Here is a 72089-nt window from a genome sequence, read left to right as displayed (position 1 = left end):
AAATGTTTGTGTATAGGTCAACATTGTCAAGATCAAAGAGAGAAGACATAATGGATGAAAGATGTAGAAGAACTACGCATGATGCCTGATTGTCAAGTTTTCATCATGGTACTTATCCAAGGTGCCACAAGGGAGTGGTTTTCACCATAGGAAAAATTTATTTCTCTTTACTTTTGCTACCAAGGTGCCTGATTACCAGGTTTTCACCAAGACACATTTTCAATTTTTTCAATTTTTTCTTTTTTCTTTTTTTTTTTCTCAAAATTTTTTCAATTTTTTTCAAATTTTCAAAATTTTCAATTTTTTTGAAGTTTTTTGGAAGAAGTCAAGCTTTTTAAGTAATTCTCCTTGAAAGTTTAAACCATGACATGCAAAGGAGTTGAAATGATATGCTCAAAGATGCTAATAGGGAAAGGAAGATGGAAGCCAAAATGGAGGATATGGCTTTATGCAAGTGAGGGAGACTGGAAGATGGAAATGAAGGCAAGATCAACGTCAACACACACCTTGAAGGGTGGTGAGAGGATAGAAAAAACATGTATGAAGGAATATGTGAAGGAATATGGTGAGTGGATAGAAGAGGTTGCGATTTAGGCGCATGGAATGAAAGAATGTGTTTGGGAGAAGATGAAGTGGAATTTTTTGGAAGCTTGAATGTCAACTTCAATTTTTGTTCAACATTAGACTCTCTCAAGAGAGACTTTGGAATCCATATAGCAGTAGGTCTCTTTTCATTTCTTTTTGATCATCTAGAGATAATATCTTCAATGATGGATTTTGGAACCCATACTTGTCTTATAATTTTTTTCTTAGATATCTCTTTTGAATTTATGCCCCCATGTCGATTAGAGGAGACATGGTGGTCTTCTTTTTTTATATGGATTCTTGAATTGCTTTTTTTTCTTGTATTGAACATTCAAGTTACTTCCAAAAGACTTGGGACTTGTAGAAGAAGAAGAATGATATGACTGGTTTAGGTGAGTGGGTGGATGAAAAGGATTCAAGGATATGCATCTATGTTGATCTTGAGGAAATATAGGAGTAGAAGGGACATAAGGACCCAAGATGGATGATGAATTGGGAGAGTTGAGAGGGGAAAATGAAGGGACATAAGGACCCATGATGGAAGGAAGACATGACGCATTTAGTATCGGTGGGGGAGGTCCAAAGATGGATGTGGAAGATGCGAAAGGATAATGAATAAGTTCATCAAAATCTATATGAAAATCAAGGACATCAGCATCTTTAGAGTTAGCATTAGGATTTTCAATAGGATCATGAACATCTTGAATAGGAGCAACTCCTTTGATAGGAGTACTTGAAGCTTGAGAAGACTTAGGAAGAGTAGAAAGTGGAAGGGAACATGGTGTGGTAGAACAAGAAGATGGAAGACTTTGATCTTGACAAGGATCTTTGGATAACATAAGCATAGAATTGTTCTCTTGATTTTCAATAGGCTCAACATTGGAAGTAACAACATCATTTTTAATAACCTTAATGGAAGTATCATCTTTGGAAGGAGCAAGTGTACTAAGGTCATTTTTATTGTCAATAAGCTCAGCGGTGCAAGAAGTCTCTTGATCTTACTTAGGAGAAGACTTAAGACATGGTGGAATGAAGGAGAAAGGGCGTAAGGGATCAAAAGAACCATGAAATGTGTCAGAGACATCGTGAAAAGGATTGGATGACATGGAAGGTTATTGATCTTGATCTTTTTTAATATTCTTTTCTTTATCATTTTTAGAGCCCTCTTGACATGAAGCCACATCTAAGGAGAAGGAAGCATGTTGGAATTGTATGGAAGACTTTGGAATAGATGATGAAGGACTAGCTAAATTAGGCATTATAATGCATGAAGGTGTTCTTTAGGTTTAGCATTGTCAAAAGTATTTGCAGCCAAGTGAAGGTTAGCTTGAGTTTCTCTAAGAGGTAGCCCTTGAGGATAACTATAGGGAACTACGTGAAAATCATTAGGATCTTTGTTGGATAAAGGATTGGTAGAATATTTGAGAGACTCAGAATCTTTAGGAGATGTATGAATGGTGGAGGAAGTAGAAGATGGAAGAGAACCATCACGAGACAAAGTTTCAACATTAACATGATCTTGCTCAAGAGTGTAATCTTTATTTTCAACATGAGGATTTTGAGAAGAGAAACTCTTGTGGCATTGATGTTTTATTTCAGCTGAAAAAAATGCTTTCTCTTCCTCAAAAAATGCAGATTTATCATTTAGGTATTGTTCACAAAATTTATCAATGTTGTTTTCAATATTTGAGTCATATGGATTCCCATCAATATCTGTCTGTGACTCATCCCCTTTAAGCATAAACATAGGACTAGAAGGACTTTTAGGATGCGTAGGAATATAATAGTCATTGTCATCATAATCATTGTCACTATAGGCATTATAGATAGGCATATCACAAGACTTTTCATGTTGTTCATTATGGTCTATCTCAATAAGAGGAATAAGACTCTTGGTAGAAGTAGAAGAAGAATGATATCACGAAGAAGAGGTAGGTGAAGACCTGCATGAATGATATTTAGGAGAATCATGGTAAGACTTGGAATATGAAGAATGTGAATGATATTTAGAATCATGATAAGACTTAGAAGATGAAGATTGTGAATGATATTTAGAAGAATCATGATAAGATTTAGAAGATGAAGAATATGACCGATATTTAGAAGAATCATGATAAGACTTGGAAGATAAGGATTGTGAATAATATTTAGAAGAATCATGATAAGACTTATAAAATGAAGAATGTGAATGATATTTAGAAGAATCATGATAAGTCTTAGAAGATGAAGAATGTGAAAGATATTTAGAAGAATCGTGAGAAGACTTAGAAGATGAAGAATTTGAATGATATTTAGAAGAATCATAGTGAGACTTGGAAGATAAGGAATATTTGCAAGGATATTGTGATTTGATCTTGCACATGATCCTAGCAAAGGTGTTTGATTTATCCATTTTTTTAATCATTTTTTTCGCAATGTTAGCATCAATGTATCTATTGGAGCGACAACAATTTTCAAATTTAGCAAGAAGGTCAAGATTATCTTCTCTCAAGTGAGGGTCCATAGCAAGATAGTCAAGATCCATGATTCTAAAAGAAGAAGAATCAAGCATGAAAGAAGAGAAAGGATGAATAGAAGAAGGTAGACTATATGATAATAGGAGGAAAAGAATCAAGAAGACATGAAGAAGAGGAAGAATGGAAATGGGAGATTAGAAAGACATGGAAGATGAAGAAGAAAGAAGACCAAGAGTCATTTTGAGAAATTTGATACTATTTGAGATCATTTGAACGCTGAGCAACATGTAATAGGACTTGTAATCAACATGAAAGAAAATGTACTAGTTGATAGGATAACCCTAAGAAACGTTGGTACCAAATTAGGATAGTAAAAGCACTAACTTGTCCAAAAGAGAAATGATAAGATAAAATATTGCAATAGGTGTAAACCAACATTGCCACAGAGGTGCCCACAACTTTGGGTGAATACCCTAGCACATATGGACCAAGAGGATGATTTACTCAAATTATAAATAATTAAAATTGATTTTTTATGAAAGTGAATGGACAAGAGATTACTAAAACTCTCCAAGTGTAATATCAAAGGATTCAAAGGTATATCTTTCTCAACAAGGACAATCTCTAACTGACCAACTCCAAAAAAGGTCTCTTGTGAAATCAATGATTACTAATTCAAGAGCTCAAAGCACAATAACCCAAGGTGCAAAAAGGCTTCTAACAATGGGGTAAGTAGCCTAATCCAAATAGGATCAACCTAGAGAGACTAGAAAATAATAGGACGAAAAAGTTATTTGATTATAAAGTCTCAACTCAAGAACTTAGATTTTATTTATTTTAAATGTCCAACTAGATGTATCAATAGATTCTTAATCATGAACCAAGAATGCAAGAAAACAACTAGGGATTTCAAAAAAATGTCTTCAAACAATGAGCAAGGGATAAAGTAATCGTGCACATGAAAATTAATAGTGTCGTAATATCAATCTAATCCCTAGAACCACTACTGTGTATGTTCTCAAAATATTTTTCAATCATGCACATAGTCTTAGAAAAGAAAATTTGGCAGCACTATGGTTCTTAGTCATGTTCAACTCTGCAACTTTTGCAATCTAGAGTGGGCGAAATCCAATCCTAGTGCACCAGGATTTTGACATATTCCAAGAATTTAATCAATCAGAGATACTGAGGAGATCTGACAACCCAACAAAAGCCTACACCTGTGAGGATTTCCCCCACAAGGACATTTATATAGTGGTTGCTACTACCACGTCAAAAATGGCTATTATCACTTGAGGTACCATCAACGTGGTTGACCCAATAAAGGGAATGTCCACTCTAGTTTAACCCTCTCTAATCAAGATAGACTCACAAAGTTGTACCACATGGGGACTTGGTTTGGATTCAAGGGTTCCAAGTTTTTGATGTGCCCAAAAGGGAACAGAGCATACTCCTCTAGCCTCTTCACCTTACCCAAACATAGCAAACAATATTTTTTGACACGCTAATTTGAAATTACCTCACCAACTTTTTGGAAAATTCAACAACAAACACCACCAATCTCAAAAAAAAGAAGACTAATGGATGTGGAGGACAAATCCAATTCGAATAGTAAGATAATAACAAATATCCTTCCCTACCTATAAGAGGATCCATCATCAAGAGAAGCTTCACATGTAAAGCAAGCGAATGAAGCTCAATCTCTCAAGATCTCTCAAATAGTGTTCATAGGGCCTAATTACAATGTGAAACACACATGCATGAAAACAAATCTAGATTCAATTTTAAAGCCCCAATTGAAGTGTGAATCTATGAAAGCATGTAAAAGCACTCAAGCCAAACACATGAGATGTTTATTTTAGTTCCAAATTTAAATATTTTAGAGTTTAAATAAAATACCTGGTAATCCTTGCAAAGCATCTTTTCTTTGTTGTACCTTTTTTTTATGCTTGAACGCTTGCTCGCAACGAATAAAGCCACAAACAAAATAAGCAAACACAAGATATGCAATATATGTCCAACTCATGCAAAACTAAGGTTAGATCTAAAAATCTAAATTTTAAGACTGATAATAATCAGAAAGTAACCCAAATGAAAGCCCACATCATGCATTGATTCATTGTAAAAATGAAATGCAAACTATTCAGTAAATGCCTTTTTTTTCAATTAATTTTGGACCTAGTCATAAAGATTGGATCTACATGATATGAATTCAGATCCAAAACTCAAAATACTAACCCTTATCAAAAATTAGAGAGATTTCCAAAAATGCAAGAATTTTGAAAAGATCTTTTAATTTGTGCCCTAAGGAGTCATTTTATCAAAATAGACTAGTTTTTATAAATCTAATTATTGACCCTTAATATGACCTCTAAAATAAAAACACAAAGAACTAACTCTATTTAAAATTTAGAAAGCTTTCTGAAACTATAATTTTTTCCAAAAAATGTGTTGATTTACTCCCGAAAATGAATTTTTATGAAAAATCAAAGAAAAATCATAAAAAAATAAAAAATCTTTTGCAAAAATCTAAAAATTGGACCAAAGCTTTTCGGATATATCACCACTCTACAAAACAAATTTCGGATCAAAATACCTAGCTGTTTGAAAGATATGATCAAATCTTTCAAATCTAGGGTTTCTTTGAGTCTACAAACAGATATGCATAAAAACTGGCAAGCAAAGGTGGGTTGCCCCATGGTGGGCGCCAAAAATGTATGCCTAAAATGTGAGCACACTTCTATGAGTCATTATATCCAAGATTACTCAAAAATGAGGTCTTGAATGGTGACTCATAGCTCTCTATTCATGGAGTGCAAGGGTTTGTAATGGAGGCCCTCAGTTTGACCTAGTTCATGCCCATGCAAGTACACCATAAAATGAGAGATTCAAAGAGGAAAAGAAAGAGTTCTAGTCTCCATGATCATCAAATATTTATGAAAATGAAGATGCAAGCTAATCTAAATGATAACAATACAAAACAATGCAAGATCTAATCTATGAAAGCAAATATGACTCTAAACTAATATGCAAATGCAATGATAAAAGCTCATGATGAAAGCCATGGGTGCAAGAGAGAATGAGATAAGAAGATAGAATTTCTCCACAAAAGCTTTAGCATTCAAAACTCCTTCAAAATTTGCTTTCCAATCCTGCAGCATAATAATAGCATAATTATGGGTATCCAAAATGAGGAGAGGGCTCTCCCTTATAAAGAAGATTGGATGATCTAGATTGAGAGGAAAAAGATTTAATCAAGGGTGGAGAAATAATGATCCATGTGAAATAAGGATCCACCAATGAGAAAAGATGAGTGGTTGAGAAGAAAGTGGAAAGATAAGTCCCACTTAGAAATATGTGCATTTAAGTGTAGAGATATTAAATAAAAAAATTTATTTTATTTCCTTTTTCATCAAAAAGAGATATTTAAGTGGAATTTTCATTTAATTAAAAGGGAGCAAGTTCTTTTAATTAAATAGGAGATATTTAATTAAATTAAAAGAGGGATTTTTCTCTTAATTAATTAAATGTGGATGAATTTAATTAAAAGAGAGGTTTTCTTTTAATTAAATGAGGACTTATTTTATTTAATTAAAAGGGAGATTTTCTTTTAATTAAATAAGACTTAGGATAAAATGATCAACCTTAGAAATAAAATAATTGAATTTGATCAAGGAAATTGATTTAAATTGATTTAATAAAATATTACACACCATTGATTCAGGAAATTTGATAAATTGATAAATTGAATAATGGGGGCCCATAGTCTAGGTGACCATTTTAGGGTGCATACAAGTATTTGTCTTATATAAATTTTAGATATCAAGTACTTACTTTTCCATACCAAGGATTATAAAATCTCCTCCTTTCTCCCTATTCTCCATCACATGATCCATTTGTGCATTGATTACTTCCTTGTGGTTAATCAATTTGGATCATTCCTTTTGAGAATTCGGGTTGAGGATAGGTCCTATTTTTCCCTATTTATTTTGATGAACCTGACATGCTTACCCTCTTTTCTTTTGTGGAATTAGATGCCCTATTGTATTTTGTGGTGTTATATTTATGTTTCATATTTGTTAGATCTTTTCTTGCATTAAGATTAGATTTCATTTATGCTCTTGCATTTTAAAATTTAGAAATACAAAGGAAATTAAAATTTTCTTTCAAAACACAATAATATTTATGCTTTATATTTTCTTAGATTAGTTCATTTGCATTGCATTGGTTTATGAGCTTTATTACTTCTAGTCCTACTTCTACTCTTCTGATTAGACGAAGTCGTAGACTTATGGGTATCTTTGAGCCTAAGTTTTCTTCTCCTTTCCTTAGGACCCTAGATGAGAATTTTATTCTTCCTAATTCTTATCCTATTATGAAGAAAAAATCTTCTCACTCATCTCATGATGAGGATGATGCTTTAAGAGTTCCTCTTGAGAAAGTCCAAAAAATTTTAAATGAACTTGATAAATTTGTAATTGGCTTCTTCAAGAAAACCATGATCAAGATTCTATTCAAGCTATAAAGGATCTTAACAAAGTTCTTCATGATAGTGATCAAGGTGTTAATCTATTCCATGGTATTACTCACCTTGTGGATTCCAATGTTAAACATTTAGCTCAAGAAGCTCAAGATTTAGGGTTGTTGCCTCCTATCACTAGTGTAGAACCTTCCTTTGCTCCTTTTCCTAGTGTTCCTACCTATACTCCTTTGGTGACTATGATAGTTCCCTATATTCCTATGAGTGTCCCTTTTGTGTCTCTTCCTACATCACAACCTTCTTATCATAATGTTCCTTTTACTTATTATAATCCTCTAGCAACTGTAGTTCCTAGTGTTCCTCCAGTTGTGTCTTCTATTCTTGTAGCTTCATACACGATTCCTAGTGTTTCTAATGTTTTTTGTTCTCCTATTTCTTCTAATGAGTCAACAATTATCAATTTGGCTCAAAATGTGTCATCTTTACAACAACTTGCTACTTTAACTCAAAACAAGTTTAGTATTCCTACTTGTGACACAGGAAGTCCTTTATCTCGAGATATCATTCATACTCTCGTTCCTTAGCAATTTGATATGCCTCATCTTGATAATTACAATGGTAATGGAGACTTGGTTCATCATGTTAAAACATTTCAAATCCTTTGTAGTGATTATGTTCATAACCATAGGATTTTAGCTAAGTTGTTTGCTTAAATTTTTTGTGACAAAGCATTACAATGGTTTTGTTCCTTGACTCCTTATTCTATTAAATCATTTCCACAACTTTCCAATGCTTTTATTCAACAATTTCAAAAAAACATTGGCCCTCAAGTGTATTTGAATGATTTGATGCATTGTAAACAAAATTCTAAGGAAAAATTTGACTGAATGTGTTGGTAGATTTTGTTGACGATATGGTCAGTTAGATGTCTTGATGGTTGTCATTTATGGAACATATACTTATTATTTCATTTATGCATTCAAAGACTAAAAATTATCTAAGTATTAGACAGTTTGCAAGAGTACAGTGAACAAATCTTAACAGTACAGAGAATGCACATAGAATTATCTTATGGATAGTTGAGGAAAGCTTTGTGACACCTTCATGGTAATATATGCCAGTGCACATGTGTGTACAATTAGTAGGATGCAAGTTATAATAAGTTGAACTGTGCTAGTATTTAATAGTGCAAAACAAAGCATAGTAGAAAAGATAGTTGTACAACTTTAGGAATTGTTTTGATTTCAAAATAATTAAGTCATGTTAACCCAAGTATGTGGATATTATTTTATATTATGTCAAGCATGTGAAGACATGGAAGCTGACTAAGAAACATTTTATGAATGTGCAAGATATAAGTAAAGATCTTATGTTGCACAAATAGTGTGTAAGTGTGTTGCGTAGTGAATTTGTGTAATATGTAGATATTGTAGAATTTGTGTGATTAGATTGCAAACTATTGTGAGAACCATGTGTGAGCTTCATGTGATGTAAAATTTTATGTAAGATTAGAGCAAGTGTGAGTTATAGTAGCAAGCAAGTATTGTATGTATATATATCTTATGAAGGAACTAAGTTGTATAATTGCATGTTAGGGCAATGATCTCTTCTTGCATACATTGTAATTGTTCTACCAACTCCTAACATGGTTGAAGCAACTCCTTATAGGGTTGAAGCTTCTAACAAGGACTCAAGACACTATATGTACTTCATAGACTGCTAATAGGATCCTATTTTTTAGTGAATCATCTAGTGGGTATCATCCCACTAGGGTTCTCCCTTGGCCAGGTTTTCCCTAGTTAAAAAATAATGGTGTTATGAGTTCTCTATTTGTATGGTCATATATATTATTCAAAATTGTTGGTTTACTTTAATATGGAAGTTATAAAGTAATTAATAATATTCAGTTGTGAGAAAAAGTTTGTAGAATACTAATTCACACCCCTCCCCCCAGTATTATCTATTTCTAACAATCGGTATCAAAGCAGAATTACTTTGAAGAGGCTTAATAGCTTAAGTAAGATTCTAGTGAGTATGGAATAGTTGAAGAAGAATCTTGAAGAAGCTCTTCAAGAGTTTGACCTTCTTATTGAAGAGAGAGACAACTTAAAAGATATATACAAAGATGCAAAAGTTTACATTAGCAAACTGAAAGATGAAATTGATGATCTAAAATCTAGCAAGGAATCATTTGTGCAAACTAGTGTTAATGATGATACATAAAATCTCAAGAAAGAGAATGAGATCTTGAAACATGAGTTGAAAATTGTTGAACTTAAGTTGAGTCTTAAGACTAGTGGCAATAAGAGTGAACTTGATCTGAAATTTGAGAATGCAGAGCTTAGATCCTAGTTTAGTCAAGTTACATATGAATTAGATTCTATTAAGATAGAGCATGTAGAGTTGGAAAAATACATCATCGTGAAATGAGAGTTGACACAGGCAAAACAATAGTTAGAGAAACTTTACACAAGTTTTTAGAAAATTGATGAACATATATTTCATAAAAGACCTTCTTATGACAAGATAGGCCTTGGATATCTTTTTGGAGAGAAGTTAGCAAAGAAGAATGAGATTAGGATAGAGCCAAATTCTATACTAGAAATCCCTAAAGAAAAGTTCAAGTGGTCTAATGAAGTTGAGAAAACTGATTTGATAGAGAAATTTGATGAATTTAGAACAATAGAGCAAGTTGAAGAACCTAAGCAAGATGATTTATCCAAAGAGGTAAGACATGAATTCAAAGCTAGATGTTTCATATACAATAAAGTTGGACATATGAAGAGAGATTGTATAGGTAATTCTTTTAAACCTATTACTAATTTCTATTGTTATAATTGTCATTGTTATGAACATAAGGTAGTAGAATGTAAGAAACCTAAGTTTGTTGATCATAATAAAAATAGTAGAATGTTTAGGAATACTAACCTTGTAGGTAACAGAAGAAGTAGTTCATAGAGCAGATCTAATAATGGAGAGAAACCTAATGGTGAGAGGAAGTAGTTTATTTGTTACAAATGTAACAATCTTGGATATATTGCAAATAATTGTAGAGAACCTAAAAATCAGAATGAGAACAAAGGAGAAATGCACTTGTATGTTAGTTATGCAATAACTTTGGACACACAAGAAGATTTTGTAGAATAGACAGAGGGAACTTTAACAGGAACCCTAATCACAAAAGGAACAACAAGAAGAATGATAGAAGGAATGAAAATGGAGAAACAACAATCAGAAAGAAGCAATCAAGGAACATGTTGAGGAATTCAAAGAAGCATTTCTAAAGGTTTGTAATCTAGAGAGTTCACATACTACATTTGAAGAGCAATTCTTTGATGCACCTGATGGAAAGTTGAAGTCTCAAATTGTTTGTGGCTCAACCTATTTGAATTAAGGTATTATAGAAGTAGTAGAGCATTAGTGGTCAGAACTGATGTTAGAGAGTGAGTTAGAGATGGTGTAGTTAACAAAAGGTAGAAGACATAGAGAGAAATTTATGGTTCAAGGCGCAAGTCTTGATTTGATCATAGTAAGTAGGAATTGCAAGATCAAGGTCATTGGTAAATAGAGACAATATTTTGTGTTTTTGTTAGAGAGGAATTTATTACACAATGTGATTTGAAATTATTTAAGGATCGAGAACAAGATTTTATGTACCATTTGTTCATGCGAAGTGTCTTGAGTGAATTGAAGGGAGATTTGATAGCAATTGAAGTGTGAAGCAAGTTTATGAAGATGAAAGTTGCAAAAGCCCTAAAATCACAATTTTGAGGTATTTTATGGAGTATTGAATCTAGTTTCTTGAAGTATTTATAGTTATTGAAGAATGAATAGTCAACGAGTGTATGATGTTAGTGACAAATCAAGGTATGAGTTCAAAAAACACCCATTTGTTTCTTTACTAGATGATCCTATAGGCGCATTTTTGCAAGCTCCAGAAAATGTGTTACATGTAGAGGATATAAGAAATTATATACATTGCAAAATTGAGAGTATAGGTGATGAGGAGATTCACAGCGACTTTTGATTCTTGTGTAATAATGACTTATCCTTGAAGTCTGCATATGCCCACCTTGAAGAGTTGAATTTGGTGAAGTATATGTTCTACATAGAATTTGACAATTATGAGTGGACATGAATTATACTAACCAGAGTTCATGATGATATGTTCTAGTTAGGTGATGCATAGATTTTCATTGACAATGACCTAATCCAAAAGGTCATGAGATTTAGTAATGAAGTTTGTAATCCTATTAATGAGAAAAGCATCAAGAAAATAGTAGAGACAAACCTAAAAACCAAGTTCATTGGAAGAAATATGAGGATTAATCCTATTCAGGATAAAGAAGTCAAGTTGTTGACTAAAATCTTAGGATACAAGTTGAACCATGGGTCAAGGGTAAACTCTATACCAACTAGTTTCCTTCATACAACATATGTGATGATCGTTGAAAGGAGAAAAGTTAATTTGTGTGATATTATCAGAGTGCAGCTATTGGACAATATTGCTAAGATAAAGAAAACTAAGAGCACAATATTTAGATTTGTGTCCCTATTGACTCACTTATTCTTTTATGTTACTAAGAAGTTTCCTAGAATAATTAATTGGGATAGTAAGGAATGTGCAACGAAGATTGTAACTCAAAGCTACAAATCTAAACCTGAAAATGTTAGAGACATTAATATTGACAAAATGATGACGAAATTTCAATCTAAGATGAAATTGAGGTATAGGATACCTACCTCTATGGTAGAGAAGTATAAGGATAATTTGTGCTTCATGGTTGAAACTAACAATACCTGCATGGAAGCAATGATACCTAGAGTGAAATTCATTGAGACTATGGGTTATGAGATGAGCACAAAACTAATTGAAGGGTATGCACAAATCATACTGGAGTTTGACTTGAACACAGAATGTCCTAGAGGGGGAAACATATGATGAGAGATTAAGGATTTTAGAGTTTGAGCTCCACAACAAGGAGAGTAAGAAGAAAGTAGAGAAGGAGATAGATTCCATACTCAAGGAATCTGGCATGACCAGACAAGAATTAAATGAGATAAAAGCAATTGCATTGGAGATGAAGTCTAGTGGGCAGACATACGTGTTTGCAGAAATGCCTATTGTAGTTGCAGGACCTTAGAAGAAGTAATGGTGCCACAACCATGTGCACAATCTCCTATTGCACCATATGCAATAGTTGTGCAAGTGCAACCTATAAGAGCAAGCTATGAGCAATCTACAAAGCAGTCAAAGGTGGAAGCACCTACTACGAAGAGGAAGTCAAGGAGACTAGTAAAGGTTAAGAAAGAATTTGCACCTCATGCAAAGAAAAGAGTAAAGCATATTAGTAGTAGGCCCAATAAAAGGAGAAAAACCATGTAAGTTAGTAGTTCTAAAAGATCAAATGATGATGATGAAGATAAACAAGTCAAGAAAGATGCATAGGAAGCCAAGAAAATCACAGAAAAGAAATCATGGAAACCAAACGAAGAGAATATGAACATGCAGATTATAAATGATGACAATTTTGTTCAGTTGAATAAATTTTATAGCATGTATAGTAGTATGGATAGGAGGCAATTAGAGAATGTCATAATAAGAAATATGATTCTGAGGAATAAAAGATTTGATATCATTCAAAATAAGATTCCTCAAGACCTATACAATAGGTTAATCAATAGGAGGAGAAGGGTAGTAGAAGAAGATTTGAATATAAGGATCACATCCATAAATAAGTTATGTGATGTTGGATCAAAAGAGGAATCAGAGACAATTTTGAAGGATATTGAGCCCTTGCCAAGGAACAAAAGAAGAGAAATTCTTCTGATGGGAGGCAATTATGAGAAGGTAAGGTAAGAAACCAAGGAGGCTATAATGAAATATATATCCTTAGTACCTAAGGAGAGTGCACAAGAAAAGGCACACAGTCTAATATATGTACAAGCAGATACACCTTCTAGTGAAGAGGAAGAGGCAGAAGGGACACACCAAGCACTATCTCCACCTCACATTGTTATCAGTATTAAATCCACACAAGTGGATAGTATGCACATAATTATGGACACAAAGGAGAATTTATTTTTAGTGTATGGGGAAAATATTATGGGCAATATCACTACCTATACCAATTTTAATGATGAAGAGGAAGAGAAAAAGATAGAAGAAGAAGAGAAGGAGAAGAAAGAGGTTGAGAATAAGAAGAGTGCATAGGAAAAAATGAGAAAGACTACTATATATTTAGTAGTATTAGTAGTTGGAATCAATACCTATTCCATTTGATGATGAAGATCAGAAAGAGCTAATGGGCATCTTGAGAAAACTATTTGAGAAAAACAAATCTGTAAAGTCTTTGGAGAAGACCCTTGCTGAAGTCTTAGAGCACATGCAAAAGATAGTTTCCACAACTGTAGCTAATCTAGGCTTCCAAACTAAGGAAAATGAGTTGGTGAAGACCTTTGATGGGGAATTCACAACCTTAGCTAAAGTAGCAGCAATGCAAGCATAGAGTAATCATGATGCAACACTATTCAACACAGTGTGCACAAATGTGTGCAATGATTTGAAGGCATTTGATGGAAACATCAAGGAATTGAGATAGTGTATTGTTAAAGGTAAGAAGTTATATGGATAGTGTGCAATGCCCTATACTTACTTGATTTTTATGCAAATATCAAAGGACATATGAGTGAGCTTTAGTCACTTACTACAAGATTAAAGCAACCAGAGATTAGAATTGAAGATTCTAAGAATGAGATTGAGAAGACCCACAATGTTCTTAGAAGCATTGAATTTGACAAGGAGAAGGTAAGAAGAATATTTTTTGTTCTTAGAGAATATCTAGCACCCAAAGTCATAATTTTGCAGAGGCAATTGGAGGAATGTCTTTCAGTAAAGAATTCCTATTACAATTTTGCCTATACTCACTTGAGTGCAATTGAAGTGGCATCCTATGCACTTTGTGCACTCATCAAAATGTCAGATATAGTCAAAATAAAATGGAAGAAGGATTTTGATAGACTGAAGATTGATTATATAAATTGCATATCTAGAATGACGAGCTCAACAACAACAAGCATTAAGTTTTTGTGATATAGTTTTTTTTTGACACCTTTTCCATTGATGTCAAAGGGGTAGTATTGTGTTATTATGTAGAGGGGAATTGTATATATGATAATATATATGTAAGGAGGATATTATGTATGTATCAATGTAAAGGAGTGATAAGGAATGTATGATCCATAAAAATATAAAAAAAATTGTTATGTTTTGAAAGCAATTTTTGTATAGTTATTTTATTTGCTTTTGTTTTGTATGACATCATTTTGCGACATAGCCAATTTTTCCAAATTTTGCCATAAATATTAAAAGGGGAGATTGTTGGTAATATGGCTAGTTAGATGTCTTGATGGTTGTCATTTATGGCAACATATACTCAACATTTATTTATGCATTTAGAGACAGAAAATTGTCTAAGTATTAGATAGTTTACAAGAGTATAGTGAACAAATCTTAACAATATGGAGGATGCACAAAGAATTAGCTTATGAATAGTTGAGTAAATATTTTTGACACCTTTATGGTAATGTGTACCAGTGCATATATGTGCATAGTCAATATGGTGAAAGTTACAGTAAGTTTAACTATGCTACTATTTAATAGTGTAGAACAAAGCATAGCAGAAAATAGAGCTATACAACTTAAGGAATTGTTTTGATTTCAAAATAATTACTAAGTCATGTTAATCCAACTATGTGTATATTATTTTATATTATGTCAAATGTGTGAAGACATGGAAGTCAACTAAGCAACAATTTATGAATGTGCAAGAAATAAGTAAAGATCTTATGTTGTGCAAATAGTGTATAAGTGTGTTGCACAATGAATGTTTGTAATGCAAAAATATTGTGGAAGTTGCATGATTAGATGTGACATGAAAAATATTTTGAGAACCATGTGCAAGCTTCATGTGATGCAAAATTTGATGTAAGATTAGAGCAAGTGCAAGTTACAACAACAAGCAAGTATTGTATGTATATATATCTTGTGAAGGAACTAAATTATATAATTGCATGTTAGGGAAGTGGGCTCTTATTCCATACATTTGAATTATTCTACCAACTCCTAATAGGGTTTAAGTAACTCCTAATAGGGTTGAGGCTTCTAAAAAGGCCTAGTCCTCTAACAAGGACTCAAAACACTATATGTACTTCATAGACTCCTAAAAGGGTCAATACCCTTAACATGATACTATTGTTTAGTGAATCATCTAATGAGTATCATCCCCACTAGGGTTTTTCCTTGGCTAGGGTTTCCCTAGTTAAGAAATAATGGTGTTATGAGTTCTTTATGTCTATGGTTATATTTACTATTCAACATTGCTGGTTTACTTTCATATGCAAGTTATAAAGTAATTAACAATATTCAGTTGTGGGAAAATTTTTGTAGAATACTAATTCAACCCCCCTCTTAGTATTATGTATTTCTAATAGATTTAAGAATTTACATGCTTAGATTTCCCATCCTATTCCTGATATTGATATTCAACGTATGTTTATTTCAAATTTGCAAAAAGATATTAGAGATAAGGTTCTGCCTATTGAATTTACCTCTTTTTTAAACAACTTTGTGCAGTGCTTCATCACTATCAATTACAAGTGAGTCAATTTGAGAGCACCACTCCAATGGCTCATGTTCCTATTGATAAAACTAATGTTTCTCCTAATCCAAATAAAGTTTAGAAATTCAACAACTATTTCAAGATAAACAAACAAGAAAATGTAGTTGATGATCAAGTTGTTGTTGCATCTTACATTGCCACTTCTGCATCCACTTCTTTTTGATTAAATTGTATGTGTACTCCTCTTTTTGAATCTTTACATTCTATTATGAAGAGGTTGTTAACTGGTAATATTATTACTTTACCTCCTATTCAACCTCTTTTCCCTACTATAATGGTGTCTAAATCTTTTGATTCTAAAGCTTTTTGTCAATATCATCATCGAAATGGTAATGATACTGAGAAATGTTATTCTTTAAAACACAAGATTCAAGACTTAATTGATTCTAATGCTTTATCTATTGAAAAATTTTGATGGTAGTGGGAATAAGTCTATTTCTCCTCATAATCAAAATCTTCAAATCTATACAAATCCTTTACCTACACATGATACTAATACTATTGCTTAGTCATCTTCTATTGATATTATGTATGATTCAAAGATGCATGATCTTAATCACGTTGTTTATCAAGTGGAGAATGTGGTTCAATTTGTATCTCCACCTCAATCTCAATTTCAATCTTAAGTTTCAGCTCAACCTCAATTGAAACCTAAGCCTAAATTGAAGCCTCAACCTAAACCTCGACAACAAATTAAGAAAAAATGACCTTGAAAACTTTTGATTACGTTTGATGATTCTAAGACTATTAAAGCTCTTGATGGTCCCCTTTATACTTGTACTAAGATTTCTCAGATACCCACTCATGGTTTTCCTATTGATCCTACCTCCTTATTCAATGTTATTAAAGAAGAAAATCTTTTTATGAAAGGTTTGCAATGTGATTTTTATGATACATCAGATGTGTGGATTTAAACTTGTAATCATTTTGATTTACAAATTGAACTTTGTGGAAAAATTGTGAACACTGGCCTTGTTGTTGTTCCTACTTCTAACCAATTTCAAGTTAAGCTTTGTTTGCTATGGTTAAATGCCATGCATGTTGTTGCTTCACCTATTCATAAATGTTTTAATCTTTTTTTATGATGATGAAGTGAAGACAGTTAATCATAATTTATATCATACTTCTAGGCCTAGGGATTGTGCTACAATTGACTTCTTTTGGCCTTCATTACCTAATTCATGTCCTTCTCATCCTAATCATCTTTCCATTCATATCAAGCCTATAAGCATCATAATATTCTTGAGTTAAGTTTACCTCCTATGGATAATAATCATGGTCTTTTTTCTACACCTTCCATACCTCATTTAGCTGTGGATTCTAGAACTATCAATCAAGCTCCTATTGCTTATAAGACTACTGATAATCCTATTAATTCTCTTATAGAACTTGTGAAGGATCCATTAATTGTTACTCCTAGTCCTCAAAACATTTCAAGCAAGACATAACATAATCAATCTACTAATGAATGTTGTAAGAAGCATCATGCTCAAGATAAAGCTCATAAATCTTTACCTTCTTTGGATACAACTATGCATGATGTGTTACAAGAAGTTGTTGCTAATAATGATGTTAAGATACATAATTATGATGATTCTATTCGTATCGTAGATAACAAAGAAAATGATTCATCGAATCATTGGCTTTCCCATGCTTGCCAAAGCCAAAACAACTAAAACCCTAGGTTGAGCAGAATTAGAGAAGAAAACCCTAGCCGAGTGGGATGGTAGAGGTATGAAAATAAGTGATGTTATTGATGCAAAGTTGATGTTTGGAATTCATGTTATTGCTCATGAGATATATTGTTCAAGTCATCTTAACAACATGTAGTGCCTCTCCCATTTGATTTCTGTAAGTCATCCTGATGGATGCAACCTTGCTGATCTTTTGTTGTGATGGATCATGATTGTGACCCTGAGTGGTCTACACCGTTGAGGTGTTTGGATTTTTGTTTCTGTATCAGTTGCTTTGTTTATGCTTTTGACTGATCTTTGAGATTATGATGTGATTTTTGGTTCACTGAGGTTTGTGCCAGTGGTTACCAGGATCGATGTGGTATCATGAGCTTGTTTTGTGATTACCTTGAGATGTGTGTAGAGATTGCACTATGTTCTTTTACCATGCTACACTAGACTAGGTTCCTGTAGCAGTGGTTAGTCATGTTTATAACCATGTTTGCTTATGCGTTTTAAGTGCCCTTTTTTAATGTTGTTTAATCAATCTTTATTAAATGCTTAAGTAATTAGAATGGATTGTTCTTGTTGGATTATTTGGTTATGTGCTACGGACATTTACCTTGTTTTATTTTGATCTGAGAGATATCTGTTCTTATGTGATGATTTACATTTGAGATGACCTGAGGGTCAAATGTTACTCTTTGATTCCATTATCATAGATATTAGACTACTATGTTGTTCAGTTAATCATATTGCATGATGATGCTATTTTGAGATGACAGTGTGTTTTATGATGATATCTGGTTATCTAGTATTTAGACATACCTCTGATTTTGTTATGTGATGGATTTGATGCTATGGTTATTTACTTCATTCCTGCGTTGTTATGCGAATGTGAGTGATGTAAATAGATTGTTTTAATATAATTAAATAAATGGTTAAATTAGGTGATTTAACGCATTATTGCTTCGGCTATGTTATTATATGCAATTGCACTTGATCGTGTTGTTTAGTGTGCAGGATTATATCCCTGGCAATGGCACATGGAGTTAGTGATTCAACCTTTCATATTTTACCAATGTCATCCTTGTATGGTCAATATATCCTTTATTAAATGTTTAATTTAAACCTTTCGGTGATTATTAAATCTAAACTCATTTGCATTATGTGATTAGACCAGTAAGCGTGTCTATGCATTTAGAGTTTCGCTTTGTCGCAAAAGTTGTTTAGGAGATTTATGTGTTTTTGGGTTTTCGAGCTTTTTAATTTTTTAATTTTAATTTTTGGCAGCTTTTCCATAGATGAATTCCTATTTATAAAAATATCCTATTTTCGTTTAGGTCGATTCAGGGTTTAACTGGATTGGCTGGTTAAATGCCCTAATCGATTATTCACCCAAAAAGTGAATAAGTATCCAAAAGGAATTTAATTCCTCACTTCTCACTTTCAAATTGGAAAGTTGGAGAGTAAAACCCAAAATCCTCTTCATGAGGATTTACTGTTTTGTTCGTTGTGGGAGCTACGGGCGTGGGATTGTCGTGAGGTTGGGCTCGTTGGATCCAGCTCGGGGAAACCTTGGATTGCCATGATTTTCAACTACTTCTGCAAGATATTTATTTTTTGGATCAGATTCTCGTTTTGCCCTTTTGGTTGTGAGGTAGGGCTTTCCTGTTTTATTGTTTTTGCTTTTGTTTTTTGTAGCCGTTTGTTTAGAGGTTGAGAACTAGTGTTCCCCTCCGTTTCTGTATGTTAGTTCTACCCGGTTGGGCGGGTATGAACATTTCCCTATTTTTTGGGATGAGGGTTTGGGATTTTATGCTGTTATGCTGGCCGTTTTTGCATACGATGTCTGTTTCCATTTATTTTTGGATTTTTGGGGGTTTTGAACCCAAAGGCCAAATGGGTTTTAATTTTGAAGTTTTTTCAAAATTTGCAATTTTTACCTCATTTTACGTGCCACCCTATTTTCTCGAGTTTTCTTGGCACAATGTGGGTCGTGGACTTGGATGATCCATTTGGATATCAGTCAGACCACTTTTGCACTTTTATGTTACATTGGGATGCGTGTTGCATCCATACTCTGACATTGTGTTCGGTTGAGTGATTTTATACTTATTGTTATTGTTTCTTTTAGACCTTTGCTTTTGTTTCGTGAATGCTAGGATTCGTGTAGAAACCATACTCTCGGATTGAGGCCGGTTGAGTGAGTTCATGATGTTTGGTCTTGTTACATCATTGGGATTCATGTAGAATCCATACTCTCATATTGAGGTCAATTGAGTGATTTAATCATGTATGGTTTTATCGGCTTTGGAATTTGTGTACAATCCATCCTTCCCGTGTTGCTTTCAGTTGGGTGTTTTTTTTGCATTATGTTCTCATTCCTGTCCTTGTGTTATGATCTTCATGATGGTGATGCGCCACACACGAGTACGTGTGCGTACATTTGTTGGGTGACTTGTGGGGCCTGATCTTCTGTGGATTTGCCGAAAGTTATGATCATTGGGGTTGGGATGGGAGTATGCATGCCCACGGGCACTTGTTGTAGGATGAGCATGGGTAAGGTAGGGTAGCATCTAGAGGGGGCTTCTATCTCGCAGCTCGGCATTCATGGCGCCAGAGGTTGACGGAGGATAAGAAGTTTTAAGCAAGTGATAACTAAATAAAATGTGTGATTGTTAATAAAACTTAAGATAAGTAAAATGTGTGAGCACCCAATTAAGTTTGAGGACACAATGTGTGAGCACCCGTTTAAGTTTGAGGACACACGATCCAAGCTTGGTCTTTTTGATGCCAAGCGACTCTCCAGGATGTCAGCCCCTACATAGTAGCCTATTGAGTGTCTGACCAGGACCCTTTACTCATTGCATTGTCTTAGGTTCTTGGTTGCAGCCATCATACTGTCTGGTGTGAGTGTTAGCCATGGATGTTGTGTTTTATGTGTGTTTGTGGTTGGATCATTATCTCCATCAGCATGGCAGGTGTGGACCTATGGGTGCCACGTGGTTGGGAGGCGTAGCTACCTTCGTCACTACTAGGGATCGATGTACAGAGATGATCTTTTGTCCTAGTGCGACCGTTGTTGGATGTCTTCACTTGGTACTTTGGGTTTCGGAGTATGCTTTCTTGTGATTTATGCTTTCTTTGGGATGCTTGTATATCATGTTTAGATGATGTTATTTTATTTGACGCATTCCCTTATTATGATGTTTAGCATATGATTAGATGTTGTAAATTGTTGTATTATCATATCTGTTGCTTACTGTTGTTTAGCATGTGATAGGTGATGTTATCTACCGTAGGATTATCTTATGCGTTATCACTAGCATGTTAGATTTTCTTATGCTGTTATTATGCATGTTTTAGTAGTGATGTCCCTATTACGATAGTACTGACGATCTGGTTGGTGGCTTAGGATGTTACGCGCGGGGGATGGCTAGGACCCACGATGGTCTTATGATGCTATTGACGGTTGGGAGGAACTGTGCACTTATTTGGTTGTTTAGTTTTGAAATGTATTTTTGATCTCTGCGATGTTTATATTCAGCGTGTTCTTTGCTGCTGTAGTTTAGATGGTTTGATGTTCTTCATTTTGTGTTGTTCTTGCACTCGAGTGTTCATTCCTTGAGCCTTTGTGGATATGGTACTCCCTAGTGTGGAGGTTCTTTGCTCTAATTTTGGTCCTTTTTGCTTCTGGGAGTGTTTTCATGTTTCTATGGGCGACATTTGTTCAGCATGGTGCGACACTTTAAAAAGTATCGCACGCCCATGCAAACTATGTCGTACGACACTGTAAAGTATTGCACGCCTTCTTGAGAAATGTCATACGACACTGGAAGAGTGTCGCACGCCTTCTTGAGAAATGTTGTATGATGCTAAAAAATGTCGCATGCCTTCTTGAGAAATGTCATACGACACTGGAAGAGTGTCGCATGCCTTAAGGAGAAGTATCGCCCTCCCTTAGTAAAAAGTGTCGCACGATTTTTGTGAAAAACCTGCGCGTGCCATCAGCGGGCACTTTTCTTCGTGATCCAATCTTTTTGAGAGTGGTTTTGGATAACCTTTTGAGCATTCTTCGATCCTATGCTGTTGCATTTTGAATTTTGTCAGTTTCTCTTGAAATCGAGTTTTCGTGCTTCTATTTTAGTCTCTTGGGGTTTAAAATATATCATATAAGTATAAGTTGACGTATATTTAATTTCTTATACTTAAGATATATTTTAATATATTTTAGTTTTTGTGTTTCTATTTTAGTCTCTTGGGGTTTAAAATATATCGTTTAAAGATATATTTTAATATATGCGACAAATCGTTTGAGATAGGTTTCAGACCTCTCGAAGATAAGTTATGGATTCTAGGAAATTTCAGGGCTTCAGAAATCCAGACTTAGCCAATTTTCAAGGCTTCAGGATTTCAGGCTTAGCCAAATTTTAGAATTCTGCATTTTACCCCAGCTTGGTGTTTTGTTGATGAGTGGTCATTTCTTGTGCCCTCATCTTGTGGTGGTGGTTGTTGGCTTTTGTTTGGGTGTGTCAGTTGGGTAGTGGCATTCGGAGATTCGTTGGTTGCCGAGATTGTGTTGAAGTCTTCCGTTGCGATCTTTGTGATCCCTGTATGATGTTGTCTTGTACATTCATACTTGTAAAAAATATATATATCTTGGCTTGATTTGAATCCTTGTTTCCAAGTATCTCCGGGCGGGGCATTACACAACATGTCATGTAAAGCCATGGATTTGGTGTATAAAGTGGTTAAGAATAACTTATCTTATGACCTTGTCGAGTTGTTGCTAAGGCAATTCAATAAGAACATGGAAAGTATTAGAACTTCAAAGAACAACTTGTGCAAATTTGGTTCAATATTAACCTATTTATTCTTTTATGTTAAGAAGTTCTTCCCTTCCAAAGGCATTGTAGTTTGGAGAAAAGATGTGCATGTACTGTCCCAAATAAATGAATATATTGTAGAAATGGGAGAGAACTATGGTAGTATCATGGACAACTACTTTGATGTGTTCAAAAAGAAAATGAACAATAGATTCAGAATTCTAAAGAATTTAGTTGAAGACTACAAGGATGATGTGTGCTTCACGGTGAACTGTGATAAAGTATATATCTAGGCAATTAAGCCTAGAGTGGCATGGGTCAAACCTCTTAGCTATGAGGTGAACATTGATAAGACCAAGGATATCATTGAAACCCGTGTAAATGAATTTGTTGATCCCAAGGCCCCTTATTTTAGAACCTATGAAGAAGCTAAGGTAAGAATAGAGCTAGAGATAAAGCTCCCACAAGCGGTTAACAAAGGGAAGAGAAGGATAGCCAAACTCAAATCAAGTGCACATCTCTTGTTAAACAAGGGCAAACGTGAGGAGGAGGAATAGATAGAGGATGAGGAAGAATCTAAGAAAGAAGAAGAACCTTTGAAGAAAAAGGGGAAGGTGATCATCACCAAGCCTACAAAGGCATCCACTATAGTCTTCACAAGGAAGTCACAAAAGAAAGGAAGTGACATTGTATTCAACAAACCTCCACCCACCTTGTAGAAAAAGTTGAAGCAAATGGAAGAAGGAGCTAGAATAACAAACTTTAAATCTTTGAAATATGAAATCAGGATAGAGGTAGAGCAAAAGCAAGTTGAAGAACGTGTTCTGATAAAAATGGGTAAGTGGAAGTACTCACCAGACCAGATTGCTTCTCAAGTCTCTAATGAATTATTAGTGAAGATTAAGCCAAGATGGGATTTGTCTATGCAAGCAATCAAAGACATATATACACAAACCCTAAGGCAGTTACTACCAAGCATATCAAATGTTAAGGTGAAAGAGTCTTTAAAGAAAAACAAAGAAACACTAACTATAAAGTTCAATACTTGTTTAATTTTGATTAAGGATATAGAGCATGTTGTTAGAAATGCTATGAACACCTGGGAAAATATTTATCATCTTCATAAACCAAGTGAATTTCCAATTGAAGTAAAGGATGTTGATGAAGAAGATAAGGAGAAAGATGAGGACAAAAATGTTGAAGAAGTGACTCATTTTGATAATGAAGAAGATGAAGAGGATCAAGGTGAAGAAGCTACCGAGGAAGATAAGAAAGATGATGAGGAGACTGGCCCAGTCAAGATAGCAACTATAGTCATTGCCTCACTTCCTCACTCCTCAAGCAAACCATTGACTACATCAAGTATGGCGACAGCTTCAGCAAGTTTGGTTGTGACTACTAATGATACATCAAATGTCTAATCACTCTTCGCCCCAACTTAGCTCAGCATATCATTGATAGAAGTGAATTCCACTTCATCCACCAAGTTTTTGGTTCCTTCTTCATCTACTGAGTTGAGTTCTTTAGCCTTCACCTCTCCAATTTTGGCTTCTTTAGTTTTGAGTACATCCATGATAAGTTCTCCATTTTTGTCTACTTCAGTTTTGGATTCTATAAGTATTTCTATAAATATTCCATTAGTTAGTACTATATCTATTTTTACTGCAAGTCCAAGCATGTCTACTATTGTTTCCATTCTAGGCACAAAAGCAATAAGTGTGAGAATAGTTGAACCTAAGGTTCAACCGAGTGCAAAATTTTTGAAAGGAAAGGAGATAGAACAAGATATAGATTTGGATAAGGAAATAGTAATTCCCAAATGGGATATCTACAATCTTTCTATAGACCAAATGCACATATTTGGTGAACTCCTCCAGAAAAAGGCCAAACAACAAAGATTGAGAGAGGAAAGAGATAGAGAGTACAAGATAATAGATGATGCCAAGAATATATTGACCAAGGCAATAGGAATTGAGGTTGATTCTTCTCAACCTATTTTGTTTTAGCTTGGAGAGGTAGTCCAAAAATTCAATGAGGACACTACAAGTCAAGATAAGCTGGTTGAAAAGGATGAAAAGAAATTCAATAATAAAGTGTTGGAGCGCATTGCTTAGCAAATAGCCATTCATCAAGTTGAGCTTTCAACAATTTTGGTCAATCTTGAGGCATCCTATTCAAATGTATCATCACATTTTGCAAAACTATGTCATGTTACTGAGTATACAAAGGAAGTAAAGGACAAATTGTCCAAAATTGATATAGATCTTAAAGCAAGTGCTCAACAACTACAACTTGACCCTAGTTCTATAATACCCCAAAATTGGCTCATTTCCATGATACCAATTCTGGTCTATTTCTGACCAATCTTAAAGTCCTATTCCATTAGGAAAATTCTTATTCGACTACTCGCTACTTGACTTAATTTTCAAATGCAAAAAACCCTAATCTGCATTCATCATGCTTATTATTTAATTCCTATAGTATTTACTCATATTAGTCACATTAAACCTATCGATTAATATTTTATTTAGTTACTAAGTATTTATACTTTAATTAAATTAAATTATATCCTAAGGCTAATGTACTATGGAATCACATTTATTTTATTTAATAAATGTGCTTATTTTAATTAATTAAACAAAATTATTTAATTAAATGGAGAACTTACTTGTAATCAATTAAACAAAGTTATTTAATTAAATGGGAAGCCATTCCTAATTAATTAAATGAAGTTATTTAATTAAATAAGAAAAGTGTCTCTAATTAATTAAATAGAATTATTTAATTAAATAGAAAAGGTAATTATGAGAGCATATCTCATTTTATTAAATTAAATATCTCACCAAAATCTCTCTTCAATTCAAAAAAGAAAATTCCCAGTTCACTGCTGATCAAATTAGAAGTGACCCAGATCACTTGCTTTTACACTAAAGTCTATCTGAGTTGACTGACTCTTACACTCAGATCTGAGTTAGTTAACTCCCTTTAATTTAGGAATCTTCCTTTATGATTGAACTTCACCTTTAATCCTGACCGTTGATGGATTTCAAGAAAGTCTGTTTAAGAGACCTTCATCTCTTCATTTTGGGGAGGTTGAATGAGAATTTGCATCAAATTGTTGCTGGATTATGCATTCATTTGAGCTCATTACTCTCATAAGATATTCATTTTCTAGTTTGATCTCATTTAGCATAATATGCATACATTTTAGCATAATCTTCTTTTACATGTTCTTAGATTAAACGTGCATACTCCATTCTAGATTAATCTGCATTCTCATATAGATTAGTCACATTTTTTTTAAAATCTTTCATTCTTAGAGGGTCTGGTTGCTTAACACCTCAAATCTGAAGATATCTTACAAGCAATTCCCTTTAGATAGAAGGCAACAGGTCGCCTTGCCAACTGATTTTCAGATGAACAATCCAATGTTCATTCCGGGATGAATCCACAAATAAGGACCATGTTGAAGTGTGTGTGTTAGCATAGGCCGCATTTTCACATATACATTTCTAGCGCCCACTGTGGGGCTGAGAAAATCAAATTTTTTTGGCCTCTTTCTGCATTTTTTAATCATTTTTTCTTCTCCGTCTGTATTGTTCCCTACAGATTTGGGAATCTTCGTGTGAGACTGTTCATTTTCGCACGATGATCCATAATCTTCATGCAAAGATTCTTTCCGTATCGTGTGTGAAAGTGCTTGAGCATGCGAATCTTCGTGCGGCACTAATTTCTTCGCGTGGGTCGTCTTAGAAATTTGCGCGAGTCAAAAAAATTCTTTGCGCAGACTGTCAAGAATTTCGCACGAGACTCTGGTGACAGAGGCTATTTTTACATTGATTTTCATGTTTTCTAGTTTTTTTGCTAACTGTTCACTGTTTCTAGTTTTTCTGTGTTTTCTAATTTTTTGGAACAGCATAATAGCGATTTCTAGGACAATTGGAAAAGTGTGATAAAGTTGCTAAAAATAGGTAAAACATCTACTAAGCGCGTTGCGAGAATTACCAGGTAATTCTCTTTGACTGATAACACTTCATTTAGACCTAAAATGAACATCTCTCATATCAAGCTTGTGTGGGTTTCCTTCCATCTTCTCATTTTACAACACATGCATAATTTGATACTAGGTTGTGATCTCCATTAGTTTTCATCTAGCAAGCTTAGTTACTAGTGATAGATCTAATTAGCTATCTTGGGTTATTGGACTCGCTAATCCGTCGGCCCCTTGTTTCACCCTGTAGTTGCAAGATCAGTACCATGTTAAAGGGGAGGGGTCTACAGGAAAGAAGCATTAAATGCTCCACTAGGCAACCCTTTTGTGCTTTCTAGAACTCACTAGTTTCTGAGTTGTGGACTCGTGTTAGCTTGTGTGAGGGGTTAAATGTTCCACATCTTTGGACTCACCTTGCATTAGTTAAAGTGTTAAGTGTACCACCTTGTGCTCTTTGATTTCTTTTGGATAGATTTGCTTTCAAGAATTAACATTTGTACACACATAGTAATTAGGCCCCATGAACACTATTTGTGGATCTTGAAAGAGTGGGTTCCTAGTGAAACTCCTCTCTATGAAAGATTCATTGTAGGTGGGGAGGATACTTTGAGCATCTCACAGATAGATGAATCATAAACTTGTTGATTGAGGCATCCTTTCTCCGAAGAGGTTGATAAATCACTGGGAGTTGATATCATAGATCTTTAAGAGATACTCTTAGTTTAACATGTCGGATTAATCTGTCTGCTTTGATTGGGTTAAAAGTGAAAAGGTGTCAAAACCTTGAATCTGGAACCTAAGTCCCCTTGTGGTACACTATTGTGAGTCAGTCACCTTTAGAGAGGGTTAACCATAGCAGACAATCCCTCTACAGGGAAAACTGCATGGACAGAACCTCGAGCGGTAATAGCCATTTTTGATGTGGTAGTGACAACCGCTATATAAATGTCCTTGTGGAAGAAATCTCCACGGGTGTGGTTCATTGTGGGTTGTCAGATCTCCCCAACAGCTCTTGAAGATTAAGTTCTCAGACTGTGTTGAAACCTCAATGCGTCGGGATTGGAGGTCACCCCTGTGAGTCATAAAAGTTGCAGAGTCAAAACATTACTAAAAACCTTAGAGAGGCCAACTTTTATTTTCTAGGGACGTATGCGTGATTGCAAAACCTTTTGAAAACATACAAAATTAGCTCTCTTAAGAATCAATTCGTACTAAGTCACTTGATTTTTCATGCGCAAGGTTACTTTTGCCCTTGCTCATTGTTTTCAGACATGCTTGATATCACCTGCTTACTATTCTACGTGCCTATTTATCTGCTTGCTTACTAAAACGATCAAATTTGCCAAAACAACAAGTTGATTTTGACTATGTACTTGTCATTTAAATCAAACTGAAAAATTGCGAACTAAAAGCACTGTCCAAACATCTTGTGAGGTCAACCTCGTTGTCTGTTAAATTTAACTTGTCTCAAAAATCTGTTCAATCTGCCTAAAAAGTCCAGAAACCTTGTCAAAATCAATTGCTGTTGTAAAATTGGTCTGCCTTCTCATGCAAAATCATTTGGATCTCACGCGAAATCATCTGGTCCTCACATGAAATCATTTTGTTCCTGCGCAAAATTAAACCTCTGTCATCAATCTTCACACGACCCTATAAACTTCTTCACATGAAATTAAAACACTATCATTGACCTTCACGCGATCCAGGAAACTTATTCATGCGGCCTGTAAAACTTCTTCGCGCGGCTTGTAAAAGTTTCTCACGCGAGACTTTGTGTCAGCATTACCAATTTGGGTCTCTTTTAGCTATCTACGGCCTGCACGCTATCTTTTTCTGCATCCTTTTATTGCTCTCTATCTTTAAACAGTCCTGAAACAATGACACTTGACTTAGCTGAAGACTTGTGTCTTGTACTTTGACTAGTCTCATCTCATAAGTAATTTTTGGTCCTTGTCTTAATGCTTGTCATACTTTGTGTCGCATTGGTCATAATCTCTAACTATTCTAGCCTTTAAATCAGACCATTTGTGCCTTAGTGAACAACATTCTTACTATTATCTTGTCCTTTTTGAGACTCAGTCTTAGTGTAGTCCTTGTCTAGGTTCTAGCTTCTTGTCCTTGTCTATGACTATCGCAACCAGAAGCGGCAACATGTTTTATCCCTATAACCTTAGATTTGGTCGTGCTAGGGGTCATAATCATGGCAAAGGTCGCTTACCTTTCATTATGCAATCTATATCCAGTTCGGCTAGTGAGGCATCTTCATGATCTCCCTCACTTGCCAGGTCATCTCAAGTTTAGCAAACATTTTCCATAAATTTGCAATAAATTAGGAATCCTTTGTACCAAGAGGATACTGAGACAGGTAGAGGTCCTGCATTCCCAAACATGATGTATGATCCTTTCTCCATAGAACCTTTTAAAACACAACATATGAAAATTGAACACGTTCCTATAATGACTAACTATGAACCCGAACATGGTAGTCATAGTCGACATCAAGAACCACCTAGGAATGACAAAGAGAAAGAGAAAGACTATGACACCGTTGAGGAATAGGAAGAGGTGGAAATCCTCCCTGAACACATAGAAAAATGTCGAAGAGACAAAAACTTTTAGAAGGTCATGGGAATCCTACTCAACGAAGAGAAATAAAAATACTTTCTCAAACTTGCCCAAGAGGGAGCAAAGTTACCTTCTCATTTCAATGTAGAAACCATTGTCAAAACTGAAGAAGAAACTGAGACCTCTAAACTCCAAAAATAATTGAAAATTATGCAAGACTAATTGGCTCAAATGATGCATGAGAAATAAAAACCCACAAAGACATACACATTGGACGCTCTTTGTTCATTTCCATTTGACAAAAGTATAAACATACTACCTTTCCCACGAGGCGTAGAGCTACCCAAATATGATAAGTACTTTGGTACTACTGATCCCCAAGATCACTTGCAAGAATTTGGTGCTTTCTCTATGGAGTTTATACATGATCAAACCTACCTCATGCATTTATTCCCTAGAAGCCTAGGTGGTCAGGCTTTGGAGTGGTTCTCACATTTACCTCCTGGTATCAAAATGTTTGACAAAATTGACAATCTCTTTTTTCAGCAATATTCTCATAACATTCAACATCCTATCTATATTCAAGATCTATGCAACCTTAAACAGAAAAGTTGGTGAGCCTTTTCTCACATTCCTCCAATGGTGGAGACAACTATACACTAAGTATTCTCACAAAATTCCAGAAATGGAGAAGCTTGACATTTTCACTGATAACCTCCTACCTGATTTCGGATACAGAGTCCAACTTCAAGGTCCACGTACCTTTGAAGATATGATTACATAGGCTATCTGTATCAAGGAATTTATGGTTAAGAAAGGTGAGCTCACTCTTCAGAGAGACATAAAACAAGGTTCCATTTCCAACAGGGATAAAACCAAACATGTCAACAAGAACCGAGAAATTGTACATGATGGGGTTGTTGACAATGTCACACCCAAACTGGCTAAAGTGGTGTTTAATCTCACAAACTACCTCAAAGTGGCCAAAAATGTTGAGAAACCTCCCCCTGACAATAAGACGTCTAGGAACAAATCGAGAAACTCATGGACAACATGCCCCAAGCGAGAGTATACACCTTTGGGAGAACCTTTGGATGTGGTTTACAAAACATTGCTACAACATAAGCTTATTGCACCAATGGATAACCCTCGTCCCTATGATCCACAACCACATCCACCATGGTGGAATGAGACCTCATTTTGTGAGTATCACCAAAATAAGGGACACAAAACTAGCAACTGTATAAACTTGCATCATAAAGTCTAGGACACGATTGATGCTGGTGATCTTGTGGTAGATGGACATAACAAAAACTCGAACCACAAGGCGTTCAAAGAAATTTTCCCAGCTTATGAAAAAGGAGAGACTTCAAAACTAGAACTGTACAATAAGGTCAACTATACATATTCTAATGATGACAATGTCATTCACATGATTGAACCTATAGATTTTGAATACTGTGATGTTATTACCATTAAGGGCAAGCAAGATAACGACAAACCCAAGACACCATTTGTCTTGAGGGGCCCTACTTCCAATGAAATGGATAATATGCCTTTGTAACACTGTGCTAACAATGTTACTTTCTCTCGTGCCAAGTTGGTGCTCAAAGGCCCTGCGCCTCATACTTCAAATCTTGAACAACACAAAGACAAAGCCCTTGTTGGTCCATCCAATAAAGGTGCAAAACCCACAATGAACTTAACTGCAACTAGTTATAGTGTTCTCGATCAGCTAAAATGAACTAATGCTCAGATTTCCATCTTTGAGCTGCTTAAACTCTCACCTGCTCATAGGCAGATTCTAGACAAAGCCCTCGCTGAGGCAAATGTTCCTCAAGATCTTGATCCTGAGTGATTCCAATCCATGGTAGGTCACCTGACCTCACCTTATCTTATGACCTTCTCTGAGGAGGATGACAACTCACATAATCACCCACACAATCAACCTCTACACATTGAAGTTATGATCCACCAAACACGTGTTCATTAGGTACTCATTGATAATGGCATTGGCCTAAATATTGTCTCTGCTACTCTGCTTAGACAATTGAATTATTCTGAGGATTCTATTGGTCCTTGACAAAAGATCACTATCAAAGCATATGATGAAGTAGAACGAAAGTCACTAGGTCTTGTGGTTTTACCAATTCGCGTTGATCCTGTCGAAAGGGATGTCACCTATCAGGTGCTTGACATTCCCTTGGCCTACAACATTCTGTTGGGATGGCCACGGATACATGAGATGTGTGTTGTGCCATCCACATACCATCAATGCATCAAGTTCTCATTTCATGGTTCCAAAGTTACTATTCCTGCCACTACTAGCTACACCTGCAATATGCTCAAAGCTGCTGAAACTTTCATCCCTACTAACCGTGAGTCTACTGATTATCACGACAATAAACTGAAACAAATTGAGCAGTCATTCAAACTAAAAGAAACCGTTATGGGAGAGTACCACATTGAACCAGTGATGTCATTGACATCTCTCCCAGAGTCTCCTCGACATTATGGGAGACCCTCATAAGCAAAGAAGTTGTTCATGCTAACACCTTAGACCAAGTATAATGGCACTTTTGTTAAGGCTATAGTTCCCTTAGAAGATGAAAGTGAAAATAGAGCCATTGATGCATGGCTTTATAGAGAAGAGGCTCCAATGGACCTAATAGAACAAGCTCAAGAAATCACTCCTAAGAAATATGGACCTGGTCTTAGGCTTATGAAGCATTTTGGTTACAAGGGAACTGGCCCTATTAGGTGCAATAACAATGGCCTAATTAATCCTATCAAAGCAAAAGCTCAAAGCAACAGTGATACAACTAGCCTAGGGTTTAAGAAGGTCCCTTTCCATTTGGATCAAATCAATTCATCCCCAAACCTAAGAGTTCATCTGAAAATGAGTCACAAGCTGAGTCAGATACTCAAGAGGAAGAACTTGATGATGAGGATTCCTACCCTCATCCTATTCCTTATGATCTCGCTAAATTCTTTGTTGAGCCAGAGGACTTTGTGCCACGTGTTAGCACTGTAGATGATACTAGTCATTCTTCTAAGGACAATACTGAGCAACTCAAATATCATTCAGAAAAGGGAGAATCTAGTCAGTCATGCCATATTGAGTATTTGTGTAAGAATCCAGAGGCTGAAGGAGAGTATGTCCCTATCACTATTAGGGAGTTCTATAGTCTCTCACCATGTAGCACCGATTCTCATGAATATGAATTTGACTCTCTTTCAGAAGCTACTACTGATAAAGACATTGACCAAGTGCATGTCTATGAAAACCAAATCGAAGTGGGTGAAACATCTAGGGTTAGGTCACGAGGGTCTGATCCAACTAGTGTCCTAGAGTCATCAATTACTAACGTTCATACTTCAAGACATTTGAACATACCTATGGACGAAGTCACCATAGGTCTTGAATTGCTAGTCCACACACTTAATGACTATACTGTGAATGCAATTGAACCAACCGCTACTCTCTCACTCACACATCTCAAGCTTATAGACTGGAACCACAATGCATCTAACGAAGTCCCCACATTCCAGAATGACTATGCTCTCACCTATTACCTAAACATTATCAAACCTATAACGTCTTCCACCAATGAGCAGAGCATCAACATGACTGAGGCTAACATCAAATATCTCAGTCACACAATTAAAAGAAAAAAATGGAAGAGGTCCAATGGTGAAAACCACATTGTGGTAGTGTCAGATCCCAAAAAAGTAAAAATAAAAGACATATCCAAGGGTGAAAACCTCTCTGAGGCGCCCGCGGATGAGATATTTTGATGTCCTTCCCAGTCACTTTTAGGAGAGATCATCAATGTTAATAGAGCCGACACAGCCAATTAACCTGGTCATAGAAGAACATCCTCATATGATACATCTAGCACAGTCACTATCACCTAAAGAGAAGGAACAATTCATTGCCCTTTTCAAGGAAAACAAAATAAATTTTGCCTGGACATATTCTGACATGCCAAGATTAGATCCTGATCTTATCATGCATCATTTTTCCATAGCACCAGGCATCAAACCAATTAAACAAAAGCTTTGAAAAATGCACCCTCACGTTGCATTGCTCGTCAAAGTAGAATTGGAGAAACTCCTAAAGGTTGGTTTCATCCATGCAATTGATTATGCTAAATGGATATCCAATATTGTTCCTATTTCCAAGCACGATAAATCTATCAGGGTTTGTACAAACTTCCATGATCTTAACTTGGCATGTCCTAAAGATGACTTTTCGCTCCCTAATATTGATATGATCATGGACATGATGGCTGGCTATGAGATGTACTCACTTATGGATGGTTTTTCTGGATACAATCAGATAAAAATTACGGCAGAAGATCAGGAGAAAATGACTTTCACATGTGCATGGGGAACCTTTTGTTGGAATGTGATGCCATTTGGTTTAAAGAATGCTAGTGCTACATATCAGTGGGTTGTTACTACAATTTTCCATGACATGATGCATAGAAAAATGGAGGACTACGTTGATGATACCTTGGTCAAAAGCGCTAAACGCAATACTCATTTGCAAGATTTGGGACCCATCCTAGATCATATGGAAAAATTCAATCTTCGGCTCAATCCTAAGAAATGCGCATTTGGTGTCACATCAGGGAAATTGTTGGGATATATTGTCTCTACAAAAGGAATTGAAGTAGATCCAGAGAAAGTACAAGTGATAATGGACATGCCACCACCTCAGAACATCAGTTAGATGAGAGGACTGCAGGGAAGGCTTCAATCTATTCGCAAGTTTATTTCACAATTGGCAGATAGATCGCAACTATTCACAAAGACCTTACATAAGGGTGTGAAATTCAATTGGAGCCAGGATTGTGAGCAAAGCTTAACACAGATCAAACAATATCTTATCAATCCACCAATCCCGATGCCTCCTATGCATGGAAAGCCTTTGCTTTTATACATTTCAGCCACTGAAACATCTCTGGGAATCCTGTTGGCTCAGGAAGACAATGACAACAAAGAAAGAGCTATTTATTACTTGAGCTGAACATTGGTCTCTTATGAGAAGAACTACAACATTATTGAGAAAGCTTGCTTGGCAGTTTTCTTTGCTTCCCAGAAGTTGGGACACTACATGCTTGTCGACACTACATGGCTTGTGGCTAAAATAGATCCATTAAAGTACTTGCTCAACAAGGCAGCTCTCACAAGAAGATTGGCTAAATGGGTCATGATGCTCAGTGATTTTGACATCCAATATGTTGAACGCAAGGCTATAAAGGGACAAGCAATTGCAGACCAGCTAGCTAAGGCACCCATACGAAGTCTTCTACCAACGAACATTGATTTCCCATATGAGTCAATTCTGATACTCATGCACCATACATGGGTTATGTTCTTCGATGGGTCCTTCACGTAATAGGGATCAGGTGCTGGATTACTCTTTATTACACCACAGAGATACTCATTACCCAAAGTGTACAAGATTTTGTTTCCTTGTACAAATAACATTGCTAAATATGAGTCTTTAATCAATGGTATGAAAATTGTAGCTGAATGGAGAGTGGATCAGTTAGACATCTTTGGTGACTCTCATCTTGTTATCAACCAAGTAAATGATGTGTATCAAACAAAGGATGAGAAACTAATTTCTTACAAGCGCATGGTTGATGACTTGAAGAAGTATTTTGCACACATCACCTTCCAGCAAGTTCCACGAGAAAATAATAAAGTGGCTGATGCCATGGCCACTCTGGCCTCCCTCCTACAAATGTCAAAAAATGATCTCTGACATGAGTTCTTGGTAGAAGTGTTACACTACCCAGCCTATGACACCCCTGATTCCAGGATGATCTGTTCTATTATAGGACAAGAATCATCTTGCTACCATCACATTTATTCCTACCTTCGTAATCAAACCATTTCAAAAGGTTTGACCCAGAATGAGAAATGTTACCTAATTCGTAATGCTTCACATTATGTCATTATTGCTAACGATCTGTATAGGAGAGGTCTCGATAGAAAAATCCTTAGGTGTTTAGAACCCAACGAGTCCAAATGCGCACTAATTGATGTTCATGAAGGCATTTGCGGATCTCATTCCAATGGCTTGACACTAACTTGCAAACTCCTTCGTATTGGTTACTACTGGCCTAAAATGGAGCAAGAAGCTATTAAGTATGCTAGGTCCTGCAAGCAATGTCAGCTACACTGGAATCTCATTTGCGCTCATGCCAGAGAGCTGATTCCCTCTACTAAAACATGGCCATTTCAACAATGGGCCTTCGACTTGGTGGGGTAGATTCACCCAACCTCTTCTAATGGACATAAGTTCATCATCACAGCTATAGATTATTTCACAAAATGGGTAGAGGCAGTCCCTCTGATAGTTGCTGATGGCAAAACTATAGCACTTTTCATCACAAACTACATCATCTGTAGATATGGTGTACCATCCTCAATCATTACTGACAATGGAGGACAGTTCAAGAATAGAGACCTTAAGGAACTGTACAAGAAATTCAAGATCACACAACATTGGTCTTCTATTTATTACCCCCAGGGTAATGGCCAAGCAGAGGCATCCAATAAGGCGATCCTCAAAATTCTTCATCGCACAGTCAGAAAATCAGGCAGAGACTGGCATCTCCAGATCAATCTATCTCTGTGGGCATATAGGACAAGCATCAAAACTCCAACGGGCACGACTACCTTTGCATTGTGTATGGGGTGGATGTTGTGCTTCTAATAGAGGTCGAGATTCCTACCTTGAGAATCTCTATGAAAGGCCTTATCACTGATGATGACTACAGGATAGCTCAACTTCAAGAGCTTGTGTTACTGGATGAACGACGACAAGTGGCATGTGATCATCTATGAGCATATCAACAAAGAATGGCACAAAGCTACAATCGGAGGGTCAGGCCATGTGACTTCCAGCTGGGTGACCTTGTCTTGAGAGAGAACCCTAAGAATCAACAACAACGAGTGCAAAAGGGAAAGTTTGAACCAAACTGGCTAGGTCCTTACATCATTACTGCAATATATGGATCTAGTGCCTATCATCTTTCCACAACCGAAGGAGAACTGCTTAAAGAGCCTATCAACACTCTCCACCTAAAGCTGTACATATCTATGTCCTGAAAAAAATCATAAAAATAAAAAAAAGTCCTGAAAAAGAAATTGTTACCCTGGTGAAAACCTAGCAATAGGCGCCTTTGTAACACCAAAAAAAAATCAAAAAGAGAAAAATACAAAAAAATTGAAAAAAAAAAAAAAGTGCCATTGGAGAAAACCTAGAAATAGGCATCATGGTAGCAAAAAAGATAATCTTACCGAGAAGGTGAAAACTTGGTAAATAGGTGCCTCTTGTTCCCAATGCTCCATCTTGTAGCTCATCTTCTGTCTTTCTGTACAGGTTCTTTCATGCTTTCACTTTCCTATTTTTCTTGCTTTCTCCTCATGTATCCATGGATTGAGTCTTCTCACAGCTTCGGGGCATTCCCCCTTAGTGTCATTCCTTTTGAGATTCTTCTCATAGAATCTCTTTCATGATAGTCACCAGTGGTCCTCACTGCGTCTGCCTACTGTGGCTAGTGTCACTATTTTCAAGATTCTTCTCGTAGAATCTCCTTCGCGATAGTCACTAGTGGTTCTCACTGCGTCTGCCTACTATCGCTAGTGTCACTCTTTTCAAGATTCTCCTCATTGAATCTCCTTCGCGATAGTCACTAGTGGTTCTCACTGCATTTGCCTACTATCGCTAGTGTCACTCTTTTCAAGATTCTCCTCATAAAATCTCTTTCGCAAAATTCACCAATTGTTTTAGCTGTGTCTGCCTACTGTTGCTAAGGTCATGTCTCTAGATTCCTTTATGGAAAATCTCTTGTGTCATTCACCAGTCGTCCTGACTATGTCTATCTAGTGTCGCTCAGTTCTTCTTAGGTTCTTCATCGTGAAGATTCCTCTTTGACATCAGTCATCAATCGTTCTGACTGTGTCTGCCTACTATCATCACCCTGCTGAAGAGATTTCTTTCAAACATGTTCTGGACACTGACACTTGACATCAATCCCAAAACATTGAACTCAAAAATGATATACTTGTTTGGATATGCTGAGCATTTTCTTTTTTTTTTTTTTTTTTCTTTATCATATCCCCTTGAGCAACTCGATGATGTCATCTTCGACTAGAGAAGTAATGACCGGGGGCATGATCTTTTCTTTGCTTTTTTGTTTGTGGTTTATTTTCAATAAGGTGATCTATTCCTGTAAGAGGGGTGTCCACTATAAGAGCCTCCATCTCATATTGGATGGCCATGTGTACCTCGACTCCTTTTATATGAATACACCAATAATGTTGGTTCTTCTCCTTGTTTGTTGGAGTGAACTTTTCATGCTACAGTAAATACTAATACTCGTCCTGCTAAGTGAATGTATGGGTCACTGCGAGTATATCTAGCGCACTTCTGTCTCAGGTTACGAACGCAAGGATTGTTGCAGATAGAATAAATATTGAATGCTTATCATAAGATGGATCTCCCGTGTGTTTGGTGTGTCTGTTATATAAGCAACATTCAAGTCATCCTAGCGTTTATGCTTTGATGCTTATGTTAACTTGCTATATTAAAAGGGACAAATGTTTTGGTCATTCTAGCTTCTTGTGCCTCAAATGCTTACATTCAATCCCAACAAACCAATAACATATGTTATATTAATATTTCCATGATTGCAATGTCAGTGGGAATTGTATGACCTACGAGCTTTGTTCTATGTCGAGTGATGATAAATTGTTAAGGCTCGGTAACCAGACCTAGGGTTGCATTTAACATAGTCTTGCATTACATTCTTCACTTGCATAAGCACGCAATTTGATGGTCATTCTATTCCTACCCTTTGTGATGAAGGATTGGGGGCATCTCCACATGTATTAGATTCCTCTACAGCTACACAAGCATTTGGTTTGTCGATTTATGCTCCTTAATGGAATCCTTGTCACTGTTAAGCAAAAAACACGTAACACTATGTGAGATGTCAGTCCATACATATGCATTCTATCCAAGTACAACATACATCTCATTTACATCAAAGTAAAGAAAAATAGATAATGACATGTACACAAGAATACTCGGTTCAAGATCTCGTATATATATATATATATATATATATATATATATATATATATATATATATATATATATATATATATATATATATATATATCAAAAGAATGGATAAGTACAACAATGGGTGTTACTCGAGCATAATCGATCAAAACAATGATACATGTGGTGCTAGCACACCAGTCGATACATAGCCAGGGATCAAAATTAGAGATCAGGCACAGAGCGTCTAACTCTATCCTGCACCCTCACCTCTAGGAGGAGTAGAAGTAGCAGGTGGCGGAGGCGGCGGTGGCATTTCTGGTCTAGTAGGAGGTCATGCGCCCCCAGACTCCCGTGCATACTGAGAAAAGCGCTGCACCTAGAGTGTCTCATCTGGCACTGCGCTAGTATATGCAGCATAGTAATACGCTGCTCGAGCTGACTGAAATCAGATCTCATCCTATGCTAGCTCCAATCTCTGCTCTGCAGTCTTGGCACACTCTCTCCAAAGATCTATATCCCGCTGTCACTCCACCAGTTGCGCATCTCAGACTGCCACTACAATTTGTAACTCTCCCAATTATCAAGAGGCCACATGAATCCACTCTCGATACCACCGTACTGCGTCATGTACCCTAGCTGCAGGTTGATCTGGCATGTCTTCATCAAGCATTTGAGGTGCTTGTCGCTATGGTGGTGCCTGTTGTTATGGTGGTGCCTATGGTTGTGGTGGCACCTGCTACTATGGAGCCTCCTACTGAGAGGCCTCCTCCTCTATCCTCTGCTTGCGATGCCGACTATGCCCTATCCCACTGCCCTTGGAACCTAGGTCTGATCCCATCTGATGTGGGAGAATCTACATCTGCTGAACCCGGTGCCAGACCCGTGACTACTGCTGTGGGTGAACTGGCAGCTATGGTTGTGCCTACTACTGCTGGGGCACTTGTGTCTCTGCCTGCCCTGTCATCCCCACTGGATCTGTAAAATGTGAGAACGGATGGCTAATCAAAAATGCCTGATATGCAGGTGTCATCCCTACATCTACTACCTCTGGCAGGTAGTCCCACTAAACTGCAGCTAAGCTGCGAATGTCTATCATGGATCGCCCTGGATCCATTCGTGTTGGCCATCCTCGCTCAATGTCCTTTTGCAACCTGGCATAGGCACAATACTTAGCAGAAATGTCCTGTGGTCAGCCATATTGCCGCCACACTCGTGAGATCACGAATCTCTTAATAATAGATGGCGTCCTGCCTGCCAAAGGTCGAGAACTGAACATCCATGGTAACTCTCTGGAAGCATCATGCCAGTCCTTTGTCTCTCACTAGGGTCACCATACAACAGACACTAGGTCATCAAGACGTATCCTCCATTGCTCTGTCTTACCCAAGTGGGCCTAGGTAATAAGCCCTTGATATCTGCATATATACGGCTCCATGGGCTCTCTGGCATCCTCAAAAATTGGTCTACATACGAGAAGATGCTCCCAGGCCTAGATCTGCAAAACATATACTCTGGCTGCTATGGTCTTCTTCTCATGGAAGATGACCTCGTGCATCTCATGGAAAAGGTGAGCCAGCATGCACTGACCCCACCCAAAAATCTCAGGTGCCTCTAACATCCTGCGGAGCATGACTCCCCACCTGCACTCCAAACCATGATGTCCTCTGTCAGGACATAGGAAACAACTCAAAAATATAGCCAGCATAGCTGCCAACCTGTGTGTCGGTCCATAAGTGTGCATAAGCTCATCTCAGCTGATGGCCCTGCCCCTCGGTAGCTCTCACCCAAATACAATAGATAGTGCCTCTGTCCCTGCTCGGGGCACTGTATCATAGACAACCCAAGCACCATGGAAAGGAATCTGCAAAATCCTCCATATGTCCTCTGGTGTGATAGTCATCTCACCCATCGGCAAGTGGAAGGTGTTCATCTCCGAATGGAAATGCTCTACCAATGCAGTGAGAAGGCCATGGTTCACCATCACGGATGGAATTCAGTACAAAGAAGACAAACCCAATCGGGCAATGTGTGCTTGATTAGCGTCATCGAGACTCCGCAATAGCTCCCCATATGGTGGGTAATGCGATCTGAATGCAACGTCACCAAAGACCTCCTACACGCACAACAAGAAACAACAAGAGAAACAATCAGTATCAAGTCGAAATGATGCATCAGAACAAATTAAAATGCAATTTTTAAGTGCAAAAATCAAATTTTTAAACATGATTGTCATAGGATTTTGCGCGAAATTTGTGAAATCTCACACGAAGTTCTCCTAGTTTCATGTGAAATCATTCTTTCTTTGCATGAAGAATCATGTCATCGCACGAAAAAATAGCTGCTCACACAAAAAAAGAGCTGTCTGCACAAGAAAAGAGGTTTTCACGCGAGAAACGAATCGCCTCATGCAAAGAATCTCATTCTTCACGCAAAACCTAATGCTTCCCGCGCGAAGATCCTCCTGTCGTGCTCGAAGAAACAACACACCCTATTTCTTCATGTGAAGAAAGAATATCTTCGTGTGAAAAGAGATGGGTCTCATGCGAAGGCCGATTGAACAATCCTAAAATATGCTAAAACGTGCAATAAATGACATCAAAATGCGTGAAAGTAAAAGTATGAAGGAAGGGAATTGATCACTCACCAATGGTCTGTAGTCTGTTGGGTGACTGTGACGTCTAGAGCGCTCAAATTGATGATGTCTCACGCTAACTGCCATGTCTCTCTCAGAGCTCAAATAAATAGAAGACAAAAAGCACAAATGAATTGAAAATGATCCCTCGGGTCCTTATATAGCTGTTGACCAAATTTTTTAAAGTGCTCAGATTTGCATGAAAATCACAACCCTGGCTAATTTGACCATTCTAAATCCATTTTAGGGATCGAATTCAAAATCGAACACACTGAAGAGCCCCAAAAATGCATTTTAAAAATTTTGGGGACCGACGCGATCGAACGCTTGTGTAGCCCAAATCTTTTTGATACTTTGTGATTCTTGGAATCCTTTCAACTTTACATTCTCCATATTTTTAAAATCCATTTTGAAAATAGTCAACTCAAGTCAACTATACCTAAATTTGGTCAAGTTTTGGTCAAACTTTGTCTTTGCAACCTTGCAATCATTTCATAACAACTCTGAATTTTCTTTAGATCATTCCGATCTCGTCTCTTTTCTTCAGATGGTTCTGATCTCTTCTACATTCTGCTACATCTCAGATTTATTCTGTATCTATTGCTATATTTCTTCGCATCTATTTCTGGTGTGTCATCTTTCGATTTTTCTCCTAAGGGGGCAGGATGATTACATCATTAAATACCTATTTCTTGGGGCATCTGGTTCCCATCTTATGTCCTTATCACTTGGGGCATCTCATCACTCAGAACATCTTGTTCCCTTCTATCTGGCATCTTTGCTATCTATCTTATCTTTTCATCAATCGATCAACCTTATAACATCTCTTCTTAGAGTTTGATGGACAGGTATTAGGATAGTCTAAATTCTGACTCCTAAGGATCAATCCTCATTCTGGGGATGATTCTATGACTCATGATTGAACCTTGTTATCTTTTATCAATCTTAGGTATCTAGGTGTTCTATCTGGATCCTTGAAGGTTAAGCTCCATTCTAGAGATAGTCTTCTAAATGATTTCAATCTTAGGTATCTAGGTTTTCTATCTAGATCCTTGAAGATTAAACTCTGTTCTGGAGATAATCTTCTAAATGCTATCAATTTTAGGTATCTAGATGTTCTGTCTGGATCCTTAAAGATTACACTCTGTTCTGGAGATAGTCTTTTAAATGCTACCAATCTTAGGTATCTAGGTGCTCTACTTGGATTCCTTGGGATTAAGCTTTGTTCTAGAGATAGTCCTTAAAAGCTTATCAATTGGTCTCCGTGTCATCAACTTCAGAACCAATCTCATCTTCGCATCATGCTTTCTGATTTTCTTTGAATTGAACATGTTGCTCACACATTCATTTAAAGAGGGGCAAATGTAATACCCCAAAATTGGCTCATTGCCATGATACCAATTCTCGTCTATTTCTGACCAATCCTAAAGTCCTATTCCATTAGACAAATTCTTATTCGGCTACTTGCTACTTGACTTAATTATCAGAAGCAGAAAACCCTAATCTCCATTCATCATGCTTATTATTTAATTCCTATAGTATTTACTCATATTAGTCACATTAAACCTATTGATTAATATTTTATTTAATTACTAAGTATTTATACTTTAATTAAATTAAATTATATCCTAAGGCTAATGTACTATGGAATTAAATTTATTTAATTTAATAAATGTGCTTATTTTAATTAATTAAATGAAATTATTTAATTAAATGGAGAACTTACTTGTAATCAATTAAACGAAGTTATTTAATTAAATGGGAAGCCATTCCTAATTAATTAAATGAAGTTATTTAATTAAATAAGAAAAGTGTCTCTAATTAATTAAATAGAATTATTTAATTAAATAGAAAAGTTAATTATGAGAGCATATCTCATTTTATTAAATTAAATATCTCACCAAAATCTCTCTTCAGTTCAAAAAAGGAAATTCTTAGTTCACTGCTGATCAAATTAGAAGTGACCCAGATCACTTGCTTTTACACTAAAGTCTATCTAAGTTAGTTAACTCCCTTTAATTTGTGAATCTTCGTTTATGACTGAACTTCACCTTTAATCCTGATCGTTGATTGAAATCAATCTCGATCGTTGATGGATTCCAAGAAAGTCTATTTAAGAGACTTTCATCTCTTCATTTTGGGGAGGTTGAATGAGAATTTGCATCGAATTGCTATTGGATTGTGCATTCATTTGAGTTCATTACTCTCATAAGATATTCATTTTTTAGTTTAATCTCATTTAGCATAATATGCATACATTTTAGCATAATCTTCTTTTAAATGTTCTTAGATTAAATGTGCATACTCCACTCTAGATTAATCTGCATTCTCATATAGATTATTTGCATTTTCTTTTAAATCTTTCATTCTTAGAGGGTCTAGTTGCTTAACACCTCAAATCTGAGGATATCTAACAAGCAATTCCCTTTAGATAGAAGGCCACAGGTCGCCTTGCCGGCTGATTTTCGGATGAACAATCCAATGTTCATTCCGGGATGAATCCACAAATAAGGACCATGTTGAAGTGTGTGTGTTAGCATAAGCTACATTTTCACATATACAAGTTCAAGCTCTACACGTTTCAAGAAGATCAGATTTTTGTCAGACTTGCAAGCTGAATTGTTAAGAGAAGAAGCAAGGATTCATTCAACATTGGTTGATATACAAAATATGATCCTTCTAGTCATGGATGCTATTCAAAAACATATTGTATATTCAAAGACTCTAATCCATGACAACAACTTCTCTGTTGCTGACCACATGATTGAACTTTTAGCAGAAGCGCAAATTGCAATTCATACTCGCAAGGTATTGCAAGAAAATTGGGATAAAACCTTGGCAATCACCCTCAAGGTACACTCTGAATTCTTATCTCATTTTAGAGTCTCCATGTAAATATGTTAGAATAAATCTTTGGCATCACTATCAAAAAGGGGGAGATGAGTTATGGGAGAAGAATTGTAGGGGAAGATATGTTATGTATATAAGAGAAAAGTTACATGTACATAGTGTATCACATAGTATGGGGGAGAAATATGCTATGGTGAAGAACTACTTTGTATATACCTTACAAAGATCAATTTTGAAAAAATATCAAAAATATATCGAGCTAGTATCACATGGTGATGAATAAAAGGTATTCAATTTTGGGCTAATAAGTGTTTTTGTCACTAATGTCAAAGGGGGAGATTGTTGACATATCAATCAAGTTTGTTATTAGTAACACACACTTATTTAGATTATGTAAACTACTAAGCTCATTGAATAGTTTATAGTGCTTGCCATGTAATTTAGTAGCAACTGAGCTCTACAGTTGCTACTGAGTCTTTTGGACTCATCCCAATGGTTACTGAGTAGATCCAGTCAATGTGAAGTTTAGGAGTTTAAACTGTGTATTACAATTACTACCAAATTTATCAATGGTTACTAAGTTCACAGTTCATGTGATGCGAAGCCTATATCCACCAAGCATTACAGTATCTATCAAGTTTACAATTGAAGTGATGTGAAGCCATTGTTAACAAAGCTACTTCATGGTAACCAAGAAATTTAGTGTTTATCAAGTTGCACAATATCTACTGAGTCACTAGTGTAGACCGAGTTCAAGACTACTTGAAAGTGATCAATATGGACCAAGCTTCTACATCTACCAAGAGCATGACGATGCCACAAGTAGTGATAGTGGATGTCGAGTATCAGAACCTCACCAAGTTAGTCTTCAGAACCTAAGTATCTTCATGTGGGCAAAATTTGTAATATTTGTGTTAACTTGGGTTGTGGCTAGCTTTGTAATTTTGTAATTTGGATTGGTATATATATGTAATAAATTGTATCATATCCAATGCATGGCATAAAGTAAGAATGTGAATGTGAGCATATGTATTGTAATGTGGATGTGAAAAGTTCAAGTTATAATAGCAGAAAATAAAGAATTATAAAGGTCATATCAGTATAAGGAGTAGTAGTGACATATCTATCATAGAAAGGTGATCAGTACACTAAGGATTCTCTATTAGCAAACTCAGTTGCAAATTAGAGATCTACTACTTCATCCTAATAGGTGAACCAATCAAAATCCTCTAACAAGGTAGACTTAATAGTCTTTTCTAAATCTCTTTACCAAGTGCATACTTCATTATGTGTTTGTAAATCCTCTCACAATGTGGACCTAGCAGTCCTAATTGCTCCTAATAGGGTAGATCATCAGAAGTGATCAATGTAAGCCTTAATAGGCCAACTTTATGCTATAGTAATAAAGTTTGTGGGTATCATCCCCATCCCAATTTTACTTTCTATTTGGAAGGTTTCTAGGTCACGAAATTTGAGTGTTCAAGTTTTATGAATGCTTTCATGTTTTAAGTTTCTCATGCATGCAATTAGATCAGATGTGATGAATTAAGTGCTAATTGATTTATTGGATTAAGAATTAAGAATTGAAAATTGTTAAAGTTTTAGAAGTTATTGATTCACCCCTCCCTTCTTAGTAACTTAGCATAGTCTTGAATATTTCCAACAATTGAAGGATGCTTATAAAATGGTTGTCAACATAGAAACTAATAGGAAAGTGTCTAGTAAGTTAGTGAGAAGAGATGATCCAAAGTTGTTTAACCTAAGGGGTAATAGAAGAGAAGGTGATAAGCTTCCTACAACTAAGAAACCTAAAGATGAAAAGTTGGACCAATTTCTAACTCTACTTAAAAATTTGAATCCACCAATAAACTATGCAAGTAAGCCAAATCCTAGTGAGAAGCCTCAATTCAATAACAATTATGATAAGCAAACTAGGATGCAAAATTATCCCTATACCACATAATGGAAGGATGGTAAAGCTATCCCTAATCCTACCCAAGGCACAAAGGATAAGGGTACACTATATCCACTACAAATAAATTATGTAAATATGGTGGGAGACATGCCTTGGTGTATTGTATGCCAGTCTCCTCATTCTCCTAGTTATTGTGCAATTGCCCAATATTTTTCAAGAAATTAGCAAACACAGAAAGAATAAGGTGAAGAAAAAAAGAGTCATGAAGACATCGCATGTAATATGATAAATTTATGTGATAATGGTAAAGAATCTAATCTAGAAGAAATGCATCATCAGAAAATATTTTCAAATGATGATGATCAAAATGAGGATAAGAGATGCAATATGATATCAGATGTTGAACATATAAATCTGAGGAAACCATCCAATGAAGAAATGGATAGAATAACTACTGAGATGGTAACCCAAGAGCATAGTACTTATAATCTTAGAAATATAATAGTAAATAATGTTGTTGAGAAAGCATCTAGTATTTTCATCAAGAACATAACTCATAAAATGGATGATGGAAACAAAGGGGGAAATCTAGCAATAGTAAAAATCAAGGACAATAAGAACAAGAAATGGCAACCCAAGAAGAAAGTTTTGTTCCAGGGTGTAGAAATAGTTAAGATCAATAGGCAAGAAAAGAAGTCAAGTCTTGATATTACCAAACAATTGGAACAACCCATTCTTCAAGAATAAGAACCCAAAGGTAATTTGCTAAAACCCATTACATATGATCTCGTATACATGATTTCTATGTTATCACAAATCACTATTAAAGTCCCATTATCTGATATGTTTAGGATAGAAGAACACAAGAATAAAGCTCTTTCTTGGCTAGGAGGAATTAGAAATAGTGATGTCGTTGAAAGGGGATCATCAACAAGGAAATAAATACCATTTGTAGTAAAAGAAAAAGAGGACAACAGATTCATGTACCAAATACCCTAGATGTATTTGGATAATTAATCTACAACATATATAGAGAATATTGATCCTTTCTTCCTTAGCCTTATCATAAATGGGAGCACCTTGAACAATTACATAATTGATTCAAGGTCCTCAAATACTATCATGCCATTTAGGATCATGGAAACCCTTGGTTTGAAAGTAGATTCAAAGAAAGCTAGATGCAGAGCCATGGATGCAAGAGAAGTCTCTGTCATATGTAAAATTAATGATTTTCCTTATAAACTAGATGCCTACACTAATGTTAACTTAACTATGACTATTTTAGTAGTTGATATTCCTCCATGATATGGATTTTGAAATGGGATTATTGAAGTGAAGAAGATTGATGAAACCTATCATGAAACAATCATTATTTTGTCACTAATGTAAAACCTACTACGTGTTGGTGAGATAATTGCTTACATTGGTATGAAGGTTATCATTCATTTGATTGATGAAGAGGATTTGAAAAGAAAGGATAACAAGAGAACCTACAGAAGGTTGAGTTATTTGGTTTATTAAAGAAGCACTAAGAGCAATAAATACATTGATGACATAGTGTATTGTTTATCTACTTAAGGTCATTATGAAAGTATACTTGAGCAAAGACTAGAAGAAGGCTAAGTAAAGAAAAGTGTCTACCAAGCCTAACTGAGAAAACAATGCAAATCGAGAAAAGTTAGTACAAGCTGAAAAGAAAAGAGTGGAAGCCAAGTGAAGAAAGTTAGTATGAGCTAAGCAAGAGAAATCTAGTTGGTGTTGAGTGAAGATAGTTAGTATGTGTTAAGCACTAGTAAAGACCTAGTGAATGTCAAGCAACCCAGTGTTGGTTGAGCATCAAAACACAATATTTTTCAAGAAAATAGAGTGTTAGTACCAAGTGCTAGTAAAAAGTATTAGATCAAAGATTTAATGAACCTGAACCAAAAAAGTTGATTTCTTGAATTGCATGAAGCATATGGAAGATTACTATGATGAGTTAGTGGCACAAAATTCAAGATAAACCATTTTGAGGCAAATTCAAAGAGGATTGACGAGGAAGTTTCTAGAAGGGCTAAAATGGAAAAGTGGGTAGATTTATTGAATCTTACCTAACCCTAGAATGGACAATTGTGGTTAAGTGGCAAAAGATCTAAATTCTCTATTTATAGAGATAGTAGGCCAGAAGCAACAATTGTCATCTGTGAGAACTTAAGGAAGACAAGAAGTCTAGGGTGTTGCTTCATATGGTGGCCAAATAAAATAGTCTACAATTGGCATGCAAAGAAAGAAGGCTCAAGAGGATGAATGCTTAAAGGGTGAACAAGGTGTCAGAGATGAAGAGGATGAATGCTAAGCAGAATGGAGGACTGAAGTTGAGATCTGTAATCTACAAATGAGTTGTTATTGTTATTAGATCACGTCCTACTGTTACTCTTTAACAAGTGTTCCAGTTTGGATAAATTGTTTGGATTAAGGTTGACCTAATAGTCATTAGTAAATCCTTTAAAAGGGTGACATTATAATGGAATGTTCTAAAGTCCTCTAATAAGTCTCACTCCTAATAGGGTGATTGAAACCCTTTAACTAGGTCACATTTAATAGTGTGCATTGTAACCTTTAACATGGTTGGCTCCTCACAGAGCTCACTTCAAAAGAGTGAAAATTGGTAGCATGTTACTGGTGGTTTTTCCCAAATTGGGTTTCCACGTAAAATTCTTGCATCAAATTGTGTGATTGATTTTGTGGTTTTGCATATTTACATTTCTACAAATTTATTTTGACATGGGACAACAATATGCATATGTTTAAGATATTGAATGGTCAATGCATGCATAAGGATAAGTTGCAATAATGGACCTTCGATAACTTATTCACCCCCACCCCCTCAATTATTTTGAAGTATTCCAAAAATTGGTATCAGAGCATGAAGTGCTTGAGAGAAAGTTTGAAGGTAGTTAAAGCTAAAGACAAGATGTATAGAAAGGTTCCCAAGTTAAATAGGGAAAACTTTCTTGCATGGAAAAGTTTGATGAAGCTACATCTAGGAGGTCTTGGAGATTATGCACAACCAACTATCACTACTGAGCATGTTGATCCAGCTGAAGCCCCAACTACTAGTCAATATAAACAAAAGAAAGAACACAATCAAGCAATGTTAGAGATTGTGTCTACCGTAAGCTACTCAGAGTTTGATGAAATCAAATAATGTGATTATACTAAGAAGATGTGGGATTCCCTATAGAAGATCTATAGAGGAGACAAGAATGTACTAAGAGCCAAAGCTAAAAGCCTAATAGGAAATTTTGATGAAATGAGAATGCAAGATGTTGAGACTATAGTCCAGAATTGTGCAAGGATCAGAGGTATTGATAATGCAATTCAAGGATCTGATGGACATATTAAAGATGAGACTATGATCAACAAATTATTGAGAACCCTATTGCCTATCTATGCTATTAGAGTCTCTGCTATACAAGAGTTGAGATGTACCATTGTTTGCAATCTGAACCTTGAAGGATTGGTTGGTCGATTCACTACTTTTGAACTTTCAAATTTTGATAATTTCAATTCAAAGAATGTTGAATCTTCTTTTAAAGCTAAGATAACACTAAAAGAGCCTAAAGATAAGAAAAAGAAAAAGGTCAAACTTGCTACTAGTGATAGTAATACAGATGATGATATGAAGAGCTAGAAGAACTGGAAGCATTGTTGGCTAGGAAATTTCATAAAGGCAAAGGAAAATACAAAAGGTAAGTTACCTATCATATGCTTTAATTGTCATGAGGTTGGTCATATTGTAGCAAGATGTCCTAATAAGTCAAACAACAAGAATGATGAAAAATTTAGAGGTAGAAAAGATGACAGTAACAAAGGCTACAAGGACAAGGGAAAGAAGACTTGTTACATTGATGAAGAAGAGTCTAATGATGAATCTGAAGATCATAATGATGAAGTTGTCTATGTTGCTATGAAGGATGATTTTGATGAAGATGAGGCAACTAAATTGATATCTTATGTGAACAAAAGTGATAGATGGATCATTGAAAGTGGATGTTCACATCACATGACTAGAGAAAAAAGTAAGTTCATTACCCTTGAGTATTACAGTGGAAATAGTGTTAGATTTGGTAATGATGCACCCTATTTGACTAAAGTAAAAAGATCAATAAGATTGAAAGATAAGCTCATGTGTAACAATGCTTACTATGTGGAAGGACTTAACTATAATTTGTTGAGTGTGTCACAATTGAATAGTTCAGGTTCTAAAGCTGAATTTTATAACAAAAATGCTAAGATCTATGACATTGATGGAAAACTAATTAGAAGTGGAGATCAAACTAGAGGTAGTCTATTTTATCTTGATATGAATGATGCTACTTATCTTTTTGTACAATTTGATGATGTGTGGCTATGGCACAAGAGGTTATGTTGTATACATTTTGACAAGTTGGTCAATATCAATAACATGAAAAGAGTTAGAGGTTTAAAAAAACTGAAGAGACCTGGTAATGTGATTTGCAAACAATGTCAATTAGGCAACATGATAAAGTCTAAAAGTAAGACTCATACTTCAAAAGAAATTCTTGAATTAGTTCATACTGATTTATGTGAACCAATTGATGTGCAAAGCTATAAAGGTGACAAGTACATTATCTTATTTGTTGATGATTGCTCAAGAATGATGATAGTAATGCTCTTAAAAAAAAATCTAATGCTTTTCAAATGTTTAAGTGGTATTTAGATAGAGTTGAAAAGGAAAAAAGTAAGAGCTTGAAATGTTTGAGATCTGACAAAGGTGGAGATTTATATCAAATGAGTTTGAAAAGTTTTGTAATGATAGAGGAATCAAGAGACAAAATTATGCACCTAGGACCCCTCCACAAAATGGGATTGCTAAAAGGAGAAATAGATCTCTAATGAATTGTGCTAGATTACTGATGATGGAGAAGAATGTTGCTTTAAAATACTAGAGAGAAGCTATCAATACATTTGTTTATATCTTGAACCAAGTGCAAGTGAATAAAGGTACAAATTCCACACCTTTTAAATTATGGTATGGATACTCACCCAATGTCAAATATTTTGAACTATTTGGAAGAAAGTATTACATTCTTAAGGATAATAGAAATGGTAAACTTGATGCTAAAAGTGAAGAAGGTATATTCTTAGGCTATTCCATAAGAAGTAAATCTTATAAGTGTTTAAATACTAATGCTAACAAAGTTGTGGAAAGTGCAAATGTTAAGTTTGATGAATATAAATAAGTGCATGAAGATGAACCAAAGAAGGAAACTAAAAAATTTAAAACCTTTATATACTACTATGAAGACATGTCTATTGATGATGATAATTTTGTAAACCAAGTTGTTAATAAAAAATAATTGGTGATTGTTGAGTCACATACAATGGATGTTGAGTTGCATACAGAAGTTGAGTTACAGTCAGGGGCTGAGTTGCAATTAGAATTCTAGGTACATTTTGATACTAAGATTGATTTACATGAAAGGAATGTTGAGTTACCTAATAGAGAAGTGCATAGTGAATCTAAAATTGATAGACCCATTGTAGAAAGAACAGTTGAACCAAGGTTGTCAAAATATGCCAGAAGACATCACCCTACTGGAAAAATTATTGGAGATAAAGAAGATCGACCAATAACAAGGAGTCAATTAAAAATTAATACATGTTTGTTAAGTATGCATGAACCTAAGTCAGTGAAGGATGCATTAGAGAATGAAGACTAGAGTAATACCTTGAAAGAAGAGATTGATCAAACTAAGAAGAAAAAATCATGGACTTTGGTACTCAGACCAAAGAAAAAGAATTTGATTGGAACCAAGTGGGTGTACAGAAAAAAAAAAACTAGATGAGAATGGTGAAGTCACAAGGAATAAGGAAAGATTAGTTTGCAAAGGATATGCACAAGAAGAGGGAATTGACTATGGAGAGACATTTTACCTAGTTGCACGATTGGAAGGAGTAAGAAAATCTATTTTCTTACTCTGCATACAAAGGTTTTAAAGTTTATCAAATGTATATAAAGTCATCATTTCTAAATGGTATACTAGAAGAGGAGGTTTACATAGAAAAAATAGAAGGATTTGTTGATCCAAACAACAAGAACATGGTGTGTAGATTACACAAAGCTTAATATGGTTTAAAGCAATCTCCCAAAGCATGGTATGAAAGGCTTCACAACTATCTTGTGAAGATTGGTTTTGAGAAGACTAATGACAACAACAATTTGTACTTGAAGATAGAAGGAGGTAAAGAAATTTTACTAGCTAAAATATTTGTTGAGGATATCATATTTGGAGGACAAAATGCATTGTGTAATACATTTGAAAATGAAACGAAGAAAGAATTTGAGATGTCTATGTTTAGAGAGATAAAGTTCTTTGTTGGACTACAAGTTTATCAAATCAAATATGGTATTTACATCACTTAGTCCAAGTATGTGAAGAAAATCTTGAAAACATTTGGTATAGAAGATTCAAAGTCTGTTAGTACTTCTATGGTGACAGGACACAAATTATCCAAAACTAATGATTTTGTTGAATAAATCAAACATTGTACAAGTCTATGATTGTCAAATTGCAATATGTAGTCCATAGCAGACCTGACATTGCATTAGTTGTTGTGATTGTTGCAAGGTTTTCTACAAATTCTAAGGAGAATCATTTAATGGTTGTTAAAAGGATCATGAGATACTTGAAAAGAACATAAGACTATGGTCTATACTACAAGAAAAATGACAAGTTTAAATTGAGAGCCTATATAGATGTTGATTAGGCTAGAAACATTGATGACAAAAAGAGTACAAGTGGTGGAGCATTTTTCTTAGGAAAGATATTGGTCACTTGGACCAGCAAGAAACAAAATTGTATATCACAATCTACACCTGCTGAATATGTGGTTGTTGCAGTGAATTGCATAAATGTGGTATGGATCTAATAATTACTCAAAGGAATGAAGGAGGAAGTTATTGAACCTATGGTAGTCTACTATGACAATACAAGTGTTATAAACATATAAAAGAACCCTACAATGCATACAAAGACAAAGCACATTGTAATCAAGTATCATTACTTGAGAGAGTCAGTTCAAGACAAAGAAGTGAGAATGGAATATATGAATACAAAAGAATAGATAGTTGATATATTCATAAAGGCTTTATGATGCAGAGCATCTTAAAAATCAACCAATAAGTGGATCTATTCTGATTTCTTCAAAATTTATTTAATAATTCCATTATTAGAGGCATCTCATAAGGCAAAACACAACACATTTTAACACAAAAGCATCAACCTTTCTCCACTTATATATCCTGATTTCTATATCTAATTCCATTATTAATAACTTCAGTTCTAATCATCTTCTTGAAAAAAAATATGGTGGAAATTTTTTTAATTAGGAATAATAAACATAACCAAAGTTGAGCCAAAAAAAATATATACATTGCAAGTTATAGTCTTTGCACTTAGACCCATTTTCTCTGTCATAAACCAGAAATAAAACTAGTAACCCTTCCTAGGGTATCAAATAACTTTCTCAAAATGAATCCAAACAACCCCAAACCAATTCCAAATTATCCACTTGTGAGTATAGTATCCAAATATGTAAGCCATTATTTTATCCAATACATAAATCATTCTACAAGCACAAATCTTTTCCTGGAACACCATTGAAGACATTTAAAAACCAATTTTCACTCAAATATTCATAACTTTCACAAATCTTCATAAAAATGTCTCAAAAAAAAATTAAATGGAATCTAATTCACATATATTTCCAATTAATACATTTATACTTCCTGATACATCCATATTTGTTCATACCAAATGCTGCAACATGACTATTCACAAGAATTCTCAAATCTGAAAATAGTAACTTTCACCAAAATTATCATAACTTCCTCAAAACTAAATAAAATTACTCCAAACCAAAGAGAGAAGAAAGATAACTCATACCACTATCTAAATATATATATTATATAGGGTTTATATGTCGTACATGGCCGTACAAGTCCTAGAACCAGCACAAATCCAAAAAAAAAATCAAAATAGCAATAGTTGAAGACACCAAAATTCTCCAAAATGATTCTTTCTTCTCCTTATTCTTATTAAATTGATTTTTAATGACCGTTAAAAATATTTTATATTAATTTTGATATTTGAAAATTTTTGAACCAACTTGTTACATTCTTTATCCCTTTTTGCATTTTTTGCAAAGTTTTAAAGTTGCAACATTTAAGCAACTTTTATATTTTAGAAATTTTCACCTCACAAATTTGTTTCAACCTTACAAACATTTCATGATGGAATATTAGTCATCATTTACAAAAAAATTATCCTTCCTTGGGTTTATAAACACATTTTGACCTCTTGACCAATTCATGACCTTACTAGGACAACTAGGGCAAATTGACAACTTTTACAATTTATGACAAAATGGCTTCATAGCCTTTACATATTGACTCAAATACAACATAAATGACTCAAATGGATTTAAATATCTCAAATAAGTAATCTTAGCTTTCTCATGTTCTTGTACTTTATGTGCTCCTGCACCACTTTACCTAAGGATGCACATGAATATCTTAGAGGTAAACTAGGGGTGATACCCCTATCCAAAGCTACTTAAGAAGCAAAAGTAGTGCTCTACATCAACTAAGTTGAATGACATATTTTACAAATTGATATAGTAGATCTTACTTTAGGATCTTCCTAAAGTAAAGAAGGATTTGAATAGAAGATTTATAGTCACATGCAAGGTGATAGAGAGAGAATTCGAATTCATTATATCTACATGTATAGATGACAAGTCTTTGACATTGTTGTCAAAGAAGGAGATATAAGGCCAAGGGAGATATAATAGAAAGAGGGAGAGCTTACTGAGAATATATTGAAGGAGAAATTAGATATGAGATGAAAACACACATATTGATAGAAGGGAAGATTTCAATACAAGGTATTTAGTTTCTTTTTGGTATTGTTGTTCGTATTGGTTTGTCATTAATGCCAAAGAGGGCGATTGTTGAAGTGAAGAAGATTGATGAAACCTATAATGGAACAATCATTATTTTGTCACTTATGTCAAACCTACTACTTGTTGGTCAAACAATTGCTTATTTTGGTCTGAATTTTATCATTTGTTTGATTGAAAAAGAGGATTTGAAAAGAAAGGATAACAAGAGAACCTTTAGAAAGGTTGAGTTATTTGGTGTATTAAAGGAGCACCAAGACCAAGAAAGAAATTGATGATATAGTGTATTTTTTATCTACTTAAGACCATAATGAAAGTATACTTGAGCAAAGACTAGAAGAAGGCTTAGTAAAGAAAAGTGTCTGCCAAGCCTGACTAAGAAAATAGTGCAAGCAAAGCAAAGTTAGCACAGGCCAAGTAGAAAATAGTGGAAGTTGAGTGAAGAAAGTTACCATGAGTAGAGAAAGAGAAATCTACTTGGTGTCAAGTGAAGATAGTTAGTATGTGTCAAGCACCAGTAAAGACCTAGTGGATGCCAAGCAACTCAGTGTTGGTTGAGCATCAGAATGCAGAGTTTGTCAAGCAAACAAAATGTTAGTGTTAAGTGTCAGTAAAATGTGTTAGATCAAAGATTTAACAAATGTGAGATGACAAAGTTGATTTCTTGAATTATGTGAAGCATGTGGAAGATTATGATGATGAGCTATTGACACAAAATTCAAGATAAACCATTTTGAGGTGAATTCAAAAAGGATTGAAGAGGAAGTTTCTAGAAGGGCTAAAATGGAAAAGTGAGTAGATTAATTAAATCTTACCTGACCCTAGAATGGGTGATTGTGGTTAAGCAGAAAGAGATCTAAATTTTCTATTTATAGAGATAGCAGGATAGAAGCAACAAGTGTCATGTGGAAGAACCTAAGGAAGAGAAGAGGTCTAGGATGTTGCTTCATATGGTAGCTGAATAGAAGAGTCTACAATTGACATGCAAAGCAAGAATGCTGAAGAAGATGAATTCTTGAAGGGGGAACAATTTTTTAGAGATGAAGAAGAAGAATTCCAAGCAAAATGGAGGACTAAATGTGAGATCTATAATCTGCAAGTGAGTTTTTATTGTTATCAGATCAAGTCCTATTGTTACTCACTAACAATTGTATTAGTTTGGCTAAATCCTTTGGATTAAGGTTGATCTAAAAGTCATTAGTAAATCCTTTAATGGGGTGACATTCTAATAGAATATTCCAAAGTCCTCTAACAAGGCTCACTCCTAATAGGGTGATTGAAATCGTTTAACCAAGTCACATTTAATAGTGTGCATTGTAACCTTTAATAAGGTTGGCTCCTCACATAGCTCACTTTAGAAGAGTGAAAATTGGTAGCATGTTACTAGTCATTTTTTCCAAACTAGGTTTCCATAGAAAATCCTTGTGTCAAAATGTGTGATTGATTTTTTGGTTTTGCATGTTTACATTTTTGAAAAGTTATTTTGATATAGGACATCAATATGCATATGTTTAAGATATTGAATGATCAATGCATGCATAAGGACAAGTTGTAGTACTAAACTTTTTTATTTGTACACCTTGGTAACTGATTCACCCCCCCTCTCAATTATTGTAAAGTATTCCAATAATGGAATGTTGCTTTCAAGGAAGTGGAGTGCTACAATGGGAGGTAGCCTACAATGTGATATGTCTTATGCCACATTCCATATTGGAGATAAAACCTTTAAGGTTGATAGAGAACCGAGAGTCACCCATATGCTTGAAGACAACATTGATGCATATGGTACTTGTTTCCTAGATATAGAGGTGAATGCATTCATAGCTGAACTCACTATTCAAGAAATTGAAAAGTCAGCCCCACTAATTTCACAAGAAGTAGCAAAGTGTCTAGATTCTCAAAACCTCTAGACTATGTACTTTGATGAGGCTAATTCTTACTAAGGGTTAGGGGCTAGAGTAGTCTTCGTATCTCTCGAGAAAAATACATTTAGGTATTCATTCACCCTAAATTTCACACACACCAACAACATTGCAGAATATGAAGTACTTTTGCTAGGTTTGAAAGTGGCAACAAATCATGGTACTAAAACATTGCATGTTATTGGTGATTCAGAACTAGTATTGTTTCAGATAAAAGAAACATATGCATCCAAGAATAAAATACTCAGACAATATAGGAATGTTGTATGGGATCATATTGAAGCATTTGATGCTTTTGGTATTTCTTGGATGGACAGAAGCAATAATAAGATGGTTGATCTGTTGGCTAATGTAGCTATTAAACTTGATGACATATCATTTGCTTGTGTCCCTAAAATTGAGATGCAGAATAGGCCATTCACCCCTAACAACATAGAAAATTGGCAAGTGTTTGAGGATGATAAGGATATTTTGAACTTTCTTCTAAATGAAGATAAATACTATGGCCAAGAACTTGATTGTAGCACCTTGGTTGAGAAAATAGATGGAAAGGAAACTATTTTTGGTAAAGAAATCTTAAAATTAAAAACTAACAAGGTACCTAAAGGATTAGTGGTATTAGAGAGTGTTTTTGAAAATCAAGATAGAGTTCATTCAAATGTTAAGGAAAAGAAACCACAAGAGCTTGAAGAAGTAAACCTTGGAACAACTGAATCACCCAAAAGGTATATGTGTTAGAATATATAGTCCACCAATATAACTATGGGGGGAGGGGTTGAATTAGTTATCCAACTAATATCAAAATTATCAACCTTAAAAAAGCTTAACCATATGATAAATCTAATTAGAAATGACAACAAGATACTCATACACAATAATACCAGATATGTTAACTAGTGAAACCCTTGATCAGAGGGAAAACCCTAATGGGGATGGTATGCACAAGATGATGTGATAATATAAATATTTCTTGTTAGAGGATGGACCTTGTTAGGAGTCCATAACCTTATTAGGAGTTGTGGAAGACAGCTGGACTGACTACCTAAACAACTTCAAGGGAAAGACCAATGAACCGATTGTCCAAATGATATTTGTATTATTCCTTGTAGAATAATACAAATGAATAGTACTTCCTTCCTCTATCCTATCAATCGGACCTATGCTCCTTCTAATCTTGTACCTAGATCACAAAACTCGCATCCAATAATCCCTTCAATCGCTTACTTGCATTTAGTAAACACTTTGCTCCTTTTCATACTTCACACTTCATATAATACTGGATACATCTTACAAACAAGTAAAACATCTTTCCTTTATACCATATCTTCAAAATAATTCCTTGAGTCTTCCTTGAGGCTTTTCCAATTAATTATAATAAGATAATTAATTAATTACAATTACAATTACAATAGCACTATCTACTCATAGTCTATACAAAACTTGGCACATGTGATACTAGGACTTGTGCATTCATTGACATCATCATTTGATTGTCCTCTATCACTGTCTAACTGTGCATCTCTTTATTACATCTCAGATGAAAGATATAATACAAACATCAAAAAGTACTTTCCAAGCACTGTCTCTGGACTACTCTTTGTAAATTAGGTACAACTTTTGTATATCTTTGACTTACATGTTGTGCATTGAACCACATGAGTAGGACACTATAATGAACATGCCCATGGTCAGGCATCACCAAAAAAACAAAACCTTGTATGTACAACTATGATGTATCCTCAAAGGATTTAAGCAAGAGAGTAGCCATAGAGAATTAGAAAGTGATAAAGTTTTGATGCGTATTTATGAGGAAGAGAGGCTGGATAGGGGAGGAATTAAAATGGGAGGTGATCTGAATCAATTGGAACCAATGAGATTAGAGAACTTCAAGGACAAGATGGCGAACTGGTATCTTCTGAAAGAAGGGGGTTTTTTGCCCTATATGATGTCCATGGCTGGGTAGGATGAAAATTGTGCATTACAATTTGTGAATAATTGGAATGATAGGAAGGTTACAATCAATGACATTACATTTCAAGTCACAGAGGAGGTAATTTCCATGGCAAAAAGACTCACAGTAAAGGGAAAAAAATGGAAGAAATTTACTAAAGTCTCGGATGAGGCTAGCATGAATAACTTCTTTGCGAAGAATGAGGAGCCGATTCACTACAGAGGAGGGTTTAAAAGGAATAAGTTACCTGAGCCCTGGGATCATGTGTATCTGGTCCTGATGAAGTATCTCACACTGGAAGGCAGGTTTGGAGTGTGCTATTATTATCATTTTCCTTTGTTGAATCACTTTAGAAATAGCGATTTCATTTCCATTCCATTTTTCCTTCTACATTCGCTTGAGGATATGATTAATGATATTAGGGAAAAAAAGAGTAAAGGCTTAAACTTCACCATTATTCATCAGGGGTTAATTTTCTGTTTATATCAGTTCCACTTAGCTTTGTGTCCCCCTAGAGAGGTTGTAGTGGAAAACACTTGCCATAGTCCAAATTCCCCCCCAAGCTCCAATACAGGGACAAAAATCTATACTCCTAGGCCATCTCCTAGCAAGGATACTAAGAAAAAGAAAAAATCTGACATAGCCCTAAAACAAAAGGGAAACAAGAAAATTAAAGTTGATAAGGTGGTTGAGGTTTTTGGAGAGGATTCTGGTGAGGATATTGGGCAAGAAGAAGGTCTGGTAGGTTAGCTAAGTCCCAGGCTAGGGTTAAGCAAAAGTCCATCAGATACCCTGTTGAGGAAGTTGAAGAAGATAGCTCAGGCAATAACAGTGACAGAAGGGAGGAGGAAAATATTTCCAACTCCAAAAAGGATGAAGGTAATGAGGAGGGGGGAAAAAGTTTCAATTCTGGGAACATTTCAATGGATGATACTCAAACTCAAGTGTTGGACGACAAAGAAAGGAATACTGAGACAACCCATGTTTCAGCCAGCTTCTCACTTAAACCTATTACTTTTTGTGAGGAGATGAGCAAAAAGGATAATTCTCCAATTACCATTTCTTCCCCTGTTAAGGAAAATTTGAAGATTTCCTCTAACCCACGGGTGCTACAGGATAAACCACAGGGACAGAAAATGAAGGAGGTTGTTGCAAAGAAGGTCAAGGAGCATAAAGACGAGACTGAGGGGGTGGAGGAGCATTGCATGAACCTAGAGAAAAGGGTCAAAGATTTGGGGGAGGGGTTTTTCGCCTTATCCAAGTTTGGACTTAAAGTTACTCATGCTACTGCTACTACCCTCCAATTGCTGGCACAGGAGAAGGAGGAAGCTAGCTTGGACATGGAGGACAACAAATTACTCTTCAAGTTTCTTGCCAATGACTGGGCCCAGATTCTACTCCATGCAAGGGGAAAGGGGAAAAAAGAAATCTAAGTCTTTTTTAGTTCTATTCAGTTATGTGGATTTAAGGTTCCAAAGACTTTATATACTTTTATGGCAGTTATGGTTTTGCTGGTAATCAGCTGTATTTAAGATTTTATTAGGCATGGGTAGCTAGGTTGTTTCCTTTTTGGTTCTAGCTTATTTCTAGTTTATGGTTTAAGTCTCTGTCTTCTGGTACTCCTATTCTATTTGTCTATTTTATCATTGGCTGGTAATGTGCTAGTTACTAGCCTTTTGACTGTTAAGGGTTGACCCCCTTGTTTTTGGTTGCTTTTAATTTCAAAAACTATGATATCTCTCTGTTACTCTGTCAGTCTTCATAGACTTACTGCTATGTTGATATCAATGACAAACACAATCATGAATGCAACATGTCAATACTCTCTAATGCTTAGGATGCTCCCCCAATGTAGTATCATTAGCATTCATGCTAACAATCTCCCCCTTTGGCATTGATTGCAACATAGATGAAAAAAATCTAAGTTCCATGAATACCAAAATAGTACTCTGGTACTATTGTTTTTGTTCTCATCTTCTCAAATCCTCCTCATCAATCAAATTTTAAATCCTCTAGAACACTACCTTTTTTCTTCTTATTCTTTAGGATTGGTATAGTTAGTTGTTCAGAGTAAACAACTAACAATACATATATCCCCCATAGAGATATTCCTCCTTCTTTACATGAATCTTTCAAAATCTCCCTAATAACTATCTCTCCTATTTATGTACATATCTCCCTTATTCATACTTAGGAGATGTTTTTCATGCATATTCTCTCCCCCGTTGACATCAATGACAAAGTCCTCATTATGTCAATTTACTACTCCAAGTCTTCAATCAGCTCAAGTGTCCAAAGACACTATTCATGACCAAATACCAAGGGTCCTCAATGGCTCGGCTCATAATAGATACTCCCCCATATGGGAAGCATCAACATTTAGTCCAATCTAACAATAATGCTTTGTACCACTAGATTGTTTCACTTACTACATCATCTACTCAGAAATATGTAGGGGCATAACCCCAAGCATACCTCTCAAATACTCAAATATATCTTTAGGTAAGGACTTCATAAAGATATCTACAATCTGATCTTTAGTACTCACATACTCTAATTCAATCTCCTTTTATGCTACTTTTTCTCTCAACACATGATACTTAATAGATATATGCTTAGTCTTAGAATGTAATACATGATTCTTAGACATACTCACTATACTTGTACTATCATAGTAAATGATAACAGATTTTGCAAACTCAATTCAAATATCCTTCAGCATTTGTTTCATCTACATCACTTGATTATAGTTATTAGTTGTTGCAACATACTTTTCCTTAGTTGTACTTTGAGAAATACAATCTTGTTTCTTTCTTAGCCGAGAAACCAATCTTCTTCCAAGGAAAAATGCTCCAACATTGGTGCTTTTTCTATCATCCATATTGTCTATCCAATTTGCATTAGTATATGCACATAGAGTGAAATCACTCGATCTATCATACCAAATTCCATGGTTAGATGTTCCTTTCAAATATCTAAATATCCTTTTTACTACTACATAATCATACTCCTTAGGATCAACTTGAAATCTAGCTACAATCCCAACTGCATTTCCTATATCTGGTCTAGTGTGAGTCAAATATTGTAAACCTCCTATCATAGATATGTACTTCTTCTGCTCAACTATAGGTGTCTCATCTTTAGTAGATAACTTGTGACCAATTATCATAGGTGTGTCATTAGGCTTACAACTTTCCAATCCAAATCTCTTCAACAATTCTTTCAAGTACTTAGCTTGTGAGATGAAAATACCATAATTGTTATACACAATCTACAATCCTAGGAAAAAAATCATTTTTCCTATCATACTCATTTCAAACTCATTCTTCATTTCTTCAACAAATTTATCACTTGCTTCATCATTACCTCCAAATATGATGTCACCAACAAATATTACTATTATCAACAAACGATTCTCAATTTCTTTCAAATACAAGTTATTATCTATCATACCTTTAGCAAATCCAAGTTTTGCCAAATAGTTGTCCAACCTTGCATACTAGGTTCTAAGTGCTTGTTTCAGACCATATAGAGCTTTCTTTAGTCAGCATACCATGTCTTTATCTTTTGTTAGAGGGAAACCTTCAAGCTTCTCAATATATACTTCTTCTTCAAGTTCTCCATTTAAGAAGACTGATTCAACATCCATCTAATATACCTTGAACATCTTATTCACTGCATAAGCCAAGAACATTATTATTGCTTCCATTCTAGCTAAAGGTGCATATGTCTCCTCATAGTCTATGCCTTCTTAATGTGACTATCCCTTCCATACAAGTCTAGCCCTATTCCTCACAACTTTGCCTTGTTCATTCATCTTGTTTCTAAATACCCATTTGGTTCCTATCACATTCTTATCTTTAGGTCTAGGAACTAACTCCCATGTTTCATTCTGGACACTCTAATCCAATTCTTCCTTCATTGCTTGAATCCAATGATCATATTTAAGTGCTTCATCTATACTCTTAGGTTCAACTTGAGAAATCAAACATAAATCACATACTTATTCATTTACCTAATTATTGTTTCTACTCCCAATGATATGTTCAGGAGGATGATTCTTTGATATTCTTCTACTAGGAGTTGTTGACTCAACTCTTTCTTCTACTCTTGACTCAAATCTCTACTCTTCAATCTAATTCTCATTATGCAAATCATTGTTAGTTTGAATGATAACTTCCACATTTTCATGGTTAGCCTTTGGATCAACAATAGTTATCAAAGCTATCTCTTCTATCATTTCCTCTTCCTTAACCAATTCAAGCTCATTATCTTCATCATCAAAATCATTCAAGAATCTTTCCATACTTACTTTAAATTCTTCATCTTCATACAAAAGTGAACTTTTTCTATTTTTTCTTACTCTCTTATGACATCTAGATGAAAAATGACCAAACTCTTTACATGTCCAACAAACAAAAAAATCCATACCTTCTGACCCTCATTTCATGAGTAGATCAATACTTTATTTGATCTTCTTATCTTCTTCAGATTTGGATCTGTCTTTACTTGTGCCTCTATTCTTTTGTATACAACAAAAGGATTCTAGATCCGAAAACTCAATGCTCTATTCTTTGCACAAATTTGACAACTCACCAGGAAGCTTTATCTTTCGTGAGATGAAATTTCCTCTATCTAGCTTTGGATTATCTCTTCTCACCATGATCTCCCAAAGTTGTTAAGCTTTCTTTTCAAGGGCCTGATTGTCTAATACCAATTGTTAGAATATATTGTCCACCAATATAGCTAAGAGGGGGGTGGGTGAATCAATTATCCAACTAATATCACAATTATCAACTTTAAAAAACTTAACCATATGAGAAATATAATTAGAAACCACAACAAGATACACATACACAATAACACCAAATATGTTAACTAGGGAAACCCTTAATCAAAGGGATGATGTACTAATATAAATATTTCTTGTTAGAGGATGGACCCTATTAAGAGTCTATAACAACATTTAGTACATATCAGTCATTGTTAAGAGACTTTAAATCCTTGTTAGGAGGTTTCAATCCTGTTAGGAGTTATGGAAGACAATCGGACCCACTGCTCGAACAGCTTCAAGGGAAAGACCAGTGAACCCACTATCCAAATGATCTTTATATTATTTCTTGCAGAATAATAGAAATGAATTGTACTTCCTTCCTTTGTCATGTTAACCAGACCTCTGCTCCTTATGATCTTGTAACCAAATCACAAAACTCACATCTAATAATCCCTTGGATCACTTACTCATATTCAAAAAATACTTTATTCCTTTTTGCACTTCGGACTTCATACAATACTAAATACATGTTACAAACAAGGAAAACATCTTTCTTTTATACCATATCTTCAAAATAATTCCTTGAGTCTGCCTTGAGGCTTTTCTAATTAATTACAATAAGATAATTAATTAATTACAATTACAATAGAACTATTAGCTCATAGTCTATACAAAACTTCACATGTGCAATACTAGAGCTTGCACATCCATTAACATCATCATTTGACTATCTTCTATCACTATCTGGATGTGCATCTCTTTATTACATCTCAAATGAAAGATATAATACAAACATTAGAAATTGTTTTCCAAGCACTCTATTTCTGAACTACTCTCTATAAATAAGGTAAAACATCTATATTTCACATTGAAGCATGCCATCAGGACACTATACTAAACATGTCCATGGTCGCACATCACCAGAAAAATAAAACCTTGTCCATACAACTATGATCTCTCTCTATTTCTTTGTCAATATTCATAGACTTACTGCTATGTTGACATCAATGACAAACATAATCATGAATGCAATATGTCAATACTCTCCAATGCTTATGATACTCCCCCAATGTAGTATCACCATCATTCATGCTAACAATATGTTGGTAAAACTCTGTCCCCTAAAATTAGGAAATCTTTGATTAACTTGCTAAGAAAATTAAGGCATGTTTTAGCATGGTCATAAGCTAACCTTATGTTAAATCCCAATTTTTGACCTAATTTGAAATATATAGCCATTGAGGTTCACATGAAGTCAATTGACGGTTCATTTGGTTATAATCCTCTGAAATGGTAAGATGGTTAGCCGTTATAATTTCAAGTGAAAATAATAAGCTAGTTGATCATTTATCATGAATTCATAGAATTGAGAAGATGGTTAACCGTTATGATTAAATAATTTATTATGATAATATAATTTAATTATGGAGAATTTCCTTGCAGAAAATGTATCAAAGGGTGGAAGCATTATTCAGAAAAGAATTAGGCACAAGAGCATCACCATCACTGGGCAGATGGGTTGAGAACTTAGTGATTTGAAACAATTACATTTGTGGGACCTGCATGAGCTATTTAAATTAATAAATTGAGAAACATAAAATAATTGAGTTAAAATATAATACATACTTTTAGAGATTGTTTATTAAATTTTATCTTATCATTATAATAAATACTTACATATGAACACATAAATATAAAAATGAAATGACACCAATAAATTATAATAATATAATCTAATGATGTCAACTCATTAATAGACTTCTATGAATGTATATAAGAACATATTATAATAATAAAATAAAGTCTATAACTCTTCAACTCCTCCTTGATTATTTTTTCTCTTTATTTCTCTTCTTTTCAAATTAAATTAATGTTTGAATTCGAATGGATTTATTTCTTTGAAACCAATGGAAGCCGAGAAGTCAGGGCTAGTTCCTTTTATGTGACCCTAGAAAGGAGTTAGATTCATTCCTTTTCCCACTCAACCATGATTCTTACTATCTATGCCACCTTATTATATTATAAGGAATCAAAATAGGAGTAGAGGGTATTCATCTTTCTTAGAACCCGACTTTCTCTTATTAGTCTTAGCAAGAATCTTTTAATTGACAAGAGCCATGAAATCACGACTTGTTGATGAAAGTTGTGAGGAGAGAGGAAACCATTATTCCGTAATATCCAATTTCCTATTGCAGTGATTTACACCCTTACCAATAGATACTTCTGCCTCTATTACACCAATCCATGAGTTGAGAATTCCCTCTAATTATCATATTTAAATGTCCAATGCAAGCGACAACTTTTCCATTTATATTAGCCATCGAGGAGTAGGCCATCTACAATTGATATGTATGCTATATTTGCAATTAGATTATTACTCTACAAGTAACATCTCAACATAACTAGAAAGGACAAATCTGATTTTGGGATCATTAGATCAATACCAAATACACATCAGGTCATGCTATTTCAATATCATTTTATAATAGCCAGTTAGGCTCACAAGATTCTTCTTTCCAGATTTATTCCAAGTTACAACATGAGTTTGTTACATATTTCATGTCCTTTGTTATTAGTCCTCTTCTTTAGACTTTCATAATTAATTAGATATAATCCTTATGGAAGCATTTTTCCAATTGCAATAAAATCTAGAATTAAATATACTATCCAATGATATTTTTCAAGTAGACTTGGAAACATAATCTTTCTAGTGAAAATTGTGATAAGCATACTAGGTAGCAGATCTATGTAGCAAGTTTTAGTATTTATCATAATGATATCTTGTTGAATACAGATTGAACTTCTTTATCTTAGCCTTGTTCATGGTAGGTGATAACCAAGTAACCAAAATATGGATTCATAAATCATTATGCCACTAGGTATTCGAATTAAACAATCAATTCTAAAACCCTTAAAGAACATAATCAGGTAACCATAGGTTGTGAAATGCTGGATGCATGTAATCTTCTTGTATAATTGACAAAACCAATCATTCTGAGAATTCCAAAACAATCTGGGACTCACCTGGCTGTGTAGCCAAGGAAATGGATGATGAGGTGAGAGAAAGGAATCTACAATAACATAAAATAGAATTAGTTATGACATATCAATGTTTATCATTTTTAATAAGAATTATTCAATAACTCATGCATGATCCTATTAATGTAACTTCTGTTGTTGTGTCTAGTGGTGTGGTTAGATACCAAGATGCTTAGTAGATGATAGATTATCCAAGTCTAATTCTAGGTAGGGAGGGTCTTTCATGTTGGAGATTGTGTGGGGAATAAGTTAAGGTCTGAGATTGGGTGGTAAAAGCTCTTGACAATGTTTCACCTCTCCCCAAGTTGTCAAATGTACAACAAACAAAGATAAGTTGTATATTAAGTTGTTTGTCAGAAATAGGTAATATCACTTTTATGATGTACATGCAAGAAGGTCAGATTAATTGAGTTATTTCATAGTTACAATTATTTTACACCTAAATGAGAGAGATAGATTTATGGATTATTTTCATATCAAATATGAGCATAGTTTATAATCTTGAGTTATTGCCATAGCTAAGCAATCAGAAGGGAAAGGAATGATACAATGGTATTAGGAGCCCTAATTGATATAGTGGCATCTAAAGTCCTAATTGATACAATGGTATCTGAAGCCCTAATTGATACAATGGTATCTGATGCCCTAAATGATTTTGGGGTGATTAAAGCCCTAAGTGATATAATGGTTTGTGATGTCCTAATTTTACATAGTGATTTTTTAATAGTAATTGTCATTGGATTTTGATATAATGGTATTGGATGATAGTAGTTATCTAATTTTGTTATAATGGCATTTCTGGACTAATTTGGGTGATTACAGAAGCCTTCTTACAATGATTTATCAGTTCAAATTTCAAGGTGTGTGGATTTTAATTTCTATGGTAAATTCATTAATGGTATTTTAAGTTCTTAGTTAAGAATTTTTTGTTTAACTGATTTTAATGATAAATCTCATTCACATGAACATGACTGCTATAATTGTCTTCCTATGAAATTCAAGTAATAATTGTATTTCATTAAGTATGTTGGTTGTTAAATTAGACCCGAGAAAACTAGTTGTTACATATGGTATCAAAGCGCTGGGTTCAACGTTGAAACCTTGGGACCAACATTGTTTTTGAGAAATTAAAAATGCAATGTTGAAAAATATTTATTTTACATAATTGGATATTATAATCAAACTAGAAAATCACATCAAGAAATCATTCAGAATAGTCAGAAAGGGCTGAGATGATATGAAATGGACAATTGTATAAACTATAATATCATAAAGACGAAATAGAATTAAAAAGATGACATGATTGGCAAGTTGATTAGTGGTGATCAAGTTCATGAACACAATTAAAATCCTTGGCCAAGGTGGGTTCAAGCATATGTACCAATCTTGAGATCACTTGTTTGTTCGTAGATGTTAGTTATATGGGCACTCAAACCACCGAGTAGCTCAGATGGCTAGACTGATGAACATCCCAAAGAATCTATTCTAATATGTTAGAATGTGTGGGGATAAGTATGGTCCAAGGTTGAGGCTTGCGCAATCGAAAATTAGCTTCTATAATCTTGATAAAATGTTATCAAAATCCATGATGATGGCTAAATAATTCCTTTCAGTTGAATGTTCCTAGCATTTACTTTATGTAATTATATTTCTGTTCATATGAAATGGTAGTAATATTTTGCTATCTATTCTTGAACTTGAACTGAAGGAAAACAAAAAAAATTGTGAACCATGATCCTTTCTAGTGTCAATTAAATGACAAGATAATTTTGTGCTCCAGTATGGAGTAAACACACTTGCATAATTGAAACTACCAATGCTTGTTTATAGATGTAAACTTTTGTTTGACTTAAGTTTTTCCTTTAAACATTACATTGACGAGATGTGCATAAAAGCCTAGGTCATACAAATGGAAAAGATAAACTTCCAAATATTTACAAATGAATGATGAGCTACTCATGAGAATCTTATGAATTGTTTTAGATGCTTATGATCTTGATAGATGTATGATCTTGCATAGTATATCATGTTTTTACCCTTTGACACACTATTGTACATTTATAATACATATGTGATATTGATTTTACATACTAAGCTATTGTATAGTGTTTTGGAGATGAAGTGTATATTCTATCATGAGATGATTATTCTAATGAAATGTTATGAGATGGGGATGAAGGCCTAAGTTACATAAATGGAAAAACATGGATTCACTAACCCTTTTCAGGTGATCTGTAAGTTTGCAAGAATGATCTACCCATTAATAAGTGACATATGCTAGATGGTATGTATATGCAATTTAAATTATGATCAAGTTATGATCTAGAACTTGCTAGTTGAAAATTTCCAATTTTGAATACTTATCTTACTCTCAATTATTGAACCCTAAAAATTCTCTTAAATGAAGATATCAATATGGAATTGAACTAATGATATGCTGAGTGTCTACATGAGTATGACAGGAATATGAAGTAGAATCAACTCAATTGGTGCTAAGATGAACACAAGTATGGTAAAGTGAACTCAAGTGAGTACGCATTTAATTTTATGATATCATGCAAGTATCTTTCTAGAAACATTGAAGTAAAAATGGATCTTGAGTTTTGATTATGATTTTGACTTTGAAAAGAAATGATATCATGATGCTATATATATATATATATATATATATATATATATATATATATATATATATATATATATATATATCTTGTATTTGAAATATTCTTTTAGTGTCTAATTTGTAGAGATCATTGAGAATGATGAAACATAAAGGGGAATGGTACGTTACATTCCAATTTTAAAATGCTCCTTTATAATGTTCATTTCAATTTCAAGTTCATTGAGGACGATGAACCACAAGGGGAATGGTATGTTACATCCCAATTTTTGACCTAATTTAAAATATAGTGATTGAGGTTCACATGAAGTTAGTTGACAGTTAATTTGGTTATAATCCTATGAAATGGTAAGATGGTTAGTCATTATAATTTCAAGTGAAGATAACAAGCTAGTTGACCATCTATCACAAATTCATGGAATTAAAAAGATGGCTAACCATTATGATTATATATTGTTAAATAATTTATTATGATAATATAATTTAATTACAGAGAATTTCCTTGTAGAAGACATGTCGAAGGGTGGAAGCATTGTCAAAAAAGAATTAGGCACAAGAGCATCACCATCACTGGGCAGATGGGTTGAGAACCTAGCGATTTGAAACAATTACATCTGTGGGATCCGCATGAGCTATTTAAATAAATAAATTGAGAAACATAAAATAATTGAGTTAAAATATAATCCATACCTTTAGAGATTGTTTATTAATTTTTATCTTATCATTATAATAAACACTTACATAAGCACACAAATATAAAAATGAAATGACACCAATTAATTGTAATAATATAATCTAATGATGTCACTTCATCAATAGACTTATGTGAACATATATAAGAACATATTATAATAATAAAATAAAGTCTATAACTCTTCAACTCCTTAATTCTTTTCCCTCTTTATTTCTCTTCTTTTCAAATCGAATTAATGTTTGAATTCGAATGGATTTGTTTCTTTGAAACTAATGGAAGCCAAGAAGTCAGGGCTCGTTCCTTTTATGTGAACCCAGAAAGGAGTCAGATTCACTCTTTTTCCCACTTGGCCATTATTCTTACTATCTATGCCACCTTATTATTTTATAAGGAATCGAAATAGGAGTAGATGGTATTCATTTTTCTTAGAACTCGACTTCCTTTTATTAGTCTCAACAATAATCTTTTGACTGGCAGGAGCTAAGAAATCACAAGTTGTTGATGAAAGTTGTGAGGAGAGAGGAAACCATTATTTTGTAACATTTGATTTCTTGTTGTGGTGATTTACACCCTTACTAATAGATACTTCTACCTTTATTACACCAATCTATGAGCTAAGAGTTCCCTCTAATTATCAGATTTAAATGTCCAATGCAAGCGACAACTTTTCCATTTTTATCAACCATCAAGGAGTAGGCCATCTACAATTGATATGTTTTCTATATCTGCAATTAGATTATTACTTTGCAAGTAACATCTCAACATAAATAGAGAGGAAAAATCTGAGTTCGAGATCATCAGATCAATACCAAATACACATCAGGTCATGCTATTTTAATATCATTTTATAACAGCCGGTTAGGCTCACAAGATTCTTCTTTCCATATTTATTCCAAGTTACAACATGAGTTTGCTGCATATTTCATGTCCTTTGTTATAAGTCCTCTTCTTTAGACATTCATAATTAATTAGATACAATCCTTATGGAAGCATTTTTCCAATTGCAATAAAATTTGGAATGAAATATACTATCCAATGATAATTTTTAAGTAGTCTCAGAAATGTAATCTTTTTGGTCACAATTGTGATAAGCATACTAAGCAATGAATCTATGCAACAAGTTTTAGTATTTATCATAATGATATCTTATTGAATTTATAGATTGAATTTCTTTATTTTAGCCTTGTTCATGGCAAGTGATAACCAAGTAACCAAAATATGGATTCATAAATCATTATGCCACTAGGTATTAGAATTAAATAATCAATTCTAAAACCTTTAAAGAATGTAATCAGGTAATCACAGGTTGTGAAATGTTGGATGCATGTAATCTTCTTATATAATTGACAGAACTAGTCATTCTAAGAATTCCAAAAAAACCTGGAACTCACCAGGTTATGTAGCCAAGGAAATGAGTGATGAGGTGAGAGAAAGGAATCTACAATAACATGAAACAATATCAATTATGATATATCAATGTTTACCATTTTTAATAAGAATTATTTAATAGCTCATGTATGATCCTGTTAATGTAACTTCTATTGTCGAGTCTAGTGGTGTGGTTAGATACTAGGATGTTCAGTAGATGAGAGATGATCGAAGTCCAATTCCGGGTAGGGAGGGCCTTTCACATTGGAGATTGTGTGGAGAATAAGTTGAGGTCCAAAGTTGGGTAGTAAAAGCCCTTGACAATGTTTCACCTCTCCCCAAGTTGTCAGACATATAATAGACAAAGATAAGTTGTACATTAAATTGTTTGTCGGAAATAGGTAATATCACTTTTATGATGTACATACAAGAAGGTAAGATTAATTGAGTTATTTCATAGTTAAAATTAGTTTATGCCTAGATGCGAGAGATGGATTTATGAATTATTATTCATATCGAATATGAGCATAGTTTCTAATCTGGAATTAATGCCACAGTTAAGCAATCAGAAGGAAAGGAATGATACAATGGTATTAGGAACCCTAATTGATATAGTGGTATCTAAAGCCCTAATTGATATAGTGGTATATGAAGCCCTAATTGATACAGTGGTATCTGATGCCCTAAATGATTTTGTGGTGATTAAAGCCCCAAGTGATACAATGGTTTGTGATGCCCTAATTTTATATAGTGGTTTTTTAATAGTAATCGTCATTTGATTTTGATATAGCAGTATTGGATGGTAGTCATTATATGATTTTCTTATAATGGTATTTGTGGACTAATCTGGGTGATTGTAGAAGCCTTCTTACAATGATTTATCAGTTCAAATTTCATAGTATTTCTATGGTAAATTCATTGATGGTATTTTAAGTTCTTAGTTAAGAATTTATTGTCTAATTGATTTTAATGGTAAATCTCATCCACATGAATATAACTGTTA

This window comes from Cupressus sempervirens, chromosome 10, assembly GCF_028749045.1.
Source record: "Cupressus sempervirens isolate cs-2001-9-10 chromosome 10, ASM2874904v1, whole genome shotgun sequence".
Taxonomy (NCBI): Eukaryota; Viridiplantae; Streptophyta; class Pinopsida; order Cupressales; family Cupressaceae; genus Cupressus; species Cupressus sempervirens.
Note: the sequence above shows the minus strand (reverse complement) of the source record.